The sequence below is a fragment of the Chenopodium album genome, chromosome 19, assembly GCF_948465745.1.
Source record: "Chenopodium album chromosome 19, dcCheAlbu1.1, whole genome shotgun sequence".
NCBI classification, from domain to species: domain Eukaryota; kingdom Viridiplantae; phylum Streptophyta; class Magnoliopsida; order Caryophyllales; family Amaranthaceae; genus Chenopodium; species Chenopodium album.
Window position 1 is genome coordinate 1341916 of NC_137852.1, and position 65837 is coordinate 1407752.

At 33.6% G+C, this 65837-nt stretch overlaps 7 protein-coding genes, 1 long non-coding RNA gene and 1 pseudogene across 10 annotated transcripts; 4 read left to right on the plus strand and 5 right to left on the minus strand.

Annotated features, from left to right (window-relative positions):
• The first annotated feature begins 2931 nt into the window (after positions 1 to 2931).
• LOC145593813 (potassium transporter 2-like) lies at positions 2932 to 9173 on the plus strand. 3 transcript variants are annotated; one of them, XM_081650180.1, is made up of 10 exons: positions 2932 to 3085; positions 3326 to 3536; positions 3644 to 3878; positions 3986 to 4231; positions 4740 to 4793; positions 6496 to 6756; positions 7059 to 7111; positions 7242 to 7359; positions 7463 to 7717; positions 7822 to 9173. In XM_081650180.1, exons 2-10 carry the CDS (start codon positions 3492 to 3494, stop codon positions 8919 to 8921), a joined length of 2367 nt encoding a protein of 788 aa, XP_081506306.1. In that variant the 5' UTR covers positions 2932 to 3085; positions 3326 to 3491; the 3' UTR covers positions 8922 to 9173. The 3 variants fall into 3 exon arrangements, with proteins under 3 accessions (XP_081506306.1, XP_081506307.1, XP_081506308.1); XM_081650181.1 differs by having other exon boundaries at positions 3341 to 3536; XM_081650182.1 differs by having other exon boundaries at positions 3486 to 3536.
• A 443-nt stretch (positions 9174 to 9616) lies between these two features.
• LOC145594990 (uncharacterized) lies at positions 9617 to 10659 on the plus strand. Its single transcript, XM_081651343.1, has 3 exons — positions 9617 to 9989; positions 10090 to 10153; positions 10360 to 10659. Exons 1-3 carry the CDS (start codon positions 9699 to 9701, stop codon positions 10527 to 10529), a joined length of 525 nt encoding a protein of 174 aa, XP_081507469.1. The 5' UTR covers positions 9617 to 9698; the 3' UTR covers positions 10530 to 10659.
• An 862-nt stretch (positions 10660 to 11521) lies between these two features.
• On the minus strand, positions 11522 to 13363 carry LOC145594660 (proteasome subunit alpha type-4-like). Its single transcript, XM_081650996.1, has 2 exons — positions 13208 to 13363; positions 11522 to 12568 (listed from the first exon to the last, which is right to left on the minus strand). The coding sequence occupies exon 2, from the start codon at positions 12560 to 12562 to the stop codon at positions 11810 to 11812; it is 753 nt and encodes a 250-aa protein (XP_081507122.1). The 5' UTR covers positions 12563 to 12568; positions 13208 to 13363; the 3' UTR covers positions 11522 to 11809.
• A 1299-nt stretch (positions 13364 to 14662) lies between these two features.
• LOC145596070 (mini-chromosome maintenance complex-binding protein-like) lies at positions 14663 to 18472 on the plus strand. Its single transcript, XM_081652502.1, has 12 exons — positions 14663 to 14885; positions 14965 to 15078; positions 15189 to 15296; positions 15902 to 16024; positions 16125 to 16283; positions 16648 to 16722; positions 16811 to 16924; positions 17079 to 17281; positions 17376 to 17511; positions 17654 to 17881; positions 18009 to 18076; positions 18182 to 18472. The coding sequence occupies exons 1-12, from the start codon at positions 14718 to 14720 to the stop codon at positions 18294 to 18296; spliced, it is 1611 nt and encodes a 536-aa protein (XP_081508628.1). The 5' UTR covers positions 14663 to 14717; the 3' UTR covers positions 18297 to 18472.
• A 1183-nt stretch (positions 18473 to 19655) lies between these two features.
• Positions 19656 to 21637, minus strand: LOC145595898 (isoflavone 2'-hydroxylase-like). Its single transcript, XM_081652327.1, has 2 exons — positions 20690 to 21637; positions 19656 to 20312 (listed from the first exon to the last, which is right to left on the minus strand). The coding sequence occupies exons 1-2, from the start codon at positions 21635 to 21637 to the stop codon at positions 19692 to 19694; spliced, it is 1569 nt and encodes a 522-aa protein (XP_081508453.1). The 3' UTR covers positions 19656 to 19691.
• A 2577-nt stretch (positions 21638 to 24214) lies between these two features.
• Positions 24215 to 25013, minus strand: LOC145595897 (uncharacterized). The gene is made up of 2 exons (XR_014103036.1): positions 24777 to 25013; positions 24215 to 24451 (listed from the first exon to the last, which is right to left on the minus strand). It is a non-coding gene; the product is annotated as an uncharacterized LOC145595897 (long non-coding RNA).
• Positions 25014 to 28963: 3950 nt separating this feature from the next.
• LOC145594554 (uncharacterized) lies at positions 28964 to 38709 on the plus strand. The gene is made up of 13 exons (XM_081650870.1): positions 28964 to 29134; positions 29286 to 29450; positions 30197 to 30295; positions 30410 to 30535; positions 30634 to 30702; positions 30774 to 30870; positions 30975 to 31077; positions 33297 to 33483; positions 34591 to 34704; positions 35511 to 35642; positions 35745 to 35825; positions 36366 to 36482; positions 38459 to 38709. Exons 1-13 carry the CDS (start codon positions 29033 to 29035, stop codon positions 38570 to 38572), a joined length of 1506 nt encoding a protein of 501 aa, XP_081506996.1. The 5' UTR covers positions 28964 to 29032; the 3' UTR covers positions 38573 to 38709.
• Positions 38710 to 39055: 346 nt separating this feature from the next.
• On the minus strand, positions 39056 to 43579 carry LOC145594768 (phosphoglucan phosphatase LSF2, chloroplastic-like). Its single transcript, XM_081651103.1, has 5 exons — positions 43220 to 43579; positions 41283 to 41488; positions 41003 to 41173; positions 40580 to 40803; positions 39056 to 39395 (listed from the first exon to the last, which is right to left on the minus strand). Exons 1-4 carry the CDS (start codon positions 43482 to 43484, stop codon positions 40600 to 40602), a joined length of 846 nt encoding a protein of 281 aa, XP_081507229.1. The 5' UTR covers positions 43485 to 43579; the 3' UTR covers positions 39056 to 39395; positions 40580 to 40599.
• A 5929-nt stretch (positions 43580 to 49508) lies between these two features.
• LOC145594709 (adenine/guanine permease AZG1 pseudogene) lies at positions 49509 to 51715 on the minus strand (annotated as a pseudogene).
• Positions 51716 to 65837: the final 14122 nt, after the last annotated feature.

Sequence of the window (65837 nt, forward strand, 5' to 3'; positions counted from 1 at the left end):
TTATAAGTGGTAATTGCTCAACTAGAAAAAAACACAAATTAAAATTGATACAAGTATGTTATCCCATTAACGCTAACACAAATAATGTGATGTTATAATTAGGGCCTGTTCTCTTCAGCTTATTTTCAGTCCAGTTCATTTCAGCTCCAATCAGTTTAGTTTCTAATTTCTTTCTCTCATAAAATATTCAGTTCATCTCCAATCAGTTCTGTCCAGTTCAACTTTAATCAGTTCAGTTCAATTTAGCTTAGTATAGTAAATGAGAACAAACCCTTAATAGTGGATCTTAGACCAAACTAAATTAGAGAAGATATGAGGTTTATATAAACTTCACCTTTAGTCAAAAATTTTGAACCAATAGTTACTAGCCGCATAACTTTAACAGAAACAAATTAAAGTTATTGAGAGAAAACACGTAACGTAACTATACGAAAAGAAAAGGAAGTTGGATTAAGAAATTAAAAAAACCAAAAAGTAACATAAAAAAAGCAAATAAAAAGGCGAGAACTAAGAAATAGAAAAAGACGTGGGAAGTACAAGTGAGACAGATAAAGAGCATGGTAACCCTCTTGTGCTTAGCATGCATGGAGATGGAATTCACATGTTTGCCCATCACTATATAATTTCACTTTCCTTAATTAATGTTTGCCACCTTTATTGTTCTATCTTTTTTTAAGCTAACAATTTAATTTATAGCAATTTGTAATTACGGAGTAATTTATTAGTTTACACATTTTCATACTTTTTTGTTAACATTTTTTTTTTTAAAAGGGAAAAATTTTAAACGTGATTGTTAGATGCAACAAATTGAGCTTGAGATGCATGGTAGGTGTGTTGGTACGTCAAGGAATTTGTGGACCTTTTACCTTTTCCTTTCAAACAATTATCAAATTTATCATACATGTATAACATGTTTACTTTGATAAGTAATACTAATAACAAATACTCCATAACCGCCAGCATTCATTTGAGATAGATGATATAAATCTGAAATTATCAAGGTGCAATGAGTTATCACATAATCCTTCGTCATTATGCCTTAGGTCTCTAGATAATTACAAAGTTACAACTTACAAGTATCATTTTTGTATATGTTGAATGAACCTTGACAAAAGTTTCTAAATGAGAGTGAGGGATAGCTCAAGTGGTTAGAACTCCCTCCATCCCGGTTTCAGAAAATCATGGGATCAATTCTCATCACCGCCCCTGTGGCTCTCCAAAAAAAAAAAGTTTCTAAATCAATTTTTTAAGATTAATATTTAAATTAAGAGTGAAAGTTCATGAACATTTAAATAGAATATATAACGAGCAACAAAATGACCGATCTATATTAGGTAAGTTATAAGTAACACCACACAAATAATGTTATTGTTATTGAAATATCATACTGATACACGGAGTAATTTTTTTTTTCTTGCATGTCAAAGTTACTTTACATGACAATGTTATTATACTCTTTTAGCATCTCGCAGTTACAAAATTGTACAATATGGAGATTGAAACCTAAATTGTAACACACTAAAACCGCATAATATGTGTGACTCTTAACTTTTAAGGGGGATTAAAAAAAATTAGTGCGATTGATCGGGTCTATCACATTATCCATACATCGAATAGTGGGAGTTATTAAAAAATTAGATTAGTAATTGAATTGGTGGTTATTAGTAACTCAAGAAGCACGTACCACCTACTCACATGTCTATTGATTCCAAATAACCAAGAGGTGGGGATTTCAGAAACGTGTGGAGCATAGCATAGCTCCCAAACATTGAACCACCTGGATCCACAACTACTCATAACATACTAATTTAAGCATATATAGGTAAATAAATGGTGTAAAAGTTAGTCCGATCTTCAGAAAATAAATGGTGTAAAAGTTAGTCCGATCTTCAGAAAATACATTTTAAACGTTTTGATTTTTGCATTATTCATTTATCTACATATACTTCGTTTTAAGTTTTTGATTATATTTAGTAAATTAAGTACTTGGAAAATAACATGATCGTAAGAGATGGGGTTGGAGACCTTAAAGTCGTCTAGTTCAACTAACCATGTTTTCAAAAAATCATTTTTTAAACTTTACATTAGCATCCAAGCATAAAAGTCAATAAACGAGTATGGTAAAGTTAAGAAAAACGGAAGAAGTAAATATATACAATCACGAATTCACGACGGTTGGTGATTACTAAGATGGGCAAAAGACACAAGCACTTAAAGGTCATTTCTTTACAGCAAATGAATTTCTAACTTTAGTAAAGCTATAAATATCAATCGTATATATAGAATGTTCTAGGCAACCTTTTAAGTTTTAAGCAACTAGCTTAGTAGCTAGCTAGATAGTTTACACTCCAATTTGTACACAGCTATAAATGACATTCTTGCTATCAGATTCTGAGATTCATATCTACTATTGCAAAATATGCATGGCAATTTACGGGTAATTTACCAATTTATCACTAGTCTTAGTGTCTCGCTACTATTTTGATAAGTCATTTCGTAAAATCGTATCATTATTTTTTCTACTGGAGACAGTATGACTTTTACCCTCCTAGAGTACAACAACAATATACTACCTCCGGTCCAATTTACTCGCAACAAAGAATATTTTATGTTCACAAATAATACCCCTTTGTTGCGAGTAAATTGGACAGGACATAATACAATGCAACCAGCCTAAGTAAGTACAAAGTAGGTAACACAGTAACAGTTATGGATTGATTCTACTAATAACAAGAGTAAAATTTTTGGCATAAAAGTATAAAAGTTTCCATGTTAGAAGGAGAATTTAAGGGCCCAATCTTAAAAGAGAAATAGATGGCTAAATTAAATGACCATTATTTTTGGTGGGGTTCCTTTGGTATGATGACATTAGTTATTTAGACTTGTTACAACTTACAACTATTGTTAGATCACGTGATTATGCTACAGCAAATTACAAATATCTGCCGTCTTTCTACATTCCTTAATTAATTTTTTTGCTTCATTTCATTCCAACAATCTTTCTTCCTTTCTTTCATTCTTCTGTTAATCTTGCAATGATTCAGCTTCTCAGATTACCCACTTTAATCTTCATCCTTTACCCTTGGTAAGTCCTCGAGTTCGCTTTTTAATAGCAACGTATTCCTTTAAATCAAATACTGTATTGAGAATGTTATATTGTTATGTAATCTTGTGTTGTTTTTAGTTGGGCAGAAATGCAGTTATCTTACTGCTAAAATGACGTCTTAAAGTTTATGATTTCATGTGGGTTCCCCATAAAGTTGCTAAATTATGTTCATTTTAGTATTTATACTTGGAAAAAAGACTTTTCTTAACATTATTATAGTATTTGTTTGCCTAGGTGAAGTGAATTTTTTTTGACATATTCATCTGGGTATCTTCAAAAATTGCCTCTTGAATCTCGATTCTTGTTCTAGAAGTTCATAACACACTCATAAATCCCACTTCAAATCTGGGTTTAATTGAAGATTTTATTTTATACCCAGAAAATTATGGACACTACTAATAGTAATTGCTGGGGTTCCAACAATAACAAGGTACTTATTATAATCTCCACCCATTTAATTTAATTTCATCCTAATTTTACTTTATTTGGACTTTTTTGATAATTTTTTTTTCTTTTTTTGAATTTTATTTTTGGTAGGACAAATCTTGGAGGGCAGTATTAATATTAGCATATCAAAGCTTGGGAGTTGTATATGGAGATTTGAGTATTTCCCCTTTATATGTGTTCAAGAGTACATTTGCAGATGACATTCATCATTCTGAAACAAATGAAGAAATTCTGGGTGTTCTTTCATTTGTATTTTGGACACTTACTTTACTCCCTTTGCTTAAATATGTTTTCATTGTCTTAAGAGCAGATGACAATGGTGAAGGTAATAGTGTTTTTATTTATAACCTAAGTTTTAAAACTTTGATTTGTACCATATTTTTATATGTTTGTTGTTAATGGTGATTAATATTGTGTATGAAATATTTGTAGGTGGTACTTTTGCTCTATATTCATTGATATGTAGGCATGCCAAAGTGAGTCTTTTGCCAAATAGACAGGCATCAGATGAAGATGTTAGTACATATAAGATGGAGCATCCTCCTGGGAGTAATAGTAATTCTAAGGTTAAAATGGTGCTTGAGAAGTATAAATGTTTGCGTACTGCATTGCTAGTGTTGGTTCTTCTTGGTACTTGTATGGTTATTGGAGATGGACTCCTTACTCCTGCTATCTCTGGTATAATTTTCTTTAATTTCCTTTGGTTGCTTTAATTTATTCGTGTTTTATGTTACTCGGACTCTTTGTTTTACCTCGAGGACCTGTGTTGAATCCTTGACACTTGATACTTTTTTTTGGACCAAAGTGTTGTATCTATTTTCTTTTTTTAACAAAAAATAAAATAGCCGAGTTTGATACTTTGACATGTACGGATGTACCCGTGTTTGGATATGGATTTTGGGTATACTTTGGCTCTCTGAACATTTCTTATAGTGTTAGTTTGTTTTGTTGGATTGAAATGTTTACTCTACAAAATCGGTTTTCCATGTATGTTTCTAAAGAAGTTTAGAGATTTCTTATTTGGCCAAGAATACACAGTGAGAATGCTGCCTTATCTTTGTTCAGTAAATGACTTTGAAGAGGGCTTTGCTCTGAAATATAGTTTAACCTTGTTCCATTTGAGTGGTTATTTAGTTATTCAGTCCCCCATTTTTCCCCTGCTGATGTTGTGTGCTTTATATTGTAGTTTTCACTGCTGTTTCCGGTCTCGAGTCATTGATGTCCCCTGAGAATCACCAATGTAAGCTTTCGAAGGTCTTAATGCTTTTCCAATTGATTTACTATTGTCTGTTAGATTGTTGTATCCAAGTTGATTATTGTTCATGGATTTTGAAGTCCATTGTCTGTAAAATGTCATGCTCATGCTAGACATTAGAAACTTCCATCAATCTTTTATGTGTGTTTAGTTGGTCTACGGCATAACAAAGTCCAGCCTTTGCAACGAAAATTACAAGGAGCATGATAAATTCAAGGTCCTTGATACAATCATGACATTGAAAATTGTATAATTTCCTATTTAATTTGACATATATCTAATTTTGACCAATTACTTTTCAGTCAATATTATTCTTCTTCTTTGTGATCACTGTATTGGATGGTCTTAAGCTAAATTGTTTCTGTTAGGCACATATGCAACTTCTCTTTGAATCTTCGTCGTTGATTTTCTCATGTTTTATTCTTTGTATTTTTGTTGGGAGGTCCACTGGATCTCCTCTTAGGTGATAATTAGCTGAACGAGGATGTCGCGTAAATTGATGTTTAGTCTGCATTCTGGATTTTATTGAAATGAAAAAGACTGTTGAAATAATATTTTTCACCTATCATGTATGCTGGAAACCTGTGGCCTACATTTTAATCAATTAGTACATCATTTTCCTCTTAGTGTTCTTCCTAGTTTGGACCCAAAATCTTAGTCCTTGTGAAAGATCGGAGATACTGTCCAAGAATTAACAATGAGCAATAATTGAAGGAGTATTGAATTCAGATGGAGTTCTTAGACTTTGATAATGAACTGGGTAGAAAATCAAAGGACTACTAGATTGGTATTTTTCCAGGGATAGAGAACCTAGAGTCATACTCTAAAGTTTGTATTAGGAGTTTACGACAGTCTTCTTTCAAATGATTGAAACTAATCAAAAACCATAAGGATCAATTGAATTGAAGAAGTACTTGTGTAAATTATCACTTCATACATTCATTTTAAATCATAAATCTTAATGATCAAAATTATATATATTTACTGAAAAAAAAAAAAAAAAAAATCTAATGTGGATTGTGCCCTATTGCATTGGGATTGTTTGTGCTCCTTTGATATTCTATGTGTCTGTATAGGTGTAAGTGTGCCCACTACTTTGTTTGGTGATAATGTGTGTGGACAAGCATACACATTGTGGTGGATACTTACTAGATAGCATGGGCTGACACACCTATGACTATTCTTTGGAAATATTGAGGATTTAATATAACTTTGCACTACATTAAATCTCAGATTCCCAGCTGAAAGAGAATATAATAAAATTTTGTTTTTAGATACTTCCATGATTCCATCGTCCCTAAATAATGTCACATTTGATTGAGAGCCATTTTTAAGAATACGAGTTAAATTGAACAACTAATCCTTCCCTATAGTCTTTCATTGGACTTCCTATACTTAGCTAACAATTTCACAAGGGCAATATGTGAAAGGTTAAATTCAATTTACTAAGCTTAGGAGGTGATCTACTGTTTTGAGACAGCCGAGAATAGAATCGTTTTTTGTTATAGGGACACGGGAGTAAATTATTTGATGAGCAAGTTCTGTAGTCGTATACCAGTGCTGCATTATTTTAATTCCAAGCATCTCATTTGTATAGCAAAAGAGATTTCCAACCTTATATGAAAAGAGCTTTTCTACTTTCAAGCTCAACACCTTAATGATGATTTTATTACATGTTCTTTTGCAGATGCTGTGATTCCAATCACATGCTTCATTTTAGTCTGCCTTTTTGCCCTTCAACACTATGGAACACATCGAGTTGGCTTCGTCTTTGCACCTATAGTTTTGATCTGGCTATTATGCATAAGTGGTCTGGGGCTATATAATATTCTCCATTGGAATCCACAAGTTTATCGAGCTATTTCACCATATTACATGTACAAGTTCTTGAAGAAGACCACGATAAGTGGATGGATGTCTTTAGGAGGTGTTCTGCTCTGCATTACAGGTAAACTTACAATCTTGTTTACTCAAGCACTATGTCTATTATCACTTATCAGTCTAGGGTTCGCCAACACCTTCAATTTTCAAAAGACTCATTTCAAACCAATATCTCATTCACACTCCCACAATCAGTTTATTAACTACTACCCTGAGTTGTGTAGTGGTTAAAAAAAAAAAAAAGAAAGAAAGAAAGAAAGATAAAAAAAAAAAGGGAGAGATTTCTAGTCTCCTTATACTTTGTATATGAATATCACCAAATTGAGTCTTTAAGTTTACACAACAGGTTTCTAACTGTCCTCTTTGCAGGTTCGGAGGCGATGTTTGCTGATTTAGGACACTTCTCTTACATGGCAATTCAGGTACATATTGTAACCTCCTTGTTTGACTGTTCGTTCAGTCATTTTCAGCATCATGTCTGATGTTTATGGTTATTCTAAAACTTAATGCACTCAGCTACAAACAGCAATTCTGATTCTTCATATGTTGCAGATTGCTTTCACTTTTCTGGTATATCCAACCCTCATACTAGCTTATATGGGTCAAGCCGCTTATTTGTCAATGCACCATGAGAATTCTGATGCAATTAGTTTTTATCTCTCAGTTCCAGGTACTTTATATTTTATGCATACTCTGTATTACTAATTACCATGTTGCATCCTAAGTCCAAACTAATTTGGTTGCTAAATTTATGCGGAAACTTTTGGGTGCAGAAAAGGTCAAATGGCCAGTAATTCTGGTAGCAATTCTTGCTTCAGTTGTGGGAAGTCAAGCTATTATAAGTGGGACATTCTCAATCATCAACCAAAGTCAGTCACTTGGTTGCTTCCCCCGAGTCAAGGTGGTTCACACATCAGATAAGATACATGGCCAGATATACATTCCTGAAATCAACTGGATACTGATGGTCCTCTGTATTGCTGTAACGATAGGATTCAGAGATACGAAACACTTGGGAAATGCATCAGGTATCTTAATCTTCCCAGTTGTCAATCTTGCTAAACCTTTCTTTCCATATTTATATTCAATTATAATCTTGCTGAGAAACTTCAAATCCTCATTTGCCCTGCAGGTTTAGCAGTGATGACAGTTATGTTGGTGACAACATGCCTAATGTCCTTGGTCATCGTTCTTTGCTGGCATAAACCTCCCATATTAGCTCTATGTTTCCTTCTCTTCTTCGGTTCAATCGAAATCCTCTACTTCTCAGCTTCTCTGGTCAAATTTTCTGAGGGAGCCTGGCTTCCAATCCTGTTAGCCCTCATTTTGATGGCCATCATGTTTGTATGGCACTACGCCACCATAAAAAAGTATGAATTTGATCTCCACAACAAAGTATCCTTGGAATGGCTTCTAGCATTAGGCCCGAGCCTAGGAATATCACGAGTCCCAGGCATTGGCATGGTCTTCACTGACCTCACTTCTGGCATCCCAGCTAACTTCTCCCGCTTTGTCACAAATCTCCCTGCATTCCACAAGATATTGGTCTTTGTCTGTGTGAAGTCTGTTCCTGTTCCCTACATTCCCCCAGCTGAGAGATATCTTATTAGCCGCGTGGGCCCCTCAAACCATCGTTCCTATCGATGCATAATCCGTTATGGGTACCGTGATGTCCACCAAGATGTTGATTCCTTTGAGTCTGAGCTTGCTACTAAGTTGGATAAATTCATCCGTTATGACTGGGCCCAGGAACAAGGGGAAGGCCAACAGTCCCTTGAATATGATGAGGGTCGATTAAATGAATCAAATGGGTGTAGGTTAGCTATGACGGGAACTATCAGATACTCCCGTGAACCTCCATATGAGATTGATGAAAACCCACAACCAGCAAGCGTGTCCATTGGACTGCCTACAGTTGACAGCATGGGGGATATCATGGAGATGGTGCCTGTCAAACGAAGAGTGAGATTCGCTGATGATGCATGTTCAAGTGATGAAAGAGAAGTACAGATGCTGCAAGAATTAGATGATCTGTGGGATGCTCAGCAAGCTGGGAGTGCATTTATAATAGGGCATTCCCATGTTAGAGCTAAACAAGGGTCATCTTTTCTCAAGAGGATTGCCATTAATTTTGGGTATAATTTTCTTAGAAGGAATTGCAGGGGGCCTGACGTTGCACTCCGGGTGCCACCGGTGTCCCTTCTTGAGGTTGGCATGGTCTATGTTGTTTAAGACTCGGATTATGCTGTGTAATTAGCTTTACTTACAATCAGTTTTGTTAATACATATGAAATGAGAGCGAGTATGAGGCTGATTTTGTGCATCGTCACATAATGAGAGAAGTTAGGACAAGTCTCGCCTACTTAGAAAAAATGCTTTGTACAGTTAGTCTTCTGATGGCTTTACTTCAGCATATGTCCTTAACGAGAGTGATTGATATAATCATGGTTAAGAGCATATAATTTTAGTAACATCATAAGAGTATGGCTAATTGCATAACAGATTAGACAACTTAAAAGAGGCAAAAATGTCAATAGTGCCCTTAATCTAAGTCTATCTCTATAAGTTGCCTTATATTAATTGCCTAACTAGTTCGGACTTAATCCGAAAAATCTTTCTTTTTAATACGGGTGGAAAATTTCGCTATTAAGATAACAGATAACCATACGACTATTCTCGGAAGATGCTTACAAGTTACAAAGTTGCAAAAATACATGGTACACAAAAGAATTTGACACAAAGCGTCCCAATTGACAAGCAAACTGAAGAGCCACGTCTTCTCTCTTTCTAAACCATATTTTTCTGAGTGGTAACTAGTCTCTTACAGTATGTGGCTCTTGTCACATAGCTACCTCAACTTACAAACCCCACAAAATTATGCTGCTAAATTCCTTAATTAACATAGTTCAACATACCATCACACAAGTATATATATTCTCTATTTCTCTAGTCTCTATATTATTACTTGCATTTCATTTTACAAAAAAAATTCAAGAAGACAAACCATAAATGGGATTCAGAACCTTGCCCCTATCATCTTCCCAGAATGGGATCCTCCAACCATCCATAGCTCCTCAAACCATGCGCAAACGTAGTTATAGACAGAGCAACATATTAAGAGTAGTCTCAGCGAAAAAAGAAGACGACAAGGAGGAGCAGCCAAAGAAGAAGAAGCAATCTTTGTTTACGAGTGTCACCGATGCTTTGGATTTTGCTCAAGCAAGGTCAGCAGAAGATGCTCAGCTTATTGAGGAAGCTAGAGAAACCACCAGCTCAGGTCGAATGATGAATAGGGAACAGGTACTGATTTTTTATCACCTTACAATTTTCTCTCCGGGATTATGGTGTTATTACTTTTACATAGTTTTGATTCTAAACTGTTTCGGTTTCTTTGATGCAGTATGGAGCTCTTCGGAGGAAAATTGGAGGAACGTACAAGGATTTCTTCAAGTCATATGTCGAAGGTATGTACATCTTGCAATCCTATGCCATTAAAGATTATCTAGCTAGCTAATTCAACTAACATGCGGCAAAATAGCCTAAGTAACCTTAAGTAGCGAGTTGCAGTTAAAATCTAAACGACACTATCAACATTTTGCCCCTGTTAGATGTCTAATTGTTTGGCAATTTGCCGTATTCTTTACTCATTCTTGGTTTTTTTGTCATACAGTGGATGGGCAATATGTGGAGGAAGGCTGGGTGGACAAAACCTGTAAGGTGTGCAAGAAAGATACAGCAGGTGAAGAAAGGCAAAAGGACAAGTTTGGGAGATATGCTCATGTAGCTTGCCTTGAGAAAAAGAACTCTGGCAACTTCTTCACTAATCTCTTCTCTAGGTAATTGGAGCTGCTAATTTCAGCTCGGAATTTTGTTTAAGATAGCATAGCAATATATGGAATTATGGAGTATACTTGTATGTAATTTCCTACTCATTATTCTATACATAATGTATCAGTTCTGGATTTCTTAATTGTGCTCTCGCTTTGTTGCTGTACTGATATTGTAAAACAAATACTACTATTGGTTTAAATCTTGATTGATCAATTAGGCACTGAGAAAAGAGATTACTGAAAGCCTACAATATTAGAGGTGATCAAACTTTAGACTAGGCTAGGCTGCAAATTCTGGTTGCATACGTTGACCCGGATTGAGGCAGCTGTTTGGTTTGGGTCTCAGGAGTCAGGACACTTGCAATGTTCATATAGGATAGGGTCCTAAATCCTAAGTCTCCTAACCCAGGATCACCTGTGCGACAAATATGCTAACACTAATCACTGTCATTAGCTAAAGGACAGGTGATGCACATGAGTAATTTGTTACCAATAATCTCAGTACAGAAATAAAAAATGGCAAGTCAAATGGCGGCATCATCTGCTTAGCTTCCAAGTAAATGGTACACATAAAAACAGCTCAAAGTGAAGTTGATATAGTTAACATATCGATTTAAGAAATCAATGATGCAAATCATACTGCAAATGGAGTAGGCGAACAGTAAAACTAGCAACAAACTATGATTTGCAGTTATAAACGTCACAAACAGTATATTTACCAGAATAACAAGGGATCCTAGGATTAAGGCAACGATGTGCAATTGTGCAGGATTGAGATTGACAAACAGTATAGTAAATTACTAAATTATCTGTTGCCAATTGTACCTAGCTAAGAATGACCGGAAGGCAGCAACACTATAATTTGGCAAAGTGTATGTGTGAAGAACTGAAAACAGATTGACACATAGTGGAAGAAACAGACCTTGGTAACCCTTTCATTATGAAGTTCAACACGAGGGCATCATATGATAAGTATCAATGCCTAGCAGAAACGATTACTCATGAAAAAACATGATTAAGCAACATTACTAAACGGACAACCTTTCAGAGCCCTTGTCACGTAGTTTGATCAACATTAGTGGTGCAAAGAATAACAGTGACCAATTGCTCCAAGAATTACAACATAAAGCAATAGCTAGCAGATGCAGAGTGTGTTTTTTCATTCTAGATCAAAGTTCAACAAAGACAGATTATAACAAAATCATATATGATGAAGGCTACATTATAGCATCTGACAATGCAAGGGTCTTAAATTCTTAATGACATGAATGACACTTGAAGTACATTGACTCAAGAGGTTTCTGTGGGAGCTTGAGTCAGTCCAGATTTAGCCAACAACTTGGTCAAGGATTCTGGAGAGTGTACCTGGTACTTGACTTTTCCAGAAGGCAGACGATAAACTTCAGCCAATTCAAGCTTCTCCGAGGTCAGACTTGTGCTATCCATCGTCTTGCTGAGGACCTTCAATGCAAGCTGAATAGCATCTTCGCGGTTGATATCATCCTTGTAGTCCTGCTTAAGCATCGATTGTGCAGCTTGATTGTTAGCTCCTATTGCAGTAGCTTTCCACCCACCATAATTTCCACTCGGATCACTCATATAAAGCTGGAAACCATAGTTCTTGTCCCATCCAGCAAAGAGAAAGGAAACACCAAAAGGCCGAAGCCCACCAAACTGCGTGTAACCTTGCTTGGTATCACACAGAGATTGGACCAACTGCTCAACAGGCATTGGTTCTTGGTATGAAAAAGTGTAACGCTGTGCTTGGACTCTAGCTGTGTTTATCAGAATGTTCGCATCAGACATGATACCAGCCACGGCACAAGCTACATGATCATCAACTTTATACATCTTCTCAGTAGTAGTGGAGGTCTGAAGAAGCTTAGAAGTGACCTTCTTCTCGCCAACCAAAACAACCCCATCATTAGCCAAAATACCTATGGCACTTCCTGCATTCCCAATTGCCTCCATGGCATACTCGACTTGGTAAAGCCGACCCTCCGGGGAGAAAATGGTAGTCCGACTATCATATCTCCGAGACATGATTCACTACCATAGGCATAGAAACAAATTATGAGCTAATCATCACATTAGAATGAAAGTTGCACAACATTATTTATCATTATAATCTCATCCATCAATGATCAATCAACTCACATACCAAATTAACAAAAGTACAGCATTTCTTAACAAAAAATAACATATATCAATCAAAGATGTAAAACCCAATAAAACATATTTCTAAAGAGATTAAAATTTAAAACCCCACAAAACAAAAATCAAGCTTAAGATGATCCAGATTCACTCAAACATTAAATTCTGAATAATTTAACGAAATCCAAAGAAATGAAATTTAAGAAATACCCAATTCAAATTCACAATTATCAAGCTAAATTGGATTGAAATTTTATTTCAACTCCCCATCAAAATTAACTAAATCCAAAGAAATTGCATTTTAGAAATACCCAATTCAAATTTAAAGCTATCAAGCTGAATTGGATTATATAGCTAACTGGATTACAATTTGAGTTCTTCATCTTATTTGAAATTATCATCTGAATTGATTATACATACATTGAAAATCAAAGCAAAATAAAACTACAAATGATTATCAGCATTATTCGTCGAAATCAGAGAATTAAAACCTAGATTGGATGATAGAAATGACGGAAAAAGAATTAAACTTACAAATATAGGGAGATTCGTACTTCAAATTTCTGAATAATTTGTTTTCTGTGTGTTTATGCTTCTACTTGAATAACTAGATACTCTGTGCCAAAACACTGGTTGATTTGTTCGTCTTCGTTTCTTGAACAAGAGGCCACCTTTTTCTTTTTCTTTTTTTTTTTTTTTTTTGGTAAAAGTATTGGGAGATACTGAGATAGTGAGATACCACCATGATATGGGCTTACTTTATTATTTTAGAAAATCAAGGCAATTGGGCTATGGTATAAAAGGCCCAACAAGAAATGAAAAAAAACCAAGCAAACCCTCTTCTAATAGGAAAGTTTTCACTTTTTATAATGTGTTTGGTTTGAAGGGAAGGGAAGAGAAATGGAAAGATGGGGTATCTTTCATTTGGATAACAAATGAGGAAGGAAGGGAATTATAGGGGTAAAAAAAACTAAAGGGATTTAGGGCCTGTTTACATTTACTTAATTTCAGTTCAGCTCAGTTCAGTTCAACTCCAATCAGTTCAGTTCAGTTCAGCTCTTAATTTCCCTCTCACATAAAATATTCATTTCAGCTCAATTCAGTTCAGTTCAGTTCCAATCAGTTTAGTTCCAATCAGTTCAGTTCACTTCAGCTCAGTTTAGTAAATATGAATAGGCCCTTAGTTATTTAAAATTAATTCCTCAAACAATGAAAATATTTTGAAGGAAAACTCAACATTCTTCCATCTCCTCCTCTTCTGCTCCCTCCCCTACTTTTCCTTCTCTGCCCCCGCCCTCCCCCTTTTTTTTTATCCAAACACACTGTTAATCTTGAGATCGAAAGTTCAATCTCTACAAGAGACGAAAAATTGTTATATACATGCGGTAATTTATTCTAATTTTGATGATTGTTTTTCATTTAATCATCAAATGAAGAGCAAAACCTAACCTTGGGTTAGTTAGTGCACGATACATCCAGATGTATACAAATTTTAACTAGGAACACTTTATGGTGAGAATCCTTTACACTTTTCCATTTTGAAGGTGAGGAATGGAGATCCCTTAACCTTCTCGCTTAACTATCAAAGTATCTGATCCGTAAATATTAGATCATAAAAACCATTAGAGTTAACCATTTAATCAATGTCCTTTTCTAACCTAAAAAAATAATACAATTAAACCTATTAGATGGATGGAAAAAAAAAAAAAAACACTCATCATAAAAGCAAATCTCATTTACCCCTAATAATTAACCACTTTACCCTGCAGTTCAATCTCCAATGCGTACGTCCTCTTCAACCAGAAATTCACGTTCACATTCACATTTTCACCATAACACTTAACAAACGACGCGTTTCACTTCAAATACGCAGCGTTTAGATACCCATGAAATTGGCGGGAAACATGAACCCCTAGAAATTGGCGGGAAAATCCCATCTACTTACACTCCCGCCGCACTCTCCCATCTCCACTCCAACAAACACACACATTCTCTGATCATTCAAGGAGAGAGAAAAACCAAGTATCAAAGATCAAGCTCTAAAATGGTAGGACTACCGTACGATTGCCTCGCTAATCCTATCGGAGCCGTCCGATTAACCTTCGAAAAAGCCGTGTCCTCCGGTCTCAACCCCTCCACCTCCACCGGCGCCGATTGGGGCGCCGTTGATCTTTTCCGTCAATTCCTCTTTGATGATGCTGGTCTTTCTCAGGTACCCATTTCTTCTATTTTAATTCAATTTCTCAAATTTCTAGGGTTTTGAAAATTTAATTTGATTTTTTTTTTTTAAGGTTCCGATTTTAAATGCGGCGAGTGTAAAGTATTTACCGACGAATTCGTTGGTTCGATTTCGAGGGATGATTCAAGATATGCTGGGAAATGAAGTTTATGTTGGTGCTTACAAGGTAGTTATTTTAGTACTCAATTTCTTGGGAATTTTGATGAAATTAATGTTATAATTTGTGGAAGTTAATGTTATTTTGTTGATTTGTCATTTTGTTGGTGTAATTTGAAGGATGGTTCAACTTGGAGGACCAACAAATTCTCAGATGTTTGTCAGTTTGAAATGGATATGTCCCCTGATATGAAGTTTTGGGAGCGTCGATTGCTCTACTGTGTTCCTGTGAGTTTTTCCTTTTTCATTTTCTTTTATGATTTCTTAATTATGCTTTTGCTTTCCTTTATTGTGTTCCTCTAAGTTTATTGTTAGTCGCGATTTGATCTCATGTCTTGAGTTTCACACCCTAAGGCTAAGGTAGCTTACGTGTTCGTATTTTGGTTGGTAACTTGGTATAATAGATGTATGCTTATACTTCCTGTATCTAAAATATTGAATCTTTAACCTTTGTTTTATAAATTAAGAACTAACTTGGTTTTATCTAGTTAAAATTGATTTAGTCTAATGAAATGGCACTAAGATGACATTCATATTATAATATTGGTTATTGATATGGTAGATTGACATAAGTGATCAAAAGTAATTGATCTGTAATAACCTGCATTTTTTGGATTGGAAGGATTAGTGATCTTCTTCGATGCTAATTTGCCATCATAGAGTTGCACTGAACACCCTTACTCTAATGGTTTTGCACTTTTGCTACAAAATAATTTGCATGTTCATTATGAAACAACCACAACTTTAGAATCTTTCTGTAGCTAGAGCAACTTTTTCTCTTTCCTATATGAGCTTGTGAGACTTTGCTGATCTGTTTAAATATGTATATCTAACAACAGAGGGAAGAGGGGCATCCTTCCTCATCTGCAATGCAGCAAGACACAGTGAAGGAAGGAACCACTCCTTCCTTTGGACCACCTGATTCCGAGTTAAATTCTTTTCCTTGTGTGGTTAAGGTATGCTTTTTGATCCTTGAATTATCTCTTAATAATCATCTTGTTGATGAATGTTTTTCTTACCAAAGGAATAATTTCTATTTAATTTTGTAATGGGCAGGTTTATGACTCCCCAGAGTCTGATTTAAAGCTAAATGAGATTTTTGAGTTTATTGGAGTTTTGAATTATGATCCAGAGTTAGCATTAAACAAGGATGAGTCCGATATGCAGTCAAATGACCTTTTTGAAGATGACTTGGTTCAATTACCCCCTAGCAAGGTTTGCATAAACTTCCTGGTGTGAGAGTTTTGTTAATTTTTATCTTAAAAACCTCATGCTTGCTTTGTACAATTCACGTAACTACTCACAGAGTGAAGTTATTGGGCTGGTATCTTTTGCAATTGCTACTCAAGTAACTAAACACAAGTGTAGCATTTAATGGTTTAGTATTAGATATGATTCAACTTAACTGTGATATACTTCATCTCTTCTCATTTCTGTGGTATCCCTAAAAAATGTAGTTTTTCATGAATTTTCAACATTTCGTTATAAAATTTATTTAATATCTAGTCTGATATTTTGTTGACATGATTAATGTTTGTAATGAGAACTGACTCGTGTGATTAACTATTTTCTTTTGCAGGTACCTCGTATCCACTGTCTTGTACACAAGAAGCTTGTGGCTCATGATTTTGTTGATGGTTCACCTATGACTGAAGTAATTATCCTTGTTTAGCTTAATATCTTCTTCCCCGTGCTGATTCTTATGCGTTTTGGGTATTTAACTGACTAATTGTTTTTCATAGTCAAATCCGTCAATGATTAGAGGAATAAGGGAAGGCCTGCTTAGTCATCTCACTGCTGTCCTTGGAAATGATGGAGTGGCAGCTCAATTTCTGCTGTTGCACCTCTTATCTCAGGTAAATTATATTGCTCTGCTATTGTGATCCCCCTTCCCTCCCTTTTGATTTTACATGATTGGCATTTGGTGGGACTTTTAGTAACTCTGAGCGTTGTTTTTTTAGAAAAATTTGTTTGTTTGCAACATCATGATTAGGTATTTCTTACTTGCAGGTGCATGCTAGAGTTGATGGTGTTGCTGTTGGGAAGTTTTCGCTTAATTTCACCAACTTCAGCAAGGAAACTGCATCTGTCTTTAGTAAACGTCTTGGTCTCACAATGAAGGAACTTCTTCCTTTTACACAGCAGATGCCTCTCACAATTGAATATCTTAACAGTGCCTCACTTGCCCCTAAAAAGGACTACCAGGCTAATAAGTAAGCAGAGTTGTCTTTTACACAATTCTACTTTGAAATACCGTTACTTTTTTATTTTCTTTTTACCTTACATATTTTAATGGTTGGATGGCAGATTGGTTTCTGGAGCTCTTCAGCTGGCAGAAGGGTCACACTTGATCATTGATGAGACGCAGTTGCAAGCTGGGACCCTGAATCCGACCGGAGTTGAGAATGCAAGATCATTGAAGAACTTGACAGAATTGCAGCAGGTAATGCTCCAAATTTAGTGTGTAAACCCATTTTCACTTTTCAACCACCTGCATGGTGTGTTCTGGTAAGTGAGAATCAAAATAATATTTTCACTGGCTCTAACATAAAATCTCTGCTTCCCTTCTAAAAATATATATTTAGGTTGAATACGATTTCCAGTATTATAAAATGGAGATGAAGGCAGACGTGCAGCTGCTTGTTCTATCTGAGGGGAAATCCAACATTCTGCCTGCAGACTTAGTCCTTCCTTTTCAGCCTTCATCAACCGCCTCCTCAGAAATTGTAGATGAAGCAATTGTACAGACTTGGAGATGGTATTTGGCCTTCCTGAGATCACTATCACACTCGATTAGTCCTGAAATGCAGAAGGTATGACTTGTTACGATGGTCTATCTTGATGAACCATTATCCAGGCCTTTTTTTTGGTCTTTCTGTTTCTGTTGCAGAAACAGAAATACCAGATACATAGCTGATAAATTTTCTTATAACTAATCAGGTGGTCGAAGAGGATCTAGTTGCAGCTAGGCAAGTAGACCGGACCTTAGGGAGCCAAGATTTTAGCAGGTCTGTATTAGCAGATACTTATCCTAGCCGACTTATATCAATTTGTCTTTTCCTTTTTACTATTTAACGAGTCTGATTAATTTTTTTGACTATTTATGCTTCCAGATTACTGACTATGAGTAGACTTGTGTCATTGAGCTTTGGCGAGACAAGTCTGTCCATGGAACACTGGCAAATGGTGAAAGAACTAGAGAGGCTTAGAAAAGAGAGAGTTAGATGAAGCCGTTTATAACATGTAACCTAATATTTTTTTCAAATGAATACAATTACCAGGATCTATATTGTATGGACTTGGGCATGGAAAGCTATTATGATTTTGTTTCAAAAATGACGTGTTTAGTGTCCAAACCCTCATAGCTCCATCACCTTGTAGAGGTTCACTCGATGTAATAAAATGCCTAGAGTAATCGACATAGTTCTTGATTGTGCAAAATTCAGAATAGCCTTCCACACAACTAACTCGAACTCTCTGAAAAGTTGGGTTGCTGCAGCAGTGCTACTGATGTGCTTGCCTGCCTGCCTGCCTATTAAAAATCAAAAGTCCGACTAACATCTGATAATTCATATTGTTTCTCATTAAATCTCTTAGTAAACATTCGAATTATGAGCATGATTCAATGGTTGTGAGTTTGTGATGTGAGCATTTTGAAACTATGCAATAAGTCATTCTTGTACACTTGTATTAATCTTCACTTTGAATAGTTAGCTTTGCTCCTAGAGTCCCTATCAACTTAAGCAAGTGTGTTTGTCGCTGTCGAGTCGTAAATGTTGAAAAAGATACACACATACATCAGAGAATGTTAAATGGCTGTTTGTGCACAAGCTAATGAGCTATCTTGTCACTCGCACTCGTACTAAGTTTGAAGCACAAAAACTGAAAAACTATTCAATTTCTTTTTTACCTGTCTCTCTCAAATGTAAGTTTTTGATTTCAAAGTCTTTGAACCACTCTAATACTCTTCTGTCAAAATCTCGTGGTAGGACTAAAATGTTAATTTGTCTCTTGAGTTGACATGAACTCCATACTTGTACGAGTATTTAACATCTTTGGTCGGTCAGTTTTTTTTTTAAGACACATGTTGAAAACCATGAAAAGTCAAATGAGGCAAAAAAAAAAAAAAAAAAAAAAAAAGGACCTAGAGATTATGAAAACAATGATAGTTTGAAGGTAGACATCCAAGCTTAACTAATAAGATCGCACGTAATAATGTATTTTATAATATATTAGTCTGTTGGTCTGTGTAAGCACCGGTTGTTTATAGGTATATAATATAATTTAATGTGTTTATAATAAGAAGAAAAATGAATTTTATTACTCCTTTCATTTCAAGTTATGTATCGCTGCATCGGTAAACATGTTAAAAGAAACATGTCAAGTCAAAGCAATGTAATACAACATTGAAAAACGAAATTTTATTGATTAAACAGCATAACAATACGTCTCAAAAGTCACAATGCTCTCTCCCCATCGGTTTATTGATAACGGTGATGATAATTCTTAAACTTGGACAATGCTATATTAATTAGAACAAAATGGAGGACAATAATAATTGAGAGGACCGAATATTTCTTCTAGACATTGATACATTCATGTTTGTAATACGGACATAAAGATCTAGAGTTGAGATAGAACGTTCATCATACAAGGCCGAGGACAACACTTAACACGAAGAGGAACGAGTTTTACTAACGAAAGACCACCAGTTTCCTCCATATCGATTAAATCGTTACTAATTCGTTCCCATTCGAAGCATTGGACCAATATTGCGACGGCCAACCAAATCATTCTATTTGCTAAGTGCTCGCCGGGGCAAATTCTTTTACCGGTACCAAAAGGCATGAAGTTGTACCCTAATGTAGTTTTCTCAAGACCCGAAAATCTCTCTGGCTTGAAATTTCTTGGGTCGTCCCATATGTTGGGATCATTGTGTACCGCCCATATGTTGTAAATTAACATAGAGCCTTTAGGGACGTGGTATCCCCCTACGTAACAATCACCCCTAGACTCGCGAGGTAGTCCTAGGGAACCGGTAGGGTACATTCGTAGTGTCTCGTTTATGATGCATTGAAGGTATGGGAGGTTGTTCTTGTCCGATTCTTCTACTAAACGAGTGTTTCCTATGTTTGTGTCGATTTCTTCTTGTGCTTTCTTTAGGACTTTGGGGTTGTTGAGAAGGAGAGAAAGCACCCATTCTACTGTTGCGGCTGAAGTATCCGTTCCACCTTGAAATAAGGCCTGTTACGTGCATCAAACAAATTAAATTAAAAGGTGCCTTAAATTATTTTTTTGGTATGCATATATGCGTACCATGAAGATCAAGAGTACGTGGTAGTAATTACAAAATAGTGGAAGGTATGCCTAACTTGAAGAACGTATTAGAATCAAATTAAATATGTAATCCTATTCATCGTATTTAAGTTTATAATCATTGTACATTGGATAGTGCAATCTAACTGAAAATGTGAGGGGGCAATTTATCACGTGTGATTATTGTGTGAGTGAGTATGTGATACATTAATTAGCGTGGTACTTATCGATAATGATAAAAAAAAAAAAAATAATAAATAAAAAAAATAAAAAAAAGAAAAAGAAGGTTTGCACAGAATACATACCAAAATGAGGCTTCCAATCATCTCATCGGAATAATACTGAGGATCCTCCTTTTGTAAGGACAATAAAACATGTATCATTGCCCTCTTTCTCCCATCAGATAAATTTCCTTCTCTTTCTAACTCTCTATGTTCTAACATTAATCCTTGCATGAATGTATTCTTTTCTTTTGTTAACTTCTTCATGAACTCCTCAGGGGATCCTAAAAACACCCTAAAATATTTCAAAATTGGCAAAAAATCTTCCATGTTATTCACTCCACTCACCCTAAAACTACCCTCCATAGTTTTTTGGAACTTTCTAGAAGCTTCCATTCCCCCGCTCGCCTCCACATAGTTACTCTTCCCTATTAACATCCTCATCATGTTATCTAGGGTGAGCCCAAAAATGGCGGATTTCATCTCCACTATTCCGCCATTTTCAGTGATGTCCTTTATCATCCTACGAGTGAAGGACCGGGCTACTTCAGCCCGAATCCCTGACAAGATTTGCAGCCGCTGGGGTGATAAGATCTCTACGGCTGAAATCCGTCGTAGGTTTTTCCAGTGGTCCCCATAAGGGGACCATGCCAGGTTAGTATAGTTATTACCCCCATGCTTCCCAGGGAGGAGCCGGGGGCGGTCTGCAAACACGTCACTCTTAACAAGACACTCCTCAACTGCCTTCGGAGAGGAGAGTAAAAGTACGGACCGAGCCCCCATCCTAAGATAGAGGACCGGGCCGTACTTGACCGCCAAGTGGGCAAGGGAGCGATAGAGGGGCCTCTTAAAGAGGTAGAGGTGGCCTATAATAGGGAATGAGAGGAATGGACGTGGTGGCAATTTGCCCTTAACCTTGGAACGTAGGATGGTATGCTTAAGTGTGAAATAGGTTGCTAGATAAAATGCAACATACTTGATAACTATAATAATGTTATCAATATCAAAATCTATTGATAACAATTGCATCATATAATGATATTGGATGTGCTACAAAAATTTCAAGCTAAGGAAAAAAGAAAGTGTACGTAGGTGTATAGTGATTAGATGGGTTTTGGATGCATTTATATTTGTCTTCGATCATTGTGCTACAAATTTATAGTGGATTGGTATTGATCAGCTTTTGACAATTCTAAACATGAGTATTATTTCTCGTTTTGGAGGGCTGATGGACTAGATAATGGAGATTATTTGTTAGGAAAGTTCAAATTGTTCATTGTTCATTGTTCAAGGCTAAAATAATTGTCAACAAAAAAGCCAAAATGAGGAGTCTTTTAGATTGAAGTTTTTGTCATGGAGGCGGATGCAATGTACCATGCTCCGTGTATCCGGTTTTCTTTAAAAAAAGGCGGAATGAACATATAGTAGTTGTTCAATAAAGAATATATAGTTGTTTTTATAAAGAACATATAGTTATTTTATAAAGAACATCACATATGGTTGTTTTGTAATGAACATATAGTTGTTTTGTAAAGAACATATAACTATTTTGTAAAATCCAGCTTTATGTTCTTTGTATATATCTAAAGAACATTCGTAATATTAACAAAGAGCATGATAATATAATGTAATAAATATTATTTTTATTCAACAAAAAAAAAAACAGAAAGAGCATAATAGTATTTTTTTAAAGAACATCTAGCTTTTCAATCTTTAAATGAATTATTTGTTCCATAATTGAAGAGTTTTGGTAATTATTTTCCAATCTCAATTTAGAAATTTGTATATTTCTTCATATTTAATTTCACTTGTTTAAATTTTTTTAGAGAGATAAATAGAAAGTTTATAGAGAAGAAGTTCTTCTAATAGAAGACGATGGTTATGCATTTAGATCGAGTTTCGTGGAGCTTTTGATCATTGTTTTGTTAATGGAGTGATTTTTAATGAAGGTGAATACGTGGATTTGTTAATCAAAGATTTAAAGTAATTTTGAATGAAATTTTGTATTTATTTTTCTTTTTGTGTTACTTTATATTTGAATTAGAATATTTTGTAATCATAAAATTCATTGTTTATTTTCCTTTTTGAAATTTGATGAATCTGGATAGATGTTGAATTTGATAATAATGTGACAAAGGTTGAAGATGATGTTCTTTATAAGATAGTGTTATTTTCATTTCTTTAATCTTTACAATTCTATAACATGTTTTTTTCACTTTAACTAAATGTTCTTTTCATTTTAGCTAAATGTTCTTTACATCTCTATACAATATTCTTTCCGTTTTTTTTGAACGGATGCACCATGCGCATGGTACATCCGCCTCCACGAACCACTAATTGCTTTTAGATTAATACGGAGTATCATAGATTTATATTCGTGTCTATCTCCTCTACTCTCACAAATTGATACATTTGTTTTCGTGCCAGTTTATCAAAAACTTTTATTACTTGAAAAGTAAAAGAAAAATATTAAATTATAAGAGGAGATGTTTGCAACTTATTTATCTCATCGAAGTATTATATGAATCCACAAATTCTTGATTAAGGCGGACTTTCGTTAGGTTATTGTAAGACGGATTAAAGTTAATCTAAAAATATTTTTTTAAGGGAAACTAAAAGTATTTAAAGTTACCTTACATAGTACAAGTACAAAATAAAGTTACCATTTTCCTAACATAAATTTTACCCTTATAAAATACTTATAATGTACTTAATGAAGTATTAAATTAATCATATTAGCATTAGTAGCATGTATCCATTAGAAATTACACATTAAAATACAATCAAACATTCAAACGTGCACCAAAAAAATAAAATACAATCAAACTCATTTCAAAATTTAAAGTTTCACCTGCAATCATTAATGACATTTTCGTAATTTCACAATTTTTCTATCTTTTCCCAGTTTTTTTAACTTTTAAGGTAATTTCATTTACAATATGACTGATTTCATTTACTTTTACTTACTATTCATAAACTTTTTTGAAATGAAACTGGAAATCACTTTGTAAAGTTGAAATATTATGAAAATGACATTAATGACACGGGAAGCATGTGGACAGTCCGATTAACATTATCTAAGGGCGGCCTAGATTAGTTCCTAGTTCTTATTTTAGCTTTGGTTCTCATTATAACGAGGTTATATATATATTCTTTTGTTTTTTTTTTAACAAATTATTTGTGATTATATGTATGCGTGATTAGTGAGTGAGTATGATTTTCCTAGGAAAAACAGGTAATTTATTAATGGGATTAAAAAATATCAAACCCCCCCCCCCCCAAAAAAAAAAAAAAAAAAAAAAAAAAAAACTACCTGCCTATATGGCCTAATTACTAGGGCTGGCAATCGGATCAGGTCGGGTCGGGTTCGTGTTCGGGTCAGCTAATTTCGGGTCAGCTACCCCCAACCCGGACCTGATCCATTTAAGTTTTCGGGTTGAAAAACTTGACCTGACCTGATATTTTCGGGTTTCAGGTCAACCCGAAAATGACCTGATTTGACCTGAAACGTTTTATTTGGGTATTAATCATGTTGTTAAATTCGGGTTGGGTCAACCCGGCCAACCCGATAATGTTCATTTAACATGATATTTCAGTCTTTCTGACAAGTACTCCGGAAATCTTAAAATTTAATCCCAAACAAAATAACTTATAGATTACAAACAAGTCAAATTAATGAATTACAAATCGTATTTTAAATGCTAAAATGAATTTTAAGAACAATCTTCCATCTCTTTGTTTTGTCCTCCATTATGGAAATGTGGAATCAATCTCCTATTCTCCTCCTCTCTGAATCTCTAAAATCTGACTCTTCGAAAGTTAAATGATTTTAGTTGCTGTAATTTGCTGCCATTTAAAAAATACAAACAACATTAGCATGAAAATAAATTGACATGAACAACAACAAAAGACAATAGATCAGAAATTATATGAACAACAAGAGAAAATTAACAATAGAAATTACTCAAATCAGCATGAATAAATTATATAATAATACGAAATACAAAACTTAAAAACAAAAATTAACAACAACAATCGCATAAAAACATGGACAACAAAAATTAACAACAGAAATTAACATTAACAATCGAATATTAGCATGCACTGATGAACAACCCGTATTTTTTAGAAACAATTAAATACATGTAAAATAATGATGAAACAAAAGTACCTTGTAAATTGATGAAGGAGAAGAACGAGTAGAAGAGAGTGACTCACAATTTACAAAGGAGATTTGATTGTTTGAATTCTTGAGTTGAAGAAAGATGAATGAAAAATTGATTTAGGAGAGAGAATCAGAGAAAGGGTTGAAACGGCTGAGAGATTGTGATGATCTTAGGGTTTTTGCTTTTAATAGGAGGCTGGTATTGGGCTTGGGCTGAATTCTTTAAGTTTTTTTTTTTTTTTTTTTTTTTTTTTTTTCCGGGTTAAATGGGTCATATTCGGGTTGAAATATTCAACCTTAACCTAACCCATTTAATTTTCAGGTCGGGTTCGTGTCGACCCATTTAAGTTTTCGGGTTGAAAACCTCAACCCTAACCCGTTATTTTCGTGTCGGGTTCGGGTCGGGTTTTCGGGTCGGGTCAGTTTTTGCCAGCCCTACTAATTACATAGTTTTTTTTAAAAACGCATTTATTTAATAGGGAGAAAACGATATAAATGTATTGCTCAATCAAAATACCCTTTGCTTAAATCCATAGTCGATTATCTAAATTTAAAATACTCATTTGCTTAATAGACTCTTATCATATGGTATTCTGTATTACATTTTCGCAAATACATGAAGTAAGAAAACAATTATATATTTTAATTAAATTGTGTGTGGCACAAGACTTAAACTAGTTTTGAACACTGTTGATGATAAAAAATACATTGCTAAATCATGCTCATCAAGATTCTATATATTATTCATCTCCCTCATTAGATTGTTACCAAATGTATTCAAATTATATTTTGCTCTAGCAAATCCTAAGCAAGTCAAATTCATTCCTTTAGGTGGAATCCAAAAATGATAAGAGAGCTAAATCCTTGTAGAGTAGAAATTCTTTATAAATACACAACCACGTCTATCAACAATGGAGATGGATTAGTCAAAGATGTTTTGGTGTCAAACATCATAGTCGTAGGGAAAACTTTGGTTCAGAATGAGACAAATTAAAGAAGCTCGACAAAAAGGTAAGGAAGATAAGGATCGGAAGGGGAGAGCGGGCGAAGTCATGGGTTACATTTGAGATTATTTTTATGTGTATATGTATAATTTGGAACAATATATGTTTGCTGCTTAGATTACAAAGCTAAGAATACAATAACATATAAGAACACTTCACACGAAGAAAAAAAAAAAAACTATTGGTGTATAGTATCATGTATTTTATACACACCAAGAGCCCTATATATATTTTTAATCCTAGAACGTTAAACAAATTTATATTATATATTAAATTTATAAGTCATATATTATATATTTATATTATTACATATAAATATTAAATGTGAATATTAAATGTAAATTTGTTTGACACATAAATATGTGTATATGTGTAATTTAAACTGATAGGTTTTATTAAATTATGTAGTGCAACGAGGTTCCATAGCCGCACTTGAAGCCTGCTACTTCGTATAGATCGAGTTGGGGACGTATCTGCACCAAGGTATAACTTCATGAATTCTAACCCAAACAAAGACGGTGATGAACTAGAGAAGTAAAATTTCGTTGATCTTATATATGACACCACCTCATATTACATTGATCGAGATATTCTATATAATAAGAATAAGGAAGCCAGTTAACTCTTATGAAAACCATGACTTGGCACCACATCGAGTAGAATTGAAGCATCACCTAGTATTGTTTCACACGTTACTTCTTGGCAATAAACAGATCAAATTAAAGGATTGGGATTTGGGAAGCAGAGCGATTATAGTATGGGAAGTCACTTAGATCAAAACATGAGTCGCAAGGAAGGGCTTTGGAGCAAGTAGTATACTATTGTCGTCAACTAATAAAGAGCTCAGTTGTGAGCATGCATGTATGAGTAAAAATGTGTTGTTTCTACCTACTCCTACCACTATCACTAGTGAGTGATGAGAGATTGGGTGTACATCAAATTAAATGGGTTTTTGGGGGGAAATATGTTGAAGTGTTTGATTATTGTTATTGGATGCTATTTAGTATACAACCGGGTTGAAAAAATGTTGGTTTTTTGTTATAAGGATTTGATATTTTGGGTGAAGATATGGAGGGTTTGAGAATGTGACAAAGTATTTTGAAAAGGGGTGAGGAATGGGAGAGTGGATAAAGTCATTAGTTAAATGTTTGGTACTTAGATTACAAAGCTAAGTATACAATATTGCAAATAACATATAGGAGATGGGACCACTTCTCACGAAAAAAAACTCTTGGTGTGGTGTGTGTAGTATGGTATCATGTATCGTATACACACGAGTCTTCTATACTTTAATTATAGAATAATTTATATTATATATTGTATTACATGTAAATATTATGTGTAAATATATTAAACTGATAGATTTTTTTTGAATCATGCAGTGCAACAAGGTTCCATAGCTGCGCTTGAAGTCTGCTACTCCCGGAGAAGATCCAATGAAAGAGTTGGAGACATACCTACACTAAAGGGTACGAACTCTATGAATCCTTACCCTAACAAAGATAGTGATGAGTTAACTCTCATGACACCTCTCATGCTACACTAATCAAGATATTCTATATATGACACCTCTCATGCTACACTAATCAAGATATTCTATATACGGAGTAGTAGGAACAAGGAGGCATGGTTAACTCTCATGAAAATCATGACTTGGAACCACATCGAGCAGAAGCATCAACTAGTGTCATTTCACAAGTCACTTCTTGACAAGAAACTCAAAGGATGGGAAAGAAGAACTCTTACAATATGGGAAGCCGCTTTGATTAAAGCAGAGTCGAAAGGAAGAACTTAGAGCCAAGTAAGGCCACTACTAGTGTCAACTAAGAGCTCAGATGTGAGCATGTATGGATGAAAATGTGTCGTTTCTACAATTCCTACCACCCTCACTAGCTAGTGAATGATGGGAGATTGGGTGTGTATCAAGATGGATTTTTGAAGAGGAATGTGTTGAAGTGTTTGATTATTGTAATTGGATGATTTGTCGTTGTGTAATATACATTCGGGTTTTAAAAAATATTGATTTTTTGTTATAAGGGTTTAATATTTTGGATGAAGATAAGAAGGGTTTTAATGCAACAAAGTAGTTCGAAAAAAGGGTGAGGAAGTCGAGGAAGGGAAAAGCGGACAAAGTCATGGATTAGGAGCAATAAAGGTTTAGTACTTAGGGCCTGTTCATATTTACTTAATTTCAGTTCAGTTCAGTTCAGTTCAACTCCAATCAGTTCAGTTAAGTTCAGTTCAGTTCAGTTCAGTTCAATTCAGCTCCTAATTTCCTTCTCTCATAAAATATTCATTTCAGCTTAATTCAGTTCAGTTCAGTTCAGTTCAGCTCGGTTCAGTAAATGTGAACAGGCCCTTAGATTATAAAGCTAATATCTTTGTTGCCTTGGTATGGATTGAATTGATTTCATTCGGCTTGATTTGGTTGATTGTTTGACTTGATGATAAAGATGATGATGACGTTGATGTTGATGAAATGCATGGACGAATACGGCTCCCTTTAAATCCCAAACACGAGTATCATTTTATGCCAACATACTACAAAAAACAATAGAGTATGGTTAAAGTAAGCTTTATAACTTCATATCCGTTCTTTTGCTAAGTAACGTATAAAATTTATAAAACGGGGATATGTAATAGAAAAGAAAACGGTTATGTGAATTAACCCTTCACTTTTCCCTATGAAAGCCAATTAAAATTTTATAGCAAAAGAAAATTGTTGTCTTAGATAACAATTCTTTTCTCCGAGGGTTTTTTTTTCTTTTTTTTTTTCATAAATTAATTTTGATGCGCGGGGGTTTTCATATCTAAATTGCTAGCCATCAAAGATTGCCAGATTGGAATTGTAGAAGGAAGAATGTCATTTTGAAATTTTAAGTTTAAAATTGTAAAAGGAAGAATACCAGATTGAAATTTTTGTATCAATGCCAAATTGAATTTGAAATTGTAAAAGGAAGAACGGGATTAAGTATGATTTTTTTTTTTTTTTTTTTAAGCAAAGTTGAGTCTGAGTTGAGATTACTCGAGTCAAGTTGAGTTCGAATCGAGACAACTCAAGTTGAGTTTTTTTTTTTTTTTTTTTTGAAAAGTTGCTCAACTTGATTGATTAATGATTAGCACCCCCTAATTGGGAGTTTGGGACAATTGAATTTGGGCTTGTAAACAGTTTTAGTTTGTAGTTTTAAGGACAAAATCCAAATACACTCTCCAACCAACCACTCTTCCCTGAGCTTCAATCTCGAGGAGAGAGAAACAATGGCTGATCGTCGGCGATTTGCAGCAATTTTGTCGGCAGTCGTCGACGTCAAACCTCACGAAATCTCCGCGCTTCTTCACTCCGCTGGATCTTTCTTCTTCGTATGCAATTTCTCCCTTTTTTTCTTTTAATTATTCAGTAATGTTTGTGATCTCATTTTCCGCCATTGTTATTGATTTTGACGATTGAAATTGACTGTTAATTATTTGATTTTGATTTTAATTTTAATTTTAATTTTGTTGAATTGGACAGATTTTGAGTGCGTACTTTGTGGTATTACCATTGCGAGATGAAGGAGCAATATCATTAGGGTTGTCGAATCTTCCTGAGCTTTTTATTGGATCTTTGCTTCTTACTTTGATTGCTGCTCCTCTTTCTACATTGCTCTTTTCGTTGCCGAATCTATCCAAAGGCAGGGTATTGTCTTTTCGTTATGTTGTCATCTTGTTTTGTTTAACTTATTGTTCCCGAACTTAACTTATCTGGACTTATTTTCGCCAAATTTTATATATGTCAACTTATTGGTCCCGAACTTTGAATGATGAACTTATTTTTCTTGAAATAAGTGAAAATAGGATGCTGAGAAGACTCCGAGTTGAAGTAGCATAATGTTGTTGTGTGTAGAATCAAGGGTTGATTGAAAAAGGTCTTATTATTTTAGGAATCATGGGTTATTTGAAAAAGTTCTTATTGTTGTGTGTAGAATCAAGGGTTGATTGAAAAAGTTTTAATTATGTTGTTGGATTGGGGGATCTTTTATCTTGTTATGATGATGTGACAAGTGATAATAAATTATGAAACATTATTGAGTAATGAAATGATACAATCTAATCTAATCCAATGTTGGTGGAGTTATTGATTAGAGACAGAGTTCTTGTGTAATAGTAGGCATTAATTTCACAGTTTTACGTTGCAACTTGCAAATCCGATATCAACTGTGATGGAAGTAGCCTTTTTGCTGAACCATTCAGTGTTAACTTAAAAATACTGGTGGTTCTAGTAAAATGACGACCTGCTAGTTTAGTTGTAGAAAGTCTTGATTCATGTTACTTGGTGTAAAGTTCGTGTTACATGCTGTCTATCTGAGTTTAAAGCTTGTATTGACACTGCACAAATATAGTTGTCTCTGTGCGATTATTCATAGATAAATTTTAAAATTTCAGGCACTGGTGTTGATACACAGATTTTTTAGCTTGTCACTTGTCGTATTCTTTGTTTTTTGGCATACTTCAACAAATGAATCTTCCACATCCAGTAATAAGGTGAGATAAGTAATTCATTACGAGCAAATATTTATGAATGCAGTCTGCTTTAATGTTGGGGGTTCTGTTTCTTAGTTTTTACTAGTTCTTAATGCTTCCCGTTTTGGCACTCAGGATTCAGTTGTTGTGCATTCAGAACATGATCAAAATGTCGGCGGGGAGCATTCCAATGTTATGCACTCTAGTTGGGATGACCTCTCATTATATTACATATCAGTGAGAATTGGTTTATTCCTTTGGGTATGGTTATGTCCTTCAGCTTGAAATGAATTGCTTGCTTCAGTATTTGATATTTTACGATTCTTATTTGGGTATGATTTCTTCTTTGCTTATTAAAGATTGCTCTGTTGAATTTGATAACTATCTCCTCAACGTGGGCGAGAGTAATCGATGTTATGGATAGCGAGGTTAGTTAATATCCTCCTGTTAAGTGATGGATGCAGGCTTTTGTGAGAATTTAACTTGGATTTTTATCCAGTCAGGTTCAAGACTGTTTGGGTTTATTGGTGCGGGTGCTACACTTGGTCAGCTGTTCGGATCATTGTTTGCAACTGGAATGGCTTGGCTGGGATCTTGTATGTTATTGTCTTGTTATGACTTCAATACTTGCTATGGATATTATTTTTTCTTTTTTAATAGTTTTTGTTTTGACACAGACCTTGATCTCTGTTGCTTTCAGTTTTACTCCTAGTAGCTGCTTTTCTAATGGAACTAGCTGCACAGTCTTCTAAAGGAATTAGTCAAGACACACCCCATATTTCTGAGGAAGACACTCCGATGATGTAAGATAGAGTTCTGGGTTTCTTTTTCTTTTGTTAATCCCTTGTCTTTTTGCAACGGTTCTAGATGAATTAACTAGACCAATTCAAGATGAGGTTCCATGGTGTATGCTGTTCGCAGATGATATCGTTTTGGTGGATGAGACTAAGGATGGGGTTAATGTCAAGTTGGAGCAATGGAGGCAAAGGTTGGAATCTAGAGGGTTTAAGCTAAGTCGGAGTAAGACTGAATATTTGGTATGTCGTTTTGGCACTCAGAGGGGGACAAGCAATGAAGTGGTGAGTTTGGATGGAAAGGATTTGACCATGAGTGAATGTTTTAAGTACCTAGGGTCGATCATCCAGAAGAATGGTGACATTGATCAAGACGTGACCCACAGGATTAAGTCAGGGTGGCTTAAATGGAGAGCGGCCACGGGAGTGTTATGCGACCGCAGCATTCCCTTAAAGTTGAAGGGAAAATTCTACAGGACTGCCATAAGACCAGTGTTGCTCTATGGTACAGAATGTTGGGCTTCTAAGAAAGAGCATATTAAAAAGATGGAGGTTACGGAAATGCGCATGTTAAGGTGGATGTGTGGAAACACTTTAAGAGATAGAATCAGAAATGAGGTTATTCGCAAGAAAGTAGGTGTGGCGGGCATTGTAGATAAATTAAGGGAAAATCGTCTGCGTTGGTTTGGACATGTAAGACGGAGACCCGAGGGTGCACCGGTGCGAAGAGTGGAAGAGTGGGACCATGGAGGGATTAAACGAGGAAGAGGGAGACCAAAGATGACTTGGTTGGAAGGAGTGAGGAAGGATATGAAGTGCATGGATTTACGTGAGGATGAAGTTTTGGATCGTAAGGGATGGAGGAGAAAGATTTATGTTGATGACTACACGGAATAATCAAATTTGGTTCATGTTAGCCGACCCCACTTTTGGGATTAAGGCTTTGATTGATTGATTGATTGATTGATTGATTGTTAATCCCTTGTCTGAAACTTAATGACTATAATGGTATGATCTAGCTAAGTTTTATGGTTACAAAGCCCTATGCCTTTGAATGAACTCAGGGTAAGAGATAATAGAAGTTGATTGTGGCCTTTTACAATAAATGAATTGATAGGGCTAAGAGAAAACGATGGTTAGTTGGATGTGCAATGTTACAAGGAGAGATAAAATGAGCAATGAAATGATTTGAGACAAGGGAATATTATCTTATTTGAAGGGATTGTTCTATAATTTAAGAATTTTAAGATATGGATGCCCAATGTCACATCAGTCCTAAATTTAATTGATTTCCAATAGTTGGTCAGTCAATTCCTGGTAGACTTTTCTGAGCACCTGTTTACAAAGAGTATTGAGAATTCAGTTAGGCTTTATGCAGGGTTATCTGGCCTATAGAATGCGGGTAATTGCTAATGGTCTAAGTAAGGAAACTACACGCGTTTGGACTTTGAAGATAATCTATCTCTTTGTTTAGAAATTGGTTATATTTGTGTGAAAACATAATATGACTTTTTTTTTTTCAATTTTAATTTGATGTGTTTGAGCTCTCTTTGGAAGAATAAGTTTTCTGCAATATTTCCATGGTAATATGACTAGTTAAAATAATATTTGCGTGCTCACTCTCAAAGCAATAAACTTCTAATTCTTCAGATCCTCTCACTCTCTATGATAATAAGGGTTTGGGGAAGCTTATGAAGAAATAATGTTTTATGTAAGTGTATATAGCTTGTATTGTACTTCTTAATATGGCCTCTACGCTGACTCTAATATTTCTGCCACAGTCAGAGGCATATAAATTGAATGTAACCATGTTTGGAATAGTGCACAAGGATTGTAGTATGGCTAGTTTTATGTACATAGAGCTATTATTGTTTGAACTTGTTTGAATTTTCTGGAGATATTTTGGGTAGCATTAGTCTTAGAGAACTTGAATTTAGATGTGTACCAAATCAATACTCTTTCTTTTGTTGAAGCTAAATTATTTATCTAGAGGCATAAACACATGTATCCTGGATAATTTTCAGGTAGCATCAGTTTTTGAGAAAATGCATTTACGTCTGTATCCACTCGATTCTGCTTTAGGATTTGATTAATTCAGTGAGAAGCATAAACACATCTTTTTCCAGATAATGTTCTGCCTGTTGATCTATATGATTTAAGAGGAGGATAACTCCTAATTGAAATATTCAGTATTTCAGAATCTTATTATTTTGACTTGCTGTTAACAGTAAACTGGATGAAGAACAAAGTGGAGCAATAAAGCTAACATCAACGCCGAAGGGATCTTCTCCAGAAAAACCTCAACTTTTGGCTTTGTTGGATGGCTTTAGGCTTATACTCTCCTCATCTTATTTGATCTATGTATCACTGTATCTATGGCTGAGTGCTGTTGTCTCATCATTCTTTTACTTCCAGGTAAGATAGCTTATGTTTAATGGCAGTTTGGTTGTGTGTTGTGCAAGGATATTTTGAATTTTGTTTCTGTGTGGAAGATGTTATGGTGCTTAGCGACAACTTTGCAATCAAAACTGCCCATATTTGGTGGGAATCACTTTCTGAAATCCACCACTGTTGTTGATATTTATTCGCTTGTCAGTAAGTATAGGATGATGATGAGAAAAGACATTAGAACATGAAGCCTGTAAACACATCTAAGCTGCTTGAGCAGTCACAATACTATGTGGAAATTTTCATTACCCTTTTGGGCGCTTCTGTTGTATTTGACCAATACATCATTGCTAATTAAGTGTTTGACATGAGTGCTAGGTTAACCCTCGCCGGGGTGTATGTATGTGGTATCCACCTTGTGATTGTGAGGTCCTTTAACCCCACTTGAATTTGGATAATTTTGGAGATTGACCTCATAATCCCTTAAATTTTTGTAATTCTTTTATCCAATAATTTTTTTCTTTATCTGAACTTGACATCAGCCACGTGCATAGGGCCTCATTATGTTGGGCAATGAGGTTTCCTCTAATGACTGAGATTTATTGAGAAAGTTGATCCTTGTTAAGTGGAAGACTAACTGTATTTCTAAAAGGCAGAGAGGGACCAGGAGAATTGCAGTTGACTGGGCTGTCTTAATAGAGTACTAGACTTGCAAATTTTCAATAACAGTGAAATTATGATACCATTATTAGAGGTTTTCATATCTGACCTGTAGAGAGATGACCCTTTGTCCGATATCGTTTATTGTGCATTGAATGATCACTATTTCTGCTTGACTGATGTTGTTCAGATGCTTACGTGTATCCTCATTGTCCTTCATGTATTACAGGTTGCTTTCATAAGGTTTAAGGATTAACCTAGTAGTAAAGTCAGTATCAGAGTTACTAATGCTAAGTTAAAAGTATGGTACATTTTGTCTTTGGATGGGCCATATCCTTGTCTTAGTTTGGGTTGAGACACCTTTATCTCTGATCTACGAGCCTTATGTTTGGTTTTCTTTTTACTATCAATTATATTTCTCGTTAACTAAGTCACATTAATTTTTGCTTATTATGTTATTTACTGCTGTTTCAGAAAGTTTCTATTATTGCCCTGACAACATCAAGTGCTGCTGGTAGAATGAAATTATTTGCGGAGATCAATAGCTTTATTGCCCTTTTTATATTTTCAGGGCAAATCACCTTAACGGTATGCTATGCTAATTTATGAAGTGGCAAAATGAGATGCATATTGTGGAGATTTTCAATTTTAATTTCGAATTTGTGATTCGATCACTATTTTAAAGTATAATACAAAATAGCAGTTTTCTAATTTTGGAGGTGTAGGCCTTGCTTCGCATATGTTTGCAACTTCATTATTAACCTTATGCTGAGACTTTAGGCCTCTGTTCTGGATGCACCTCAAGTCTTTTATCTACACCTTTGCATTTCTATATTCCTAATTTGATCTCTTATTAAAAGTATAATTATATATTCATCTATGCCAAAGAGGGTCATGTCAAGGTGGAGTTGATTCACATTTCACATGACACTGACCTAGTTCTGCTTATGTGTTGATCATATATTCGTCTTTGATGTGTTCTGTTACATTTAGCTAGGGGCGAGGCTTTCTCTCCGGCCTTTAATTAGCTACCTATACCTTAAATAATTTTCTACAATGTCATCAAAAGTTGCATCCTTCCCCAAATAGATGTCCCACTATTAAGTTTTATATCTACCAAATCATGCCTCTTCTTTGATGTCCCACGATTCAGTTTATAATGCTGTAAAATGATTGTCTGTTCCTATTATGGAAAAATTTTAAATTGTTTTTTAGTTTCCTAACCGCTAAGTTCTTATATATATAAGCCTTTAACCTCCTTTTGGTGAAAAAAAATAGCCCAGCAAGTTCTAGGTGTTGTTTTATAAGTGACGCTCTTATTTGCTATAGCAACTTCGCATATCTGCAGGTTATTGGTATTGCTAATGCAAATGATTTTGTGTTCACTATAACAGGGTCGCATACTTACTATTGCTGGTGTCACTGTTGCTATTAGCTCTGCTCCCTTAGCTGCTTTATTCAATTTAGTTGCTATATCTGCATGGCCAACTTGGATTGTCGTCGGTGTTTGTGAAACCCTGAGGAAGGTTTGTTTTGTATAATTTGCTCTATATAGCTCCACATATAGAAACTTAATTTTAAAGGGGTACTAATGAATAAGTCATCGCTTCACATTCTCCCTTCTACAGGTTGTTATGTATGTTGTAACTAGGCCAGGAAGGGAACTCCTGTTTACTGTTGTTTCACAGGAGGAAAAATACAAAGCCAAGGTACGCATAATTTCTGCATTGAACATGACCTTAAAAATCATACTTTCTCTACCTTATGCTATTAATCAATGTTATAGATATACTTCCTCCGTTTCTTTTTACTTGCAACACAGCCTTGTGGCACGTGTTTTGAGGTCGGGTTTATGTAATGTAAACGGATAAATTATTCATTATAATTTTTACAAATGATACTTAACCCTGATCTAATCTTCGTGTAAAAATTATATTGATAAAATCGCTCGTTTACCCTCACTAATCATCTTCTAAAACTGCGTGCCTAAAAGGTGTGTTGCAAGTAAAAGAAAACAGAGGAAGTAATAGGCTATGTAAGAAGAGTATGACTCCACCTATAAATTTTTACTGTGAAAATCTAGACATGAAAATCTCTCGAGGTTCCAACCCCTCATTTTCTTTGAAAAAATCTTCCTCATTTTTGGCCCTTTTCCTTGCTGTCCTTTCAAAATCTGTCACAACACATAGAACTTGCTGGGCTATTTTTTTGGTCTACTGACTACCTTTCTCCTTAAAATAATGATTCAGGTGTGCATAGATGTAATTGTGCAAAGGCTTGGAGATGCCACTGCAGCAGGGATGTTCAAGCTGTTTTTTGGATCTTTTGAGGGGAAAACATCAACAATATCACTCTACGCCCTTCCTGTAAGTCTTAATCTGCTTGTTTATGATGTTTTAGAGGCAAATTTGAAAAGAAGCATGCTGTGGTTCCTTCTAATAAAAAGTTTAGGTCTGCACCCCAAAAAAGAAAGGTTTAGGTTAGCAATAAGGTTTGGAATTTAATTGAAAGGGGGAAAAAGTCGACAGTATGTACAAGGATTTTTTCTCTTCAAAGTAAATTTACAGCAGTCTGAAATTGATATCTGTGAATCCGTTTGAAGTCCATGTTATTGATGCTTATTATTCAGGCCTTAGATTGGGTATCTTACTACAGTATTTGCTTGCAATAGAGAACTGCTTATTACTGTTGTTAGGCTGAAATTTTTGAAAAGGAGTTAAGAGGTTTTTTCGTCCCCTTTTTGCTGCCCTTGCTCTCTAAAGACTCAGTTTCTATCTTTATCCCTTTGCATTGCTGAATTATTTCAGTTCATTCTAGGGAAGATGCCTGTATCCCAGCTCATCTTAACACATTTTTAGTACATTGATAATTGTCACAAATTCCGCTAGGTGACCTGATAAAACTCTGGCTTTGATTTTAACTTATCCACACCTCTTGTAATTCTTAGCTCCATCCCCATTAATAAGACACTTTTGGTTGAAGGTCATTTGTAACGAATTGGGTTGAAGTACCATCTGATTCTTCTTTATGAAATATATTATCCTTACCAAGCCTCTAGATAGTATTTTCAGTTAGCATTGAGGGTAATATGGACAAAATGTAAGTTTAAAAGAAAATTTAAAAGTGGACTATTGGTTACAAAAATGCAATACTCTTACAATTGTAAGCTTGCTTTAAATTTTCATCCCTGATCCACCTTAAGTTGATTGAACCTTGAAACCCTTGATGAACTTGAGGTGATATAGCTCTGTAGCTGACCAGTCGCTTGACTATTTATGTCATATATCTAGGTTGTCAACTATAAGATTAAACAGTTGGCATAAAAATATTTAATGTGTCCTGCCAACTGCTTAACCTTATTGTTATCAAAACCCTTTGGACTGGAAGATGGCTAGATTTACAAGCTCACTGTGTGTGCTCTTACACATCGCTTGTTCCCACTCACAGGAGGCCTCCTGCCTCTGCAATGACTGATCACATTATTTGCTGTAGTTTTTTTATGCCCTTTTATTCAAACATATGAGACTCCGGCACAAACTTTTTTGTGGGTTGATGTGTGCCTACGTTATCTCACCTGTTGGATTCAAAATTTGCTGGATAGCATAAGTTGCAAGTATTCTGCTCTTAACTTACTCCAGCTATCTAGTTACTACCTCCGTTTCAATTTATTTGCAATGATGTGACATTTACCAAAATCTAGGTGAAATTTGTTTGTAAGTGGTAAATGGAGAGAGAAAAATAAAGTTGCATGTGATGAGGAGAGAAATAGAAAGAAATGACAAGTAAAAAAGGAAAGAGAACATTTGATAATTTGTAATATGCATTTATGGTAAATGCTACAAATAAATTGAGACGGAGGTAGTATGTAATTTTTTTGGGTTAGTACTTAAAACCCCTAGAAATTTCCCTAAAGTGAAACACTATCTTCCGCTCTTGAGGAACATTATTTGAGTAATTTTTACTTTCACCCAGCGATAACTTTGCCCAAAACTACTCTCCAGATAACTTATTAATGTGAATAGAGGCTGAGGAGAAAACCCTCTGCATCCTTGTAGGAAATAGCTTAGGATTAATGACAGGGATAGTCTTTTCTTTCATTATTGTTATGGAATAATCCCTTATCCAGTTATTCTTTTGACTTATTATTTACCAAATTACCAGCATCTGTGATGTGGGAGTCACCCTCTCCATACGAGAAAAGTTATTGAGTGAGGCAGCCTTTTGCTCCTACTAGTCAACTAGTGGTTGTTCTGAGATGATCATTTTGTTTCTATAACATGTTTTCCTTTTTGCCTTCTCCCGCACTGATTAGAATAACTTATTTCTGTTTGTGTGAACATAGGTATGTTTATTGTGGATACTTACAGCATTACACTTGGGAAATCGACGAGAACAACTGGTAAAGCTTCAGGCTCGTACTGTAACCTCAGATTGTTGTGAAGATGATCTCAGATGACACATCCTCATCTGCTGTAGAGTTGTAGATCGAACTTAGCTTTAATGCGATCACTGAAAATTTTGTATACAAATTCTTGTAGACTACTTTTAATACAATGGAAGAAAAGATCCAAAGTTAAGCAGGAAAAAAAAAACCATACAACTATTTGTTTTTCATCCAATAATATAGTGTATCTTTTGTTGGTCCGGTATCAATTGTATATTTTACAAGAGATTAGGTTTTGTAACCACCTTAAGATGATTAACATAAAGAGATTATGACACAAGCTCCTGTAAAATTATTCACATTCAAAACCCCATGGCTTATGCGCGATCTCAATTTGTAACGACAAAAAAAATACTCGTATAAAGCATGGTTTTGCAAAAACTAGAAGACCATATATCTACGAAGAACAAGATACCATGAATACATCACAACTCTTCATCCTTTTAGTATTAGGAACTTTCATCCATTCATCACTGCAAGGTACATTTCGCATTAGACACAAAGAAGGGATGAACTTTATTGATTTCTTGCCTATTTATATTACACCTTTCCAACATTATATGATAAACAATGACTAACAGGATACAGATAGATATTACACAGTTCCACTTCCATATGTATTCAGATTGGTGGAGCTCCACTGCACTGTAACAATGTTGGTGTAATGGCTATAGAGGACCACCATACCATTTCCTCAGCCACCTGATAAGGCAAGTTATTTTTATGATGATTCCACGGTATTACTTTACTTTTTCAACGAGTAGTCTTATGATGAATATACAGAATCACTCTTGACTTTCTAGCACGCTCTTGCAGCTACGTGCCTTTGCCATTCCTGAAACCGACCAACAATATATTCAAAATCTACAAGAATATGAAACAAGAATCTGAATGATAACATAAGTGTTTTATGTGAAGACATTAGCACTCGTTATACCAGCCATATATATGTACTTGCAGTGTAATCCATACCATATTTTAACCTGTTTGATAGCTTAGTCCGTTTCAAATAGAGGCAATTGATCAATTCTTTGGTTTAGGATATTACTAGATTAAATCAAATTGATTAAATTTATTCTCTGCTTCTGCCTGAATATACAGTCACAGCATTTCAAGGATTAAATTAGCAATAGGCTCTCAATAATAACAACGGTAAGGCAGCATAGAAATGGCACCTCCAACCCCAGCCACGTGCAGAAGCATTAGTTTAATATTTATGTTGAGCACTTCCATAGGGCAGAGATGGAGCTTTAGAACTTGGTCCTGCTCCTGCTTAGGCAAGGTATGGTTTATTTTTTTTTTTTTTTTTGATGAAGAGAGCCTTTAAATTCATAACGTATATATGAATAATCAAGCATATATTCATGCGTCTGAAAAATTAGCTTGCGTAATTTTGCTTAATGCCTCATCCAGAAACATTTTATAAATGCATTACCTTTCAAACTGACCAGGCTAATATTTCTAGCTATCAGACAAGGAAACATTAGTCATCATTGGGTCTAATAAGGAAACCATCATTTCCTCAGTTTCATACTTGTATAAGTCATAGAGCACGACCCTTTGACACTTTCTTCTGGATAGCATAATGCCAATTGCCAAGACTAGTCAAAAGAGCCGCAGCCATGAACACCATTTCACATTGAATATTTTGTTTCTAAGTTCTCCTTTCTTATTTCCCTTTTCCCTTGTTCTTTATTTTCATTATGCTCTTTTGGGAGGAGTGGTGGAGAAAGAGATGAAAAGTGACTGACCAGTCTCATGTATAAAGCTCTATCAATCTAAACACTAGCCTAAAAAGCTGGTTATCTTGTTATAACCTAAACCCAAGCTGTGGACTGAGCATTTGAGCACAAAGTAACCAGATCACAGCCCTGAATGAATGGCACTTGCTCAGTTCAATTGTAACAAACACGACAATCACATGTTGCCAAAGTTTCTGGACTCACAATTAAGCAATTGTACTTCAAAGAAAAGACTCCAAAACAATCTATCTTGAGCATATATAAGTGTGAAAGATACCGTGTCACCGCATGTCTGGTTCATGTTCCACGAAGGGCACGTACACGTTCCTGAATCAGCTTCCTTTCCCAATCTGATACATCCTCAAAAGCATGCTCCGGAAGATTCTCAAATGGCTCCTTCCAAGGGTCATTTTTAGCAAGATCATAAGTAGCTCCGCGTATTGCTTTTTTGTTGGGTCCACAAGGTCTTTTTGATGTAAGTTCATCATATGCCTCTTTCAGCTGCTCCACAACCATGCAACAACAACAGATAATTTATTACAAAATCTTAGCAAGCTACTAAACTAAACAAATTCCCCATCATCACTATTACAAGACAGAAAATTTTGAATTATGATCTTGTTTTATCTTATGGGTCACTTTATAGTTCAAACATTAGACAATTTTACTAAGGCAACAAAGTCTGAAGTTGAGTACTTACATTCATGCCACAAAACCAGAACATATAAGTGATTGCAACAGCAGGGGCTCTCCCAAGTCCAGCAGTACAATGAACATATACCCTTCCTTTCCCCTCTGATATGGCCCACTCCAATGATGAAACAGCTCTGGGCAACATGGTTCTCAGCGAATCTGGATCAAAATCTTTAGCCTAGTAATATATAAGATAAAAGAGTCAAGTAGACTAAAAGAGAGTATTTCGCCTCCCCTACCAATTCACAAGATATACAAGAGAGGAGCTGAGGATAGGAATTTCTTACAGGCTTTCTCATATGACATATCCCAACATGTTCACATTGTTTCAATATGGAGTCAAAGTCAATCCCCCAATATTCAATGTCCTTGTCCTGTTGCAGGTTCAAAATGTATGCTACATTTTCATTTAGCTTCAGGTGATCAATATCTTCTGGTTTTTGAGGCTGTGAGCCCACAATTAAGTTATCAAGTATCAAAGTGTAGTTCATTCCTAAACAACCAAACATAGATATGCAATTATGTTACCATCTCTTATTAAATTCAAGTAAACAGTAGCTAGAAACTTTTTTTTTTAGCAAGTGAAACAAATCCATTACAAGAAATTGTAATTGTACATCATTGGCCGAAGCACTGGACCATACCATATTGAATAACAAAATATTCTTCCAAAAGCATAGATGCGGTATCATTCTCATAAGTCAACAAACTCAGTGGCATACAGACATCATGGTGATAATGTCTATTGGGAACAATACAGTTGGAGACAGGTTTTTATTTAGCAATGTTGATAATACATGTTTCACTTCCTTATTGCTTCTATACAAAGTCTTTTCATGATATACTAACGAAATGTCGTGACATACATCATACGTTTTACCTTAGCAAGGAAGTGATATTGGTTTTAGGTAATTTAATAATGCAGAAATGTACTGACTTTCCACAAAGTTTCTATCAATTGGGGCGGTACCTCAAATAATTTATCTTGGGACGCGTTTAATTTGGCAGTTACTGGTTAAATTCCATTGGATGGTTTAACTTTTATTTACATCGGAAGCACATTTCAATATCACATAACGGCACATAAAGTTTCACAACTTAATGAGTCTTCCACTTAGGGCCTGTTCTCATTGACTGAACTCAGCTGAACTGAACTGAACTCAGCTGAACTGAACTGAACTGAAATGAAATGAATATTTTATAAGAGAAGGAAATTAGGAGCTGAACTGAACTGAATTGAGTTGAACTCAGCTGAGCTGAGCTCAGCTGAACTGAATTGAATTGAATTTCAACGTAAGAGAACAGGCCCTTATTTGAAGAGATGTTATTAAATTATCTATGGTTAACCTCATATAGACAATTGCTTTTGAACCCCCCTTCCCTGTCTTTTCACCTTTAATTTGCTTTTTGTTGAAAGGTTAATGAACCAATTAGTCCTCAACGCTAATTGAATTCTTTATGCCAATATGATAAGCATGATCAATTAAACTAATATGATCATAAAGTAGCTTTCTTTGCCCCAAAGCTCAAACATAATCAATTAAATGAAGTATAAAAGAAAAAAGAAAGCCACGCTACATGTATATAGTATATCAACACAATCAAAATCAATGTCAATATCAACCCAAATGCCTTCAAAGAGGTTCCCAACATTGATAGACGTTGGTTTCAACTGACCCTTAATTTTAATGGCAACAAACAATGCAATATGAAGTACTCCATTCATTATACTTCATATAATTAGTACAAATTACACTATCAACGTGACTATTTTAAAAACGGGGTAAGTAACTATTAAGTGCAAACACATCCATTAATTATCTTCATAAGGTCCAATGTAATTCAAAGCCAAAAAGTAATTAACTTTGGTTCCATTAGAAAGTCATACCAATACATCATAAGGCAAAAGGTTCTAAGAGCTGGCAATGAGAAATTATTCTAACCCCACTTAACAATTTGATCATAAGACATTAATCAATTAAATCACCCCACCAATGAAGCTGAAGAAATACAAATCAAAGTTAATGCTTCTACTTTTCTAATCTATGATTAAAAAATTAACAATAAAACCCAATGAATCTGAATTTTCATCAACTCTTTATTAATTTAACAAGCACCCAGATCAAATTTGGGCAAATCAAATCATATCAAACCCATAATTGATAATCTTAATAATAACATGATTATACAAAAATTAAACCAAGATATAAAATTAGAAACTGACCAAGTTCATGATGATACTCATATGGGTTCCTCATCATATTCTTCATGGCAATATTATACTCCTCCATCCTACTTTTCTTGGGAATTGTGATGGAACTACTTGAGGGTTTTTCTTCATTCTCATTACCAGATAATTTGCAGCAAATCCCAGATTTTACAGTGGCAGGAAAACTGAAATTGGTGATTAATTTTTTGCTTTTGATGCCATTTTCAAGTGAAAATTTTGTGGGTAACAAAGATAACCAAGTTTTTCCAAGAGCTTCCATTCCACTCTCACTCTACTAGTCTACTGTAGATCTTCTGGGAAGAAAAGTTTTCTTTTTTTCTTGTTTTTTTGGCCTCTTTTTCCAGACTTTACGTGATCCAAAATTGTAAATTGGACCTGGTCAATTGGTGGTTTGGTTCAGATCAGTGAATATAGTTCAATAGATAGCCAACCTTCAAAAGGAATTGGGCTTTGTTGTGCAATGTTTTCAATTGTGCCTTTGTCACCCATTTGGGGTATTTGGCATTAGGACTTTAGGTCATTAGGTGTAGTATTTTGCTTTAGCAAGTTAGCATTGTAGGGAAACATCGGGTTCCCAATATTATTGTGTCTAAAGACGGTTCTTTTTCGGTATTTCAAAACGAATATCAGAAGAAAAAAAAATTTATGAGTTTAGATCTAGAACCAGTATTATTGTGATCGTTTGGCCTTGAGACTCACAAGTAGCCAATAGATTCGTGGTTTTGTAATTGAGTATTCAATGAAATATATTCACATGTTGGGTAGGTTGATATATAATTTTTTTGTAAGTACTATTCACGTAGTTTTCTACTACTAAAGTGTACCTTAACCTCGGACATATTTAATGCTAAAATGAATATCCTACGAGGCTACAATGGTTAATTTGAGTTACAAAAACAAGATTGCTTATTCATGATCAATGTAGTCACTTCACACACTATAACCAAAAGTCAATAAAATAAAGCTATCCTAATAACAACAAGGGTTTTTTGTTTTTAAATTTTGGTTGAAAAAATAGCTTTCTAAACCTATTAAAAGGTCTTTATTCTTCTTAAACCCACTTTTATTGTTTAACCGCATTACCAAAAGTAAGAGCAATACAAATTTCAAATAGTGTGAGAGATTTGAACTTGTAGGCTTATCATACACAAACCCTTAGATTTAATCACTAGGCCAAGACCTCGTCAATTTATATGTTTGTACTTGTAGTTACTCAATATATTAAGTGAGGAGTTCGAAAAAAGAGATTGGTATCACAATATAACACATTGATTTTTGACAAACAATTAGGGACCACTTGTTGGTTTAATTTTTTGAGTATGTTTAATGAAACCCCTACATAAAAGGATGGTATCGACAAAAAATAAGAAAAAGTTTGTATAGAACTATAGATCATATTCTAGGTTTTTAGGAACCACGTGTTAGCTTAATTCACGTGTGTATTTTTTTTTTTTTTTTTGGGTGCAATTAATTCATGTGTATATAGAATTAAATTAAATGCAATTTACATAGAAGAACATTCTTAACAGATTAATCCTAACAAACCAAAAAGTGATATCCATATCAATTACCAAGCATACCCTAAATTATCTTTCCATAAAGGAAAAATAGAGAATCAATCTTAGAGTAGTCAGTTCATACTAGAAATTTTTTAGAGGACATAGACTTGCAATAATTATTAAAAGATCAGAGTGACTTTTCTATTTTGAATAACTCCCCCAACCTATCACGTTAAATTAATGATAAAAATGTCTTGATCTACCTAGAAATATCACAAATTAAAGTTGATAAATACCTTCCAAACAAATATAAAAAAGAAAGCACAAAAGCATGTAGAAACAAAAGTTAAAAATCAAAGTTCCAACTAATAAGTGAAGTACTTGCTTGAAACCCCAAAGCTAGAGATGCAAAAGTAATGTGAAGATAATTGTTGGACATAAAATGTGGGCACCAAGTCCAAGTAATCAATAATCTTGGGACAACAAGAATTGCAAAGAATTTGTTCTCTCTTCCTCTAAAACTAAACGTGTCATCAAATTTTATTCTCCAAAATTTAGATCAAATTATTTTACAAGTAAGCAGAATATAACTGTCCTTTTCTTTTCTTTTCATTTTTTTTCCCTTCCTATTCATTCTTTCTCATCTACATGACTACATCAAGAACAATTGTATGAATCCAAATAATGCAGTATACTCTATCAACTCTTGTACCTTTTTCTCATCTATCTATCTAGTGAACATATAAAGGTTAGATATTTATATATTTACACATAACAAATATTATATACTTCGTAATTTGTAAGCTATGAGAAGGGTGACGGATTGAGCTAAATGCAAGTACATGCCTTCTATTTTTGAGGTTAGGGGTTCGATTAATCATATACATTCATTCGTTTTTGAACATGCCACCCGTGTTGGCAACTGTGACCGTCAAATCTAATGAAAGCTCGATGTATACTACTACCTACTAAAATATGATGTACCTAAAAGATTATTGATTTTGATGATTATCCTAAAGATATTTTATCAATTGGTATTTGTAAAACATGCATTAGTATTATCATTATTATGAACATTTGACCCTAACATTAAAAATCATTAAGAATGAACCCAAAAAAAAAAAAAAAAAAAAAAGTACATGAAACACATCTATCGATTTATACAAGTGGGAATCTGGCTAGGTACAATTTAAGCTAGTGTTATTCTAGAAAAGTGGCAAGCAGCAAAGAATCTTCATGAAAAACTACGTGTCGCAGTTAAGGCTCTTCAATCAAAAGGATTATTCTTTTGATCAATAATACACTTGATTGATGATAGATTATTTAGATATTAATGAAACATTAATTAGTGCCAAGTACGATTAGCTACCAATATAGGCTACAAGTTATCCTTATGTTATGTACCAATGTACATACCCAAATTCCCCAAAACAAATTAAAATAAGGGAATAATCGATATTGAATATTGTTTGGTAGGTCATTTTTGAACGATTAGTACAGTTTAAGCTCTTATTTAGTTGCCATACATGTGGCTGATTTGTCTAAGATGTTTGATTATTTGAAAATTATTAATGCTATTAGAGTATATTCCTATGCAATATATTACTTCCTAGTCAATAGGTGATTTGATTATGAAGAATTTTGGACAACAAGTGTTGTGATGTTATTTTTATGCTTGATCTTTTTTTTTTTCTTTTTTTTTTTTTTTTGCATAAAAATTATCAGGAAAATGATCTAAATTAGCTTATATTCACATCTATAATAATATTTTGAAAATTTATAATTAAGGAATTTATTATAATTCTGAGTAAGTAATCATGTTTTCATAGAAGCAGATTCAATAATATATCGACATATTAACAACAGGTATCCGTTAGTCACTTTAAACGTCAACATGAATAATTAATTATTATCTACAAAACATTAAATGACTTACTACAATGAATGGGAAGGAGTAAGATAATAATAAAATTGAAAGGATTTGATAGGTACCTATTAAGAGATCACAGATCGTAGCGTGGTCTAGGTCCTTAGCTTTCAAATTGAATGCGAAGGAGGGAACATTATTAGTTGTGGTAGGTGATGAGTAAGATTAGTTGAGTTGCATAAATTGCAAGAAATTGAAGCAATATAGGAGGTCCATTAATTAGTCCAGAAAGTTTGGATAGGATACGAAACATGTGATTGCTGCATTATTATACTTACCACTTTTCACATCTTTAATTTCATTAATTAGAGTAGATCATACAAACCATATTGTATACTGTATTTCATTTGAGTAAAATTACTCATTTACAGTCCGTTTATTATTGTCTACATTTTTCAAAAGTTCAAATTTAATTTGTTTAAATCTGATTGAACCTGATTAATATTGAGATTAACTTATGTTTACACCTAATTGAACCTAATCAGTAATCAACCACAGTTGGACTTAATCAACTATGATAGTTCTAACTAGTTATAAAACTTATTTCTATAAGGTGAAGATAATGCATTTAAGACTTAAGAGTATATGTTGAGCCTACGAGAAAACCCACATGTGAGTGTAAGTGTTGTCCAGTTGTCCCACATTAATCGACTGTATAGGTGACAGTTTGTATTAGGATGTGTATCCCATATTGAAGAAAGTAGAAAATTGTGTTCACTTTATAATGCTAAAAGGTTACTCCTTTCATTGCCATATAATTTTGAGGTAGAACCTTTTTGGACTTGAAAATTGAACACTCGTATTACTGTCTTCACTCCTTAAGACTAAGGGGTTACTCCCCGGCCCGTTTATCAATATAGTATATGAAGAATTTTCCTTGCGTAACAGTGCTATAGTAAATCGAAGATGAGGTTTCAAATAATTACCTTACCTTTATGCTACACACGTAAAACATAAAGAAAATAAATACATACGGCCCAAATGTGGGATTTTCCTGTCTCTCTCAATTAGTGATTGTCCATTTGAGGATTGTATGAAGAGAATGGACAAAACATTGCATGGTGCAGGTTTTTGTTTTCTAGTAATTGTCAAATACAATTATTTTGGATGATTGTTGTATAATTGAAAGAGTCAATACTCTAATTTTATAAAAGTCAAACTAATTCATACTTTTTAATTACAATAAAGAGATAAGAAAGAAAAATACAAATTGCAAATTATTATTCTCTACCTTCTTATCAAGGTTGTATATATGTTCAATAATGATTTGTATTAATGCATCATATAATCGGTTTAATTTTCAAATTTATATTTTTCATGGAAGTGAGAAATTAAGTATGTATTGTATTTGAAGATGGAGAATTCGAATTTGTGACATCAAACCACTTTCCTGGATTCATATTTATCGCTAGGTCATAATCTCATTAAACGGGACCAAATATCAATGGTCTTACAAACATACATTAAATAGTTGTAATTAAAGACGATGATTATGTTACTAACTGGATAGCTTTAGCTCTATAGGTATCCATACTTGTATCATTACGAGACATAAATGTTTTAGAGAGTAATGAGTAAAACACCCCCAAATATAATGATCCAAACAATATAATTGAAATTTGAAAGCATTTAACACATCACATGTACACTACTTATATGCATAAAGATTAAAGACCATACACTAATTAGCTCGAATGCCACCTTACCAATTAAGTTAAACCTAAGACATATTATCCTATTATTTTTCAAGTGGGAATATATCACAATGTAATAAGTGTAGTCGAGATATTTTTTGTTTAGAAGAACATCAACCACACTCCAAATTTGGGACACATTTAATATGGCATTTATGTCAACTTCTCTATCACAACTTCTTTAGGATAATTAAGTTTTATTTTGTGGATAATTGATAGGATCAATGTAACTTCAAATCAGAAAATTATAAATTTTGCGAAAAGATTAGTTTTTATATAAATGACGAGACATATATTAGAGGTGACTAAACATATTATACATTATAAAACATGTAGTGTATGACTTATTGATCGTAACCTCGTCCTTGAATTTTCAAAGCATCCAAGTACAAGATAAGAGAGAGACCCCAATTCTACACAATTGGACAAACATGTTGTCCAACGACAGATGAATAAATGAGTGCTAAGACTGCTAACAAATCAGATTTTTTTTTTTTTTTCTTTTTTGAAAAATATAAGAAAATAAAATGGAATTTGTCAAATTAAAGCCTAAGAATTCCATGTATTGGTGCATAATAATTATTATTCTAAATATGAAGCTTTCTGATCTTTTCCTCTTTTCCTTTCTCATAGCAGGCCCCAACTTAAGCTGTATTTGAGACATAAAATTCAGATGAGAAGAAACCTCATTCTCTTCACTTGGAAATTCTCACTTTTTTTAAGGCATCAAAAATTCAAAAGACCCTCAAAAGTACTCTCACTTGAGATGCTGTTTCCTTATCATTGTATTTATTGGAGTTTGATTATTCAAGCTCAAATTCCTTTTAATATATTAACAAATTTACGCAAACATAAAGTGATAATTCCCTTTAAAATATATAAACACACGAGGTAATTGTAGTCATTTGGTTAAACATAAGCTGACATCGATCTTTCACCAAGAAAAAAGAGAGTAGACCAACTTTAACACAATGATTATACTTCTAATTTTAAGCCATATTAATTAGATCACTATTTAGTTTTTGTTGTATTTTGTCCTCTTCATTTTCTTCCTGTATTGAATATTGTCATAAACGGAAAAACAAACATGCCTACATACCACACAATAGTCTATTGAATCGCGAAACACAATAAAATAATTAAACACGCTAAAAAAGAGAATATACCGTTAAAAAGGTTTTGTACCTTATATTAGCTTTATAACTAAAAATATGTACATCTTTGAATCTAATTAAATCATAATCAATCCCCCCTTAATTCCCCTACCCCTTCCCTTCAAAAACATGTAATCACCTAATAAATAAAATTACCTAGATAAAAGGAGGAAAAAAAAAAAAAAAGAATTTACATCCTACGAAAATAAATTACTATACCTCAAGCTCTTTAATACTTCCATCTACAATATTACCACTACCTCCATGACTATTAATATTGTTATTAACACCATTAATTGCAACTCCCTCATTTCCATTTTCACCTTCATTTTTGCACTTTGGTCCCTCAACAATTCCAAATTTGCTTAGAAGCATCACACTCCAATCCCAAAGATGTAGCACGATAAAAGTCCCAATTCCTCCAATTAAACCATATGCTATAGAATATGTAAAAGGGGTCAAAATTAGTGTTACAAATGCCGGAATTGCTTCCCTCATATCATCCCAATTAATATCAACCACCGATTTCATCATCAAAACACCCACCAAGATCAACGGCGGTCCAACCGCCCACGCGGGAATAGACGCTAATAACGGCGTTATAAACAGCGCTAGGAAGAAATAACTTCCCGCTGTTAACGCCATTAGACCCGTCCTACCCCCTTCACGTATCCCCGTAGACGACTCGATAAAAGTCGTCACGGGGGACGTACCTAGGAGTGACCCCACAACAATTGAAACAGCGTCACTCATGAACGCAAAATATTGTCCTTCGAACTCCCCGTTTTCGTCCACGAAACCCGCGAAACGTGCCATTGAGTATAATGTTGCCGTGGTATCCAAAATATCGACGTATAAGAAAGTAATTAGTGCTACCCAATAGGGCCCTTTGGTAATTCCACTTAAACTAAGAGCACCCGCCGTATTTTTAATTGTGTGGATGTCAACTACCTTCTTAAAGTACTCGAACGCGGCGTCACCGGCTTCCGTGTGAGGGAAGGCGGTGACGCTCGTGTTTCGAAACCACGAAACGGCTGTAACAAAAACAATACCGTAAATCATTGCCCCTTTTATTTTTTTTACCCAACAGTATGCAATTATAACAAACCCAATAATACCCAACCATAATGTGGGGCTCTCCATTCGATGATTCAGGCAGTAAATGTCGTCGGAGATGCTACCGCCGGGAAGTAAAACGGTGCCGTTTAATGAATTGATCACCGGAGCAACTGAAATTCGCGATGAACTTGGACAACCACCTAGTGTTAACAGAGTTGATCCGCTGTAACTGATTAATCCAATTCCTTGGCTGTTTTGTAGTCCAATGAAGGCTAAGAATAAGCCGATACCAGCGGAAGACGAGATTCGAACCGGTTTCGGGACTAATTTAGCGAACCGCGCTCGTAAACCGACCGCGGATATCGCTAAAAATATTAATCCCTCTACAAAAACTGCCGTGAGGGCAGTTTTGTAAGGGATGTTCCCAGACCCGTGGAAGCCTACCACAGTGTAGGCAAAATACGCGTTGGTCCCCATCCCGGGGGCCAACGCGAGTGGTAAATTGGCAAAAATGCCCATTACGAAACACCCGATAAGGGACGACGCTACCGTGGCGACGATCAGGTCTTTCCTGATCCTCGCCAAGCAAGCCTCGTACCCGGGATTCACCGGGTCAAACTTGCACGTGTCATCTGGTACTATGACATGTCGAGTAGGACCTGAACAATTAGAGACAGAGAGAGTAGGGTCGGAACATAGTGGCACACAATCAGAAACCGAACACGTACCGCCCGAGTCAGCTAAAATGGACGCGTTCACGGCTAAAATGTAAGCCATAGTAAGGAACGTGGCGGTACCGGCACGAAGCTCGGTAGTGAAAGTGGTACGACGTTCGGTAAGCTTAAATCGCTTACCGACTCGGCTGCTCGCCACAAAGGCGTTCAGCCGAGTGATTTTGGAGGGTGTAGGAGAAGGGGAAAGGACTTGGGAGTCCATGATCATGAAAAGTGGAATGAGAGAAAAAAAAAGGGGTGAAGAAGAAGTGAGGAGAAGAAGGCGGGTGGAGAGAGAGTAATAAATGAGTAATGAGTGAGAAAGAGAATAGGGAGAATATGGGATTCCGTTGTTTAATAAGGATCTTTTTTGATTAGGGAGAAAGTATCTCCAATTTTGTTTCTTAATTTTATCAACTCTAGAAAATTTTTCAAAAAAAAAAAAAAAAAAAAATTGTAATTTTAAATAAATTAGGAGTAAAATTAAAATAACAATAAAAGATGGAAATGGATTAATCGCTAATTTAGTTTTGTGTCCAATATAAAACCACGTCTAGACTAATTTACAAGTAGTGCTTACTTTCAAATGGGAATAAAAAATGCAAGTCATCATCCTAATTGTGATATGAATTAATAAACTAATACGAGTAAGGGTCTGTTCACATTTACTGAACTGAACTGAACGATTGGAGCTGAACTGGGCTGAAATGAATATTTTATAAGAGAGGGAAATTAGGAGCTGAACTGAACTGAACTGATTGGGGCTGAACTGATTAGAGCTGAAGTGAACTGAACTGAAATTAAGTAAATGTGAAAAGGCCCTAATTGTTTTTTATTTAATTAAGCCCACAAGTCCACAACATATGCCTTGTTTGACCTAAAATACTTCATGATACATTATCTTTGATATATACTACATGTTATATTAAAGTTTATAAATAATCTATTACTCGTATTTTGATTTTTTTTAATCGATGTTGTAGAATGACATTTTTAATAATGCATGCATTTGACTGACTTTTGTATTTTAGGTCAAAAGAATTAGATTGGACAATTCTCTATTGGATTGTACCAAACATAGTAAGCAATTAGTTTCACACTAATATGGACTATGGAGTATGCGTAAAATGACATTTAATATTGCACTCAATTGACTTGTAATTTAGGTCAAGAGAAATTAATTTGGACAGCTACATATTGATATGATTGGACTATACTGGAAGAGTAAGGGCCTGTTCATATTTACTGAATTGAGCTGAACTGAACTGAACTGAACTGAACTGATTGGAGCTGAACTGAACTGAACTGAACTGATTGGAACTGAACTGAACTGAACTGAACTGATTGGAACTGAACTGAACTGAACTGAACTGAATTAAGCTGAAATGAATATTTTATGTGAGAGGGAAATTAAGAGTTGAACTGAACTGAACTGAACTGATTGGAACTGAACTGAACTGAACTGAACTGATTGGAACTGAACTGAACTGAACTGAACTGATTGGAGCTGAACTGAACTGAACTGAACTGAACTGAAATTAAGTAAATATGAACAGGCCCTAAGTAATTAGTTTCACGCTAAGGTATGTGATTAAAGTAGGAATACTTTGTACTAGCTAAGTTTAAATGCGAGTAGAACACATTTGTAGAAAGTGTTTTATTGTCAAATTGATGATTATAGTTTAAAACCTTTTTCCCTCCTTATATTTGTTTTTTTTTTTTTCCTAATCTATGTTTTGCTCTTTTTTTTTTCTTTTTCTTTTTCTTTTTTTTTTTTTTTTTTTTTTGACGGGTTGCTTGGGTTTTGTAACAAAACCTCATTTGTTAATGAAAGGATATATTTTTAGATTGATTTTTTTCCATAACAAGCATGGATTATATATATACAGCAATTATTAACTTGATCATAGGCTATAATTTTGAAAGCTCAACATACATGCACCTACTAATTACATATGATCACTACATAATTACAAAAGATTACGAAACATATATCCTATGATTTCTATCATTTAACATTCCTGCTCTAATCCATCTTGCTAATAAACCGTGAAAAAGAAGAGCACGAGATTCAGTCCTTAATATAAAAATAAAAAAAATAAAAATAAAAACAAAAATAAAAAAAGACTAAAAATAGTACTCCGTAAACTAGTAAACGTTTGACTCGCTTTAAAAAATAAACAGGTTATCAAGCCGCGAAAATAGCAAGAAAATACAGCCTTTCTTATTTTATTTTTTATTCATTTTGAATGGAAGCAAGAAAATACAGTTTATAGTAAAATAAATGTGCTAGCTAGCAGTCAGTCAGCCAGTCAAGCTTGATGTAACTTCTTCAATATTTGAATCACGCCAAATTAAAGAAACTTGCTAGACCTCAATTCTTAGTTAAAAATTAAAAAAAAAAATTGAAGAATCATAAAAGATTTTACCTAACAATTTCAAAAAATAGACGTTATAACATGCATTTTCACTTTTGACAATAACTCAGTTGACCTTTGGGCATTTTTGTACCAAATCTTTATTCAATATTTATTTATTTTTGTAGTTTAGTGCAATATAAAAACTAAAAAAATATGTTTTATTATAACAAAGGATTAAATTTAAAAATGCAAAGTGATCAAAATAATATCGCATGATCTAACTCATCTAAGCTAGCTTACGTAATTATATATTTCGTCATAGTTTGATTAGCATATATGTTTTGATAATATATCCTTAGAGACCTAGTTGCTCAATAATGTATATTTTCATACGTTTTTGTCTATCACTTTGTATATTGTAAATGCACAATAATACTTTTATCATTTGTGTGGTTTTTTTTTATTAGTTTTAATGTTGCTTCTTTTTTTTTTAACATAGTTTTAATGTTGCTTCTAAACCTTACTATGTTAGGAAGATATTTAAAATGAATATTTGAAACCAACTATGGTTATTTGAATGAACTATAAATTATAGTAAAGACTATATCAAATTGCGGTGAATTAGTTATAACAATTTGTACATAACAAGCGAGTTTAATCGATCATGCATTGTTTGTTCCTCAATGTAAGTACAGATTAAAGTAAAGTATCCTAGGACTTCTTAAGCTAAATGAAATGATAATTTTTTTTTTTTTTTTTGAAGGAAAATGAAATGATAATTATTAATTAATAAAATTTTTTCTCAAAAAAAATAAATAAATAAAATAATAATAATAAAATTTCATTGCGTGATGGGATGCACTTCGTTAAATTAAGTACTATCTAATGATGCATAAACAAAACAAACGCACATTTACAAAAGAGGAAGGGTCCACAAATATAAACTACGCCAACCTACAATATTTTGCTTTCACACTGATTATTAGCAGCCAAAGTCGTGCTCATACGCAAGTAATTATGATGTGCATTACGTTGCATTAATATTATGTAGTCAAATATAGAAGCTATATATTATTATTTTTGGCAACTTGGTATTGTCTAATTATATCTTAGCACAACCAAAATTAATATTTTCTATAACTAAAAAGTTGAATAAAGAATGTATGTGTTAAAGGGTGCAATGCAAGTTGATTTATACTCTATTATCTTAGCTTTAAGCCTAAATTAAGTGCTTCAAGTGCTTGTATCATCATAATGATTTATTGACACAAACATTTGGTAAGATATGTTATTTTACATGGTAAAGAGTACTAATTATGGTCTAATTTAGAAAGATTTACATGTCTCATGTTGCTTGGCATGTTTAATATAACAAACTATGATTTTGTTAATATACAAAGAACCGGGATTTTGCCTTTAGTTTATTTGATAATATAAGTACATCAAACAAAATTTGTTACTTTGCAATTATTTGGGCCCTAGCCACTAATAAGCGAAATTACTAATACATCACCATATAATTGGTCTTCGATTCTATATTTTGTTAGCCTTATTTTCACATATTTCATAATATATTATAAGGTCATAATAAAATAAATTTATTTAAATAAGAAATACATAAGCCTAAAATCCAGCTGAAACATACTCCAACGAGTTTAGATATATAAAAATCGGGTAAAACAACGAGATCTTTAGCAAGGGCGGGATAATATATATAACTATATAAGCTGACAAGCATGCACAAACAAATTCATTGTACATCAGTTCAACTTCAACAATGCATAAAGCAAAGAAATTGTTGTCATTCAAGTAGACAAATATGAAAAGGATTAAGAAAGGGGTGAATAATTAGTGGCAAACGATGAATTAAGGTGAGTTTGAACTTGAAGGTCATATCCACTACCAATAAAAACATAGATGATGCCTTTGTTCCATAATTTGGTGTCTAAACTGGCCTAACACCTACCTAACCCCCAAAAAAAGTTAAGAACACCAATAACTACTACACATCCAACCCCATATAAGCTACGAAGCATTATTATTCATTAATTCGTGGTCCTGTCTTATGTCCCGTACAATTACTTTTGTTGCATGATTCAATCCTCAATATTTGTTTACATAGTTACATATAATGCCTCATTTTTTGAATGTTTTGGTGATTATCTTTATCACCATATTGCTCTTTTGTAGGCAGTGACGGACCTACACTTTAATATAGATGTCTTTAATAAAATGAAAACAACTACTTTTTATATCTTCCTTTGTATTGAACCATAATGACATAGCAGATACTCCGAATACGAAAAATATTACTCCATAATATAGATTACGGAATATCAAATATTTTCATATATGAGAGATAAAATTACTTCATAAATATATATCTCACAATTACAAATCAAAATTATATTATTTATTTGCATACATCTTAAAATTTATGGACTCTTTCATCTTTCAAAAATTTTAATTTGTTTTTTTGATATAGTCTCTCTTGAGCTCCACTTCTATCTCCTTGGGATTTTTTTTTTCCTCAACCTCAATAAAATGGCTGTCAATTTAATTAACTTCCCATCCACCAACTTACCTGGAAAACCCTAATGAAACAAATACATAGGGTAGAACGCACTTTAGGACTTGGAGGCACATTGGCCACTTAGATTATATTTAGGTGGTGGTGGTGCTCGAAAATACAATGTTGGGTGACTACTATGCCCCAATATTTCTCGGGCCATAACTCATGTCAACATTGTTTTGACTTAGTGTTTATAAAACCTAATCACCTATACACCGTGCCTTAATTGGAAATTTAATAAAATAAAAAAAATTGTTTTTTCTAAAATAGCAACGGTTATTTTAGTTAGATTTGATTGGTATGTAATACCTTTGTTTTACATTATGTACAACAATTAAATACTTTATACTCAATTTGTACTTTTTAGCACAGGGTTAGTAAAACCTAATCACCCGACCATATCATGATATGTACATACGGAGTACTTAGGGCCTGTTCTCATACGTTGAAATTCAGTTCAGTTCAGTTCAGCTCCTAATTTCCTTCTCTTATAAAATATTCATTTCAGTTCAGTTCAGTTCAGCTGATGAGTTCAGTCAATGAGAACAGGCCCTTAATAACTTAATGTAGACCTCAACAAAACAAGTTTCTTCTTACTCTCAAAATTATTATTGATTTCTATAAATTATGTTTTGAGATCAACTGTGTATAGTTTCGAAGAGTCCCAAAATTAATTTTCATTGCCCAATTTGCCCTACATGCTTTAGATTTTTTTTTTTAAAAAAATTTTAAATTTTTTTTGTTTAATAGTGCTTTAGAGTTATCATAATAGTGTTAGGTTGTTAGATAATCCTTTTCCTTATGCCCTTGGTGTCACATTATTGCATGCACTACAATGGAAGAGAAAATTCTACTCGTAATTGCATTCTTCAAAATTGTAAAAAATTCAGTCTCACACTCTCAGATCACAATTTTTATGTAAATTTATCATAGTACATTAAGGTGTTAAAAATGAGAATGTGAGAGAAATGCATATTTAACCTTTTCCAATTAAATGTTTTTTTTAAAAAAAAAAAAAAAAAAAAAAAAAACTCAATGTGCCTTTTTTTCCTCATTTTTTTTTTTTGAACAAAAGTGTTAGCTTGTTCTATTAAAAACAAGTTGCAAATCGATCCTAAACAAAACAAAAAGAAAGGATAATAATATGACAATGTTGTATGTATAAACGGATGTATAAATTACATGGTAATACTAAAGCTATTTAAACCTTTAGTATTGTAATAAAATAAAAATAATTTTTTTTAAAAAAAAACCTTTAGTATTTTATAGTATTATATCTAACTCTAAATTATGTAACATATGCACATCCACTTCCAAAAAAAAAAAAAAAAAAAAAAAAAAAAAAAAAAAAAAAAAAAAACTTTAGCTTACTCTCAAACAATTCAATGATGCATCCTTCATTACATTTGGAAAATTTCCCAATCCTAAATATAGTCAAGCAAGACTACATTTAGGAGGCTTTGTACCTGTTTTACGTTCAAGGAGGCCTCAATTAAGTAAAGCTTTGTACCTGTTTTACGTTCAAGGAGGCCTCAGGTTCAGTGTATAAGCTTTGTACTACCCAATCATAGTTGACCATCTTCTACTTATATGAGTTGACTTAGCTTTTCACTAATTAAATCATCTCACTACCCAATCGTAGTATATATTTTTGTTCAATGATTACAACCCTACTATTGTATCATAATGCAAATGTAGCCATTAGCCACCTATATTATGTTGGTTACCTAAGCTATTCTGGATCCGATCCGATCCGAATCCACGATTAATTAACATTATATTATTGTATATCCATTGTACTACTTGTGTAGTTGTGTGTCCCATATGTGGGAAGCATCTTTACATAATTAGTTTTGCATATTAGTTTTGATAATACAAATGCTATTACAAGTACTACTAAAATTGATAGTTGTTATTTAATCTGTTATTAAGTACTCGTACAATAAGGAAAAAAAGAAAAGAAAAAGAAAGAGGAACAAAATGATGAAAAATGTACAATGCAAATTAGTGACAAAGACGTCATAATGCACGAGTTAACACAACAAAAAGGTAGTTAAAGTGAGCAAATATGAAAGAAATGACGAGATGATCATACTTTTCTTATTCACACACTTTAGTTCGAGTCATTATATATAGATCCAATGAGATAGTATCGGAGACTCGTAATTATTGTCGCCATTCATCAATTATTCAATTTAGTGTTTTAACCCAAGACTTGACTAAATTTCATACTCTTTTTATCCATCAATTATTCAATTTAGTGTTTTAACCCAAGATTTGTACTTATAACTTCTATTTACCACAATTGTGACCCGAACTTAAAAAATTCCTACTCGAATCAAACTTAATTCAAATTCAATATGATTAACATTGATTCATCTTTCATAAAGAAAATGAATTAAATCATCTGATTAATATAGGTTAAAATATAACTCAAGTTGTGAGTGTGTCAACCAACTTAATTGATTAAAATATTGCGTATCTAAGAGTTAGGATCGAATCTTTACTATTGTACATCATTATTACCTTTGCAGCTTTCTTTAGAACAAACAAAGGAAATATAACTCAAGTTGACTGAAAACGAGCTAATAGAAATCAGCTTAATCCAAACAACAATGTACCACCATCAAATTTGATACCTCATCCCATGAAAAAGACTTTATACTCCTCTAGCAAGGTGAACATGAACCAAAAAAGGGGGTTCATGGTTCGTTGGAAAGCAAAGTGTTGGTATTATGCAATATGGCTCAAGCATCTAAAACTAGCTTTAATCTTGTCATCGTGTAGTCATGTTAAAGGTGGGGAGTAGTACATTAGTTAATGGGTCCATTCCACCACTTGTAGTGTTGATGGATTGGTCTTAAACTATTTATGGTGGTGGTCAATTCAATTTAATTCATCCATTTTTTATATAAATAAATTTTTTTTTTTATAATACAAAGTCCGATCAATTATACCAACAAAGCACAAAAGAATAAGAATGGGGTCACAAATTTTGTGTTGTAATTTGTAAACCCCCCTTTCTATTTCATCCTTTTTCTCCTCAAACTCTTGCTCTTTTGCCCTTAGACTTTGGACTCTAGTTAAGAATTGGTGTTAACTAGCTACCAATATAGGAAAGTGATTGATAGCAATTTTTTGCAACTAATTTCTACTACTAAATTATAAGAATAGCACATGAAGCAAGACAACAAAAATAGTCTTATAATACCCTTTAAATCAACTCAAAAAACTCTCTTTATTTTCCTTAATATATAGCATGGGTCCCATGATATTTTAAGGGAATGAAGAGACTAAAGATGGTCTATTTCATCGAGAAAAAGAAAGAGGCTTATGCCATGACATACAATTGAGATGAAAATTTGGAAGGACATAAAACACTGTTGTGCTCTCAATTAAAATCTATTGTGAAAAAAGAGTTATAAATTAATGTTGTTTGAAAAGGTCAAATTGAACACAGATGTTGCGAATCGATCAGAATGAAATGATCATATATAAAAATTGATTTATACTATTTCCGTTACATATTATGTGCAACTTTTAGGTATTATTTGTGAGATATAAAAATATTCAAAAGTTGCACGTAATATATATGTAACAGAGGTAGTATTGTTTTTAGATTTGTAACTTTAAAGACATGATAGGGTCGAAAGTAAGGAATTAAAGAGGTGCTCCATAGTAAGAATAATAACAAGTGGATGGAAGGAGTAAGAAGGGTAAGGAATCATTCATCCTTCAATGTCTTTCTATATTTCTTGATTTATAGTGTAATATATTACCCCAAATGAGTGTAATAACTTCACTAAGCTAGCCCTCCTCCTTAAACCACAATTATTTCTTATTATAATCATCATCGATCTAAAATCATGCAACCGATCACACAAGTAATATAAGATGAAGATTATACTTTAGTGCAACATTATTCTATTATCTAACAATTGGTGAAATTAACCAAAATGCATTTTATAATTGATGGCTCAATTATAAGACTATCCATTATCTGATTATCTCAAATAATAATCCCCACCTAAAAATAAAAAAGTAAAAAAAAAAATAGAAAAAAAAATAAAAAAAAACCTTTTTCATACCATTTTATTTTTTATATAGAGAGACAAGAGAGTGGATGGTTCAAATAAACATACAACTAGTGTATAAGTAAGGAGAGGAGTTGCCTTTTATTGTGACATAATGATTGATAGCACAACAATGAAACCTTTTTTTTTTTTCAATTGGTTCGTGAAACATGATTTGGATTTAAAGTACAAGTCTTACAAGTTTAGTGGTTCAAAAAATTCTTTGTTACTCTTTTTAGTTGGATCAGGTGCTTCTTGCCAAAATTCTTAAAAGAAGTGATCTAGCTAGATGTTGCTCGTCAAATCACTTGTTACTTGCTTGTTTCTACAATTCTTAAACGCATGCACTAAAACAATAATAATTAACCTTTTTTTTTTTTCAATTGGTTCGTGAAACATGATTTGGATTGAAAGTACAAGTCTTACAAGTTTAGTGGTTCAAAAAATTCTTTGTTACTCTTTTTAGTTGGATCAGGTGCTTCTTGCCAAAATTCTTAAAAGAAGTGATCTAGCTAGATGTTGCTCGTCAAATCACTTGTTACTTGCTTGTTTCTACAATTCTTAAACGCATGCACTAAAACAATAATAATTACAAAATAAAGCAGTTTAATAAGGATTGCTAATTTAATGATTGGGAAAAAAAGTATCAACTCTATTGTGTTGATTATGTTGACAATTGATAAAGGGTATTTAGTGTTTATATAATACCGGGATGATGTATTGAAACATACCGCTATGTAAAAATTGCAATAATTTTAGCTATGTACTCGTCAAATCACTTGTTACTTAACTTGTTTAAGCTTAATGTTCTTTTGTGTAAGATTTTAGATTTCAATTCATATGAAGATGAAAAATAGAGTACACCTTTTGTATGCATACAATTTATACCAAAATATAGTGTGCAATTTTATTTTTTGACAGGTTGTAATGTTTTTAAATCACAGTAATATTGTACACTCAAAGATAAAGGTTAATGTTATCAAAAATAAAAAATAAAAAAAGATAAAGGGTTATTATATATTTATATGTAGTTTTTTTTTTTTTTTTTTGAGTTGATTATGACCTAAATTGTATACTTTATAGATTTTTTACATTAACTATTCCTGGAAACCTTTATTGTTGCTTAAATCAATAACTTTGAATCAATCATATATGCCCATTTGGCCCTCCTATTAATAGCCAAAAGAATAGTAAATTGGATAATTTGTAGAGAATAACCCACCTTAAACATAATTAAAGTAGAAAAGGTTGAAAAGTGATATTATACTATCCCTCAAGCCCGAGGGATTTTAACTTGTTTTGGAACTTAGGACAAGCACAAGTAATAGAGATTTATGTAGAGCTTTTCACAAGGGAATAACTTTTAATCAATCATGCTTTTTATCCTTCTTGCTATGCTTCTTCTACTTTTATTCAATCCATAATTCCCACCCAAAATAAAAGAAAAAACTTTTCTTTATTCTATTTCTCATACCGTCTTTGTCTAATCATGTCTAATTTTAGACGGAAATGTATAATGCAACGATGAGGTTGTATTTCAAATCATATAGTATAAAAAATGTCTAATTATGTCTAGCATTAGACCGATTGTTGCATAACAAGTGTATTCTTAGTCATTTAAGTGATATAAAATTCACCCCTTTTTAAATAATATAATAACTGTACGAATATAAAAAATATATATTTTTAAATTTGGAGTATATAATGTAATCGGGATTAATCGAAGCTTATTAATTTCATATTTCGATGTTAAATTGTAGCTAAAACACGCTAACATCACAATCACACCAAACTCCACTTGTAACTCATGCCAACGTACCAAAACACTATAGTTTCATAAATTCTTTATATGTATAGTAGATGTTGAAATATCTTCCTTCCAAATAATGTCGACTTTTCACGCACGATTATTCCCCTACAAAATAATGAAACAAAAAGAACAACTTTGACTATTATTTTAGCCCACATAAGGGTCATCAATTTCTATATATCTAGTTTAATTACCTGTCTATCTGATCAATTTGTAGATAAGATCCAATTAATTATTGGCATGCATTTACATAAACTTATGTTGATTAAAGTGATTATGTTTCCTTTTAGGCCTTTATGTATCATTTTTTTTAATTTTATTAAGGAAAATTTGACAATTACCACCTTCTGTTATGTCCATTTTAGCAATTACCACCTTCTATTTTTTTTTTTTTTTTTTGAAAATTACCACCTTCTATTTTCAAAAACATCAAAAGTTACCACCTTCTTGCCCCTCTATTACCACGTGACGTCATTTTGGGCTCATTTTTTTTCCCTTTCCTCCCTATTTTCCTCACATTTCTCATTCCTAACTCGATTCTCATCCCCCCTTTCACTTCTTTTCCTCCAAACAATCAAAAACACTTCAATTCACTCCTCCAAATCAAAATTGACGAACAATTATTGGTGGTTTGAGGGAAAAAAGTGAAAGGGGAAAGAATGAGCCCAAAATGACGTCATGTGGTAGTTGGGAGGCAAGAAGGTGGTAACTTTTAATGTTTTTTAAAATAGAAGGTGGTAATTGCTAAAATGGACATAACAAAAGGTGGTAATTGTCAAAATTTCCTTATTTATTATTCAGTTGATGACCTTGCAAATAACTAGTCTTTTTTTTTTTTTTTAAATAACAAACGGAGCAAATAACTAGTCCTTAACATGGCAATACTTGTCAAAAAAAAAAAATAAAAAAATAAAATAAAAAAATTAAAAAAAGAAATGGTTAATTTTGGTCAAGTAACTAAAATTTGAGAAGAGTAAGGGAGACAGAGACATAAAATGTATAGGGCATTGTCTAGTTCGCACATTTATGTAACTAATGTAAGTAGCACAAGTTCTATTCCTCTAATGATGGTGATTACTTGGTACCATCAAAATTCAAACTACTTTTTAAGTTACTATTTACTCCGTACTAAACTAATAACTTATTTAATTTGCCAAAAACATGTTTAATGTTAATTGATTATGTACTGTAAAACAATTGTGATTAATCGAAGACAGCTAGCTTATGCTTATCAATTTATCTTAGATTCAATAACTTTAGGTTAAAGATTTTCCATTAATCTTTAGTGATTATAGGTCAATTAAGTACTTTAATGCATTTTATGGATGCCTCTTTGATTTTTCTTAGCTTGTAGTATCATTTTCTGAAGACTTCTTTGAGGTTAATTTATTCATTGTGCAAAGCAGTTAGCCGACCATAAATAGAAACTTATATTTTGTGTGGCCGACATTATGTCGATTATGTGAGTGGAAGGAAAAAAAATATATATACTATATGCCATTTTATCATTTGAGAAATATACTTTGTGCTTTTAAAAATTTTATAATGTTATAAAGATTACATTATTTCTTATCCAATTTATTAATCTATATATTTGGATTTTCTATTTTGAGACATGGACATACGTTAACTAAAAAAAGATTGTGCTCATTTACTCAATCACCAATTTCTCAAAAACTTCGTAGTTGTGAAAGTAAGTAAGGAGAGAATATATGCATTCGATGTCTTTTTATTGAGTTGATAACTAATAGCTTAATTATCACCTTCAATACGACTGTTATGAATGCCCTATAGAATATTTTGATGTTGTCGAAATTGAATGTACATGTCTTGATTAGAGTATTGTTGATATCTTTGATGTCTGGTCGATTAGACGTGGACATATGTTAGATCGATGAACCAATAAAAATAAGTACGTATTTATTGTTATATTTAAATATAGGATGAAAGATTTTCCAAACGTAAAGATCCATGAAAGCGCGAGCTTAGTGGCATACAACCATAGACTAATAATATAACAATGCACTTTTCTTTGAGCAATAATAATACAGCAATATTGCACCACCTCCACCTTGTTGATAGCATAAAGATTTGCCAAAAGAAGATAGATAGAGAAAAAGAGATTTTATGTTTATATTCTCATATTTCATGTTGCAGGTACATAACACATTATTACAATGGCCCAATGATGTGTGTAGCCTGTAAAGGTTACTAACACTAAATTATTTGCACGATAATAAACGATACATCTTATCACATGGGCCGCTATATAATCTGGCCCATGATGGGCCCAATCTCTGAAAAATATAATTTATGAGCAACGTTGTATAAATTGGATGTCCAAGAAAATTATCACTAATTATTGCATAATGGCAGCCTGGGCCGCCTGGCAGGAATAGATAAGGGCCAATTATATTGTTATTTTGTCCTTCTTATATTATTGAAAAATAATAATTAAAAAAAAAAAAAAAGCATCTTTTCGGCCATAATCTTGCCATTTTAGTATAGTCAATTTGATATTGAACCACTTTTTTCATGTCAGATTTATATAGGAGAATTACACAATTCTCATTTGTGAACACTTGACATGAACCATTTCCTTTGTCATGTCAACCAACCAAACTACACAAGGCAACACTACTTGACAATAGAGGGTGAAGAAAACGGTATCTTCTACTCCGATCACAAGCAAATGTAGGTGGTGGGACTCAAATTGTGAAGGTCACAAGTGAGCTCCCCACCATCTCCACCAAGTTTGTTTGGCTAACCAATTTAATCTTGTTTGAAAACATAAATTATACGAACTAATATATGAATGTAAGAGTACAACTAGTATAACCCGTAATGATTAGTATAACCCTAAGAGACTTGTATAAGATGGTATTAATCGTTTTGAAAAATTGTAGGATTTACCTAGGAGTTGTTCTCGGGCATCTTTAAAAAGAGGTTCTTATAAACTCTAACTCCCTTTATCTCTAGAACATGTTCTGGATTGCTTTTTCATAGTTTTCAATACAAAAATAATCAAATATTAGCAAATGTTATCCACTATCTTTAAAACGCTAAAATGTTAAAATTTGAGAAAAGCTACTCAAACGTTTGAAAAAAGGATTTGCATTGGATTACTATCATAATATTTAATTTTAAGAGACTTTTTGTCATAAATTGTTGTCATTTTAGAAAACGACATATGACAAGATCATATCTAATTTATTGAGTGGACACAAGAGTATATTGATGACATAGGTAAAAACCATTAATAAGTTATCTTTCGTGTTCATCTTTGCTAGCACAACTTATTGGAAGAAGTAACCACGAAAGATGTACTAATAAAGATTAAAACGTTTGGACAAAAAAGAAGCCAACCTAGAAAACTTGGAATGGTAAGTAAGATTATAAACAACTGCATACTTTACAACAGTAAGTTCCTAGCTGTTTTTAACCAAGTTTGCAAACATACAACTCACTAAGGTTCATTTTGGTAGAGGAGTGTATGAATTTAGCTGCCAAATTTGCTAGAATAGTAAAAGTGTAGTGACTCGAAACTGATTGTTACCGATCAAAACTTATTTTTATTATTGTTATTTTTTTTTTCTCGATAATTATGATCCCTTTTGATATTTTAAATCTCATAAATAAAATAATTTAGAATGTGAAATTTAAGAAACGACGTCTCCATCTACCCATAAGGGTTGAAAGAAAATCTTCTTCAACTTGAATTGATATTAATCCATAATACGGGGTATTAAAT

Bases quoted from the DNA above. Each gene is read 5' to 3' on its own strand.
- LOC145596070 (XM_081652502.1), top strand. From the start codon at position 14,718: ATGGTAGGACTACCGTACGATTGCCTCGCTAATCCTATCGGAGCCGTC. The intron at 16,284-16,647 runs GTTTGCATAAAC...TTTCTTTTGCAG, and splicing joins TTCAATTACCCCCTAGCAAG to GTACCTCGTATCCACTGTCT. The intron at 17,882-18,008 runs GTATGACTTGTT...ATAACTAATCAG, and splicing joins TTAGTCCTGAAATGCAGAAG to GTGGTCGAAGAGGATCTAGT.
- LOC145594660 (XM_081650996.1), bottom strand. From the start codon at position 12,562: ATGTCTCGGAGATATGATAGTCGGACTACCATTTTCTCCCCGGAGGGT.
- LOC145595898 (XM_081652327.1), bottom strand. From the start codon at position 21,637: ATGATGCAATTGTTATCAATAGATTTTGATATTGATAACATTATTATA. The intron at 20,313-20,689 runs GTATGTATTCTG...TGCACGTAACAG, and splicing joins TGATTGGAAGCCTCATTTTG to GCCTTATTTCAAGGTGGAAC.
- LOC145594554 (XM_081650870.1), top strand. From the start codon at position 29,033: ATGGCTGATCGTCGGCGATTTGCAGCAATTTTGTCGGCAGTCGTCGAC. The intron at 29,135-29,285 runs GTATGCAATTTC...TGAATTGGACAG, and splicing joins CCGCTGGATCTTTCTTCTTC to ATTTTGAGTGCGTACTTTGT. The intron at 35,643-35,744 runs GTTTGTTTTGTA...TCCCTTCTACAG, and splicing joins TTTGTGAAACCCTGAGGAAG to GTTGTTATGTATGTTGTAAC.
- LOC145594768 (XM_081651103.1), bottom strand. From the start codon at position 43,484: ATGGAAGCTCTTGGAAAAACTTGGTTATCTTTGTTACCCACAAAATTT. The intron at 41,489-43,219 runs GTCAGTTTCTAA...TTGGTTGTTTAG, and splicing joins TGAGTATCATCATGAACTTG to GAATGAACTACACTTTGATA. The intron at 41,174-41,282 runs GTAAGAAATTCC...ATATATTACTAG, and splicing joins TATGTCATATGAGAAAGCCT to GCTAAAGATTTTGATCCAGA.
- LOC145593813 (XM_081650180.1), top strand. From the start codon at position 3,492: ATGGACACTACTAATAGTAATTGCTGGGGTTCCAACAATAACAAG. The intron at 3,879-3,985 runs GTAATAGTGTTT...AAATATTTGTAG, and splicing joins AGCAGATGACAATGGTGAAG to GTGGTACTTTTGCTCTATAT. The intron at 7,718-7,821 runs GTATCTTAATCT...TTTGCCCTGCAG, and splicing joins ACACTTGGGAAATGCATCAG to GTTTAGCAGTGATGACAGTT.
- LOC145594990 (XM_081651343.1), top strand. From the start codon at position 9,699: ATGGGATTCAGAACCTTGCCCCTATCATCTTCCCAGAATGGGATCCTC. The intron at 9,990-10,089 runs GTACTGATTTTT...TCTTTGATGCAG, and splicing joins GAATGATGAATAGGGAACAG to TATGGAGCTCTTCGGAGGAA. The intron at 10,154-10,359 runs GTATGTACATCT...TTTGTCATACAG, and splicing joins CTTCAAGTCATATGTCGAAG to TGGATGGGCAATATGTGGAG.